The following is a 72089-nucleotide window of genomic DNA, read 5'->3' on the forward strand; positions in this document are numbered from 1 at the left end:
GGAAATTTGGGGAACCAAGTCGCCTTAGTGTACTTATCATTACCTGAAAGTATCATCCAGTTTGGGTGAAAAAAATATTTGCTGAGATTTCTGGAGATTTGTAATTTTGGGAAACCTGGCAACCCCTTTCCATGAAAGTGTTTCTCGCCAGTCACTGCTTAGGGCTATATCAAGAGGAAACAAAACATAGAGATAGAACGTGAAACTACTTTATTGTGTCAAGTTTCAAGAAGCTAGCACAAACCGTGTTGGATTTAGGGTTCCAAATACATCTATCAATATAGGAGAAACAGAGTGAAACCTAAAAATTCAAACTGTTACAGGAAAAGAACGCTTCAACATAGAAGAAGGAAATTTGGGGAACCAAGTTGCCTTAGTGTACTGATCATTACCTGAAAGTATCATCCAGTTTGGGTGAAAAAATATTTGCTGAGATTTCTGGAGATTCGTACTTTTGGGCAGCCTGGCAACCCCTTTCCATGAAAGTGTTTCTCGCCAGTCACTGCTTAGGGCTACATTAAGAGGAACGAAAACGTAGAGATAGAACGTGAAACTACTTTATTGTGTCAAGTTTCAAGAAGCTAGCACAAACCGTGTTGGATGTAGAGTTCCAAATACATCTATCAATATAGGAGAAAACAGAGTGAAACCTAAAAATTCAAACTGTTACAGGAAACGAACGCTTCAACATAGAAGAAGGAAATTTGGGGAACCAAGTCGCCTTAGTGTACTGATCATTACCTGAAAGTATCATCCAGTTAGGGTGAAAAAATATTTGCTGAGATTTCTGGAGATTCGTAATTTTGGGCAGCCTGGCAACCCCTTTCCATGAAAGTGTTTCTCGCCAGTCACTGCTTAGGGCTACATTAAGAGGAAACAAAACGTAGAAATAGAACGTGATACTACTTTATTGTGTCAAGTTTCAAGAAGCTAGCACAAACCGTGTTGGATTTAGAGTTCCAAATACATCTATCAATATAGGAGAAAACAGAGTGAAACCTAAAAATTCAAACTGTTACTGGAAACGAACGCTTCAACATAGAAGAATGAAATTTGGGGAACCAAGTCGCCTTAGTGTACTGATCATTACCTGAAAGTATCATCCAGTTTGGGTGGAAAAATATTTGCTGAGATTTCTGGAGATTCGTAATTTTGGGAAGCCTGGCAACCCCTTTCCATGAAAGTGTTTCTCGCCAGTCACTGCTTAGGGCTACATCAAGAGGAAACAAAACATAGAGATAGAACGTGAAACTACTTTATTGTGTCAAGTTTCAAGAAGCTAGCACAAACCGTGTTGGATTTAGAGTTCCAAATACATCTATCAATATAGGAGAAACAGAGTGAAACCTAAAAATTCAAACTGTTACAGGAAAAGAACGCTTCAACATAGAAGAAGGAAATTTGGGGAACCAAGTCGCCTTAGTGTACTGATCATTACCTGAAAGTATCATCCAGTTTGGGTGAAAAAATATTTGCTGAGATTTCTGGAGATTCGTACTTTTGGGCAGCCTGGCAACCCCTTTCCATGAAAGTGTTTCTCGCCAGTCACTGCTTAGGGCTACATTAAGAGGAACGAAAACGTAGAGATAGAACGTGAAACTACTTTATTGTGTCAAGTTTCAAGAAGCTAGCACAAACCGTGTTGGATGTAGAGTTCCAAATACATCTATCAATATAGGAGAAAACAGAGTGAAACCTAAAAATTCAAACTGTTACTGGAAACGAACGCTTCAACATAGTAGAACGAAATTTGGGGAACCAAGTCGCCTTAGTGTACTTATCATTACCTGAAAGTATCATCCAGGTTGGGTGAAAAAATATTTGCTGAGATTTCTGGAGATTTGTAATTTTGGGAAACCGGGCAACCCCTTTCCATGAAAGTGTTTCTCGCCAGTCACTGCCTAGGGCTATATCAAGAGGAAACAAAACGTAGAGATAGAATGTGAAACTACTTTATTGTGTCAAGTTTCAAGAAGCTAGCACAAACCGCGTTGGATGTAGAGTTCCAAATACATCTATCAATATAGGAGAAAACAGAGTGAAACCTAAAAATTCAAACTGTTACAGGAAACGAACGCTTCAACATAGAAGAACGAAATTTGGGGAACCAAGTCGCCTTAGTGTACTTATCATTACCTGAAAGTATCATCCAGTTTGGGTGGAAAAATATTTGCTGAGATTTCTGGAGATTCGTAATTTTGGGAAGCCTGGCAACCCCTTTCCATGAAAGTGTTTCTCGCCAGTCACTGCTTAGGGCTATATCAAGAGGAAACAAAACATAGAGATAGAACGTGAAACTACTTTATTGTGTCAAGTTTCAAGAAGCTAGCACAAACCGTGTTGGATTTAGAGTTCCAAATACATCTATCAATATAGGAGAAACAGAGTGAAACCTAAAAATTCAAACTGTTACAGGAAAAGAACGCTTCAACATAGAAGAAGGAAATTTGGGGAACCAAGTTGCCTTAGTGTACTGATCATTACCTGAAAGTATCATCCAGTTAGGGTGAAAAAATATTTGCTGAGATTTCTGGAGATTCGTACTTTTGGGCAGCCTGGCAACCCCTTTCCATGAAAGTGTTTCTCGCCAGTCACTGCTTAGGGCTACATTAAGAGGAACGAAAACGTAGAGATAGAACGTGAAACTACTTTATTGTGTCAAGTTTCAAGAAGCTAGCACAAACCGTGTTGGATGTAGAGTTCCAAATACATCTATCAATATAGGAGAAAACAGAGTGAAACCTAAAAATTCAAACTGTTACAGGAAACGAACGCTTCAACATAGAAGAAGGAAATTTGGGGAACCAAGTCGCCTTAGTGTACTGATCATTACCTGAAAGTATCATCCAGTTAGGGTGAAAAAATATTTGCTGAGATTTCTGGAGATTCGTAATTTTGGGCAGCCTGGCAACCCCTTTCCATGAAAGTGTTTCTCGCCAGTCACTGCTTAGGGCTACATTAAGAGGAAACAAAACGTAGAAATAGAACGTGATACTACTTTATTGTGTCAAGTTTCAAGAAGCTAGCACAAACCGTGTTGGATTTAGAGTTCCAAATACGTCTATCAATATAGGAGAAAACAGAGTGAAACCTAAAAATTCAAACTGTTACTGGAAACGAACGCTTCAACATAGAAGAACGAAATTTGGGGAACCAAGTCGCCTTAGTGTACTGATCATTACCTGAAAGTATCATCCAGTTTGGGTGGAAAAATATTTGCTGAGATTTCTGGAGATTCGTAATTTTGGGAAGCCTGGCAACCCCTTTCCATGAAAGTGTTTCTCGCCAGTCACTGCTTAGGGCTACATCAAGAGGAAACAAAACATAGAGATAGAACGTGAAACTACTTTATTGTGTCAAGTTTCAAGAAGCTAGCACAAACCGTGTTGGATTTAGAGTTCCAAATACATCTATCAATATAGGAGAAACAGAGTGAAACCTAAAAATTCAAACTGTTACAGGAAAAGAACGCTTCAACATAGAAGAAGGAAATTTGGGGAACCAAGTCGCCTTAGTGTACTGATCATTACCTGAAAGTATCATCCAGTTTGGGTGAAAAAATATTTGCTGAGATTTCTGGAGATTCGTACTTTTGGGCAGCCTGGCAACCCCTTTCCATGAAAGTGTTTCTCGCCAGTCACTGCTTAGGGCTACATTAAGAGGAACGAAAACGTAGAGATAGAACATGAAACTACTTTATTGTGTCAAGTTTCAAGAAGCTAGCACAAACCGTGTTGGATGTAGAGTTCCAAATACATCTATCAATATAGGAGAAAACAGAGTGAAACCTAAAAATTCAAACTGTTACTGGAAACGAACGCTACAACATAGTAGAACGAAATTTGGGGAACCAAGTCGCCTTAGTGTACTTATCATTACCTGAAAGTATCATCCAGGTTGGGTGAAAAAATATTTGCTGAGATTTCTGGAGATTTGTAATTTTGGGAAACCGGGCAACCCCTTTCCATGAAAGTGTTTCTCGCCAGTCACTGCCTAGGGCTATATCAAGAGGAAACAAAACGTAGAGATAGAATGTGAAACTACTTTATTGTGTCAAGTTTCAAGAAGCTAGCACAAACCGCGTTGGATGTAGAGTTCCAAATACATCTATCAATATAGGAGAAAACAGAGTGAAACCTAAAAATTCAAACTGTTACAGGAAACGAACGCTTCAACATAGAAGAACGAAATTTGGGGAACCAAGTCGCCTTAGTGTACTTATCATTACCTGAAAGTATCATCCAGTTTGGGTGGAAAAATATTTGCTGAGATTTCTGGAGATTCGTAATTTTGGGAAGCCTGGCAACCCCTTTCCATGAAAGTGTTTCTCGCCAGTCACTGCTTAGGGCTATATCAAGAGGAAACAAAACATAGAGATAGAACGTGAAACTACTTTATTGTGTCAAGTTTCAAGAAGCTAGCACAAACCGTGTTGGATTTAGAGTTCCAAATACATCTATCAATATAGGAGAAACAGAGTGAAACCTAAAAATTCAAACTGTTACAGGAAAAGAACGCTTCAACATAGAAGAAGGAAATTTGGGGAACCAAGTTGCCTTAGTGTACTGATCATTACCTGAAAGTATCATCCAGTTTGGGTGAAAAAATATTTGCTGAGATTTCTGGAGATTCGTAATTTTGGGCAGCCTGGCAACCCCTTTCCATGAAAGTGTTTCTCGCCAGTCACTGCTTAGGGCTACATTAAGAGGAACGAAAACGTAGAGATAGAACGTGAAACTACTTTATTGTGTCAAGTTTCAAGAAGCTAGCACAAACCGTGTTGGATGTAGAGTTCCAAATACATCTATCAATATAGGAGAAAACAGAGTGAAACCTAAAAATTCAAACTGTTACAGGAAACGAATGCTTCAACATAGAAGAAGGAAATTTGGGGAACCAAGTCGCCTTAGTGTACTGATCATTACCTGAAAGTATCATCCAGTTAGGGTGAAAAAATATTTGCTGAGATTTCTGGAGATTCGTAATTTTGGGCAGCCTGGCAACCCCTTTCCATGAAAGTGTTTCTCGCCAGTCACTGCTTAGGGCTACATTAAGAGGAAACAAAACGTAGAGATAGAACGTGATACTACTTTATTGTGTCAAGTTTCAAGAAGCTAGCACAAACCGTGTTGGATTTAGAGTTCCAAATACGTCTATCAATATAGGAGAAAACAGAGTGAAACCTAAAAATTCAAACTGTTACTGGAAACGAACGCTTCAACATAGAAGAACGAAATTTGGGGAACCAAGTCGCCTTAGTGTACTTATCATTACCTGAAAGTATCATCCAGTTTGGGTGGAAAAATATTTGCTGAGATTTCTGGAGATTCGTAATTTTGGGAAGCCTGGCAACCCCTTTCCATGAAAGTGTTTCTCGCCAGTCACTGCTTAGGGCTACATCAAGAGGAAACAAAACATAGAGATAGAACGTGAAACTACTTTATTGTGTCAAGTTTCAAGAAGCTAGCACAAACCGTGTTGGATTTAGAGTTCCAAATACATCTATCAATATAGGAGAAACAGAGTGAAACCTAAAAATTCAAACTGTTACAGGAAAAGAACGCTTCAACATAGAAGAAGGAAATTTGGGGAACCAAGTTGCCTTAGTGTACTTATCATTACCTGAAAGTATCATCCAGTTTGGGTGAAAAAATATTTGCTGAGATTTCTGGAGATTCGTACTTTTGGGCAGCCTGGCAACCCCTTTCCATGAAAGTGTTTCTCGCCAGTCACTGCTTAGGGCTACATTAAGAGGAACGAAAACGTAGAGATAGAACGTGAAACTACTTTATTGTGTCAAGTTTCAAGAAGCTAGCACAAACCGTGTTGGATGTAGAGTTCCAAATACATCTATCAATATAGGAGAAAACAGAGTGAAACCTAAAAATTCAAACTGTTACACGAAACGAACGCTTCAACATAGAAGAAGGAAATTTGGGGAACCAAGTCACCTTAGTGTACTGATCATTACCTGAAAGTATCATCCAGTTTGGGTGAAAAAATATTTGCTGAGATTTCTGGAGATTCGTAATTTTGGGCAGCCTGGCAACCCCTTTCCATGAAAGTGTTTCTCGCCAGTCACTGCTTAGGGCTACATCAAGAGGAAACAAAACATAGAGATAGAACGTGAAACTACTTTATTGTGTCAAGTTTCAAGAAGCTAGCACAAACCGTGTTGGATTTAGAGTTCCAAATACATCTATCAATATAGGAGAAAACAGAGTGAAACCTAAAAATTCAAACTGTTACTGGAAACGAACGCTTCAACATAGAAGAACGAAATTTGGGGAACCAAGTCGCCTTAGTGTACTTATCATTACCTGAAAGTATCATCCAGTTTGGGTGAAAAAATATTTGCTGAGATTTCTGGAGATTTGTAATTTTGGGAAACCTGGCAACCCCTTTCCATGAAAGTGTTTCTCGCCAGTCACTGCTTAGGGCTATATCAAGAGGAAACAAAACATAGAGATAGAACGTGAAACTACTTTATTGTGTCAAGTTTCAAGAAGCTAGCACAAACCGTGTTGGATTCAGAGTTCCAAATACATCTATCAATATAGGAGAAAACAGAGTGAAACCTAAAAATTCAAACTGTTACTGGAAACGAACGCTTCAACATAGAAGAAGGAAATTTGGGGAACCAAGTCGCCTTAGTGTACTGATCATTACCTGAAAGTATCATCCAGTTTGGGTGAAAAAATATTTGCTGAGATTTCTGGAGATTTGTAATTTGGGAAACCGGGCAACCCCTTTTCATGAAAGTGTTTCTCGCCAGTCACTGCTTAGGGCTATATCAAGAGGAAACAAAACATAGAGATAGAACGTGAAACTACTTTATTGTGTCAAGTTTCAAGAAGCTAGCACAAACCGTGTTGGTTTTAGAGTTCCAAATACATCTATCAATATAGGAGAAAACAGAGTGAAACCTAAAAATTCAAACTGTTAAAGGAAACGAACGCTTCAACATAGAAGAAGGAAATTTGGGGAACCAAGTCGCCTTAGTGTACTGATCATTACCTGAAAGTATCATCCAGTTAGGGTGAAAAAATATTTGCTGAGATTTCTGGAGATTCATAATTTTGGGCAGCCTGGCAACCCCTTTCCATGAAAGTGTTTCTCGCCAGTCACTGCTTAGGGCTACATTAAGAGGAAACAAAACGTAGAGATAGAACGTGATACTACTTTATTGTGTCAAGTTTCAAGAAGCTAGCACAAACCGTGTTGGATTTAGAGTTCCAAATACGTCTATCAATATAGGAGAAAACAGAGTGAAACCTAAAAATTCAAACTGTTACTGGAAACGAACGCTTCAACATAGAAGAACGAAATTTGGGGAACCAAGTCGCCTTAGTGTACTGATCATTACCTGAAAGTATCATCCAGTTTGGGTGGAAAAATATTTGCTGAGATTTCTGGAGATTCGTAATTTTGGGAAGCCTGGCAACCCCTTTCCATGAAAGTGTTTCTCGCCAGTCACTGCTTAGGGCTACATCAAGAGGAAACAAAACATAGAGATAGAACGTGAAACTACTTTATTGTGTCAAGTTTCAAGAAGCTAGCACAAACCGTGTTGGATTTAGAGTTCCAAATACATCTATCAATATAGGAGAAAACAGAGTGAAACCTAAAAATTCAAACTGTTACTGGAAACGAACGCTTCAACATAGAAGAACGAAATTTGGGGAACCAAGTCGCCTTAGTGTACTTATCATTACCTGAAAGTATCATCCAGTTTGGGTGAAAAAATATTTGCTGAGATTTCTGGAGATTTGTAATTTTGGGAAACCTGGCAACCCCTTTCCATGAAAGTGTTTCTCGCCAGTCACTGCTTAGGGCTATATCAAGAGGAAACAAAACATAGAGATAGAACGTGAAACTACTTTATTGTGTCAAGTTTCAAGAAGCTAGCACAAACCGTGTTGGATTTAGAGTTCCAAATACATCTATCAATATAGGAGAAAACAGAGTGAAACCTAAAAATTCAAACTGTTACAGGAAACGAACGCTTCAACATAGAAGAAGGAAATTTGGGGAACCAAGTCGCCTTAGTGTACTGATCATTACCTGAAAGTATCATCCAGTTTGGGTGAAAAAATATTTGCTGAGATTTCTGGAGATTCGTAATTTTGGGCAGCCTGGCAACTCCTTTCCATGAAAGTGTTTCTCGCCAGTCACTGCTTAGGGCTACATTAAGAGGAAAGAAAACGTAGAGATAGAACGTGAAACTACTTTATTGTGTCAAGTTTCAAGAAGCTAGCACAAACCGTGTTGGATTCAGAGTTCCAAATACATCTATCAATATAGGAGAAAACAGAGTGAAACCTGAAAATTCAAACTGTTACTGGAAACGAACGCTTCAACATAGAAGAACAAAATTTGGGGAACCTAGTCGCCTTAGTGTACTGATCATTACCTGAAAGTATCATCCAGTTTGGGTGAAAAAATATTTGTTGAGATTTCTAGAGATTTGTAATTTTGGGAAGCCTGGCAACCCCTTTCCATGAAAGTTTTTCTCGCCAGTCACTGCTTAGGGCTACATCAAGAGGAAACAAAACATAGAGATAGAACGTGAAACTACTTTATTGTGTCAAGTTTCAAGAAGCTAGCACAAACCGTGTTGGATTTAGAGTTCCAAATACGTCTATCAATATAGGAGAAAACAGAGTGAAACCTAAAAATTCAAACTGTTACTGGAAACGAACGCTTCAACATAGAAGAAGGAAATTTGGGGAACCAAGTCGCCTTAGTGTACTGATCATTACCTGAAAGTATCATCCAGTTTGGGTGAAAAAATATTTGCTGAGATTTCTGGAGATTTGTAATTTTGGGAAACCTGGCAACCCGTTTCCATGAAAGTGTTTCTCGCCAGTCACTGCTTAGGGCTATATCAAGAGGAAACAAAACATAGAGATAGAACGTGAAACTACTTTATTGTGTCAAGTTTCAAGAAGCTAGCACAAACCGTGTTGGATTTAGAGTTCCAAATACATCTATCAATATAGGAGAAACAGAGTGAAACCTAAAAATTCAAACTGTTACAGGAAAAGAACGCTTCAACATAGAAGAAGGAAATTTTGGGAACCAAGTTGCCTTAGTGTACTGATCATTACCTGAAAGTATCATCCAGTTTGGGTGAAAAAATATTTGCTGAGATTTCTGGAGATTCGTAATTTTGGGCAGCCTGGCAACCCCTTTCCATGAAAGTGTTTCTCGCCAGTCACTGGTTAGGGCTACATTAAGAGGAAACAAAACGTAGAGATAGAACGTGAAACTACTTTATTGTGTCAAGTTTCAAGAAGCTAGCACAAACCGTGTTGGATTTAGAGTTCCAAATACATCTATCAATATAGGAGAAAACAGAGTGAAACCTAAAAATTCAAACTGTTACTGGAAACGAACGCTTCAACATAGAAGAACGAAATTTGGGGAACCAAGTCCCCTTAGTGTACTTATCATTACCTGAAAGTATCATCCAGTTTGGGTGAAAAAATATTTGCTGAGATTTCTGGAGATTTGTAATTTTGGGAAACCTGGCAACCCCTTTCCATGAAAGTGTTTCTCGCCAGTCACTGCTTAGGGCTATATCAAGAGGAAACAAAACATAGAGATAGAACGTGAAACTACTTTATTGTGTCAAGTTTCAAGAAGCTAGCACAAACCGTGTTGGATTTAGAGTTCCAAATACATCTGTCAATATAGGAGAAAACAGAGTGAAACCTAAAAATTCAAACTGTTACAGGAAACGAACGCTTCAACATAGAAGAAGGAAATTTGGGGAACCAAGTCGCCTTAGTGTACTGATCATTACCTGAAAGTATCATCCAGTTTGGGTGAAAAAATATTTGTTGAGATTTCTGGAGATTTGTAATTTTGGGAAGCCTGGCAACCCCTTTCCATGAAAGTTTTTCTCGCCAGTCACTGCTTAGGGCTACATCAAGAGGAAACAAAACATAGAGATAGAACGTGAAACTACTTTATTGTGTCAAGTTTCAAGAAGCTAGCACAAACCGTGTTGGATTTAGAGTTCCAAATACGTCTATCAATATAGGAGAAAACAGAGTGAAACCTAAAAATTCAAACTGTTACTGGAAACGAACGCTTCAACATAGAGAAAGGAAATTTGGGGAACCAAGTCGCCTTAGTGTACTTATCATTACCTGAAAGTATCATCCAGTTTGGGTGAAAAAATATTTGCTGAGATTTCTGGAGATTCGTAATTTTGGGCAGCCTGGCAACCCCTTTCCATGAAAGTGTTTCTCGCCAGTCACTGCTTAGGGCTACATCAAGAGGAAACAAAACATAGAGATAGAACATGAAACTACTTTATTGTGTCAAGTTTCAAGAAGCTAGCACAAACCGTGTTGGATTTAGAGTTCCAAATACATCTATCAATATAGGAGAAAACAGAGTGAAACCTAAAAATTCAAACTGTTACTGGAAACGAACGCTTCAACATAGAAGAACGAAATTTGGGGAACCAAGTCGCCTTAGTGTACTTATCATTACCTGAAAGTATCATCCAGTTTGGGTGAAAAAATATTTGCTGAGATTTCTGGAGATTTGTAATTTTGGGAAACCTGGCAACCCCTTTCCATGAAAGTGTTTCTCGCCAGTCACTGCTTAGGGCTATATCAAGAGGAAACAAAACATAGAGATAGAACGTGAAACTACTTTATTCTGTCAAGTTTCAAGAAGCTAGCACAAACCGTGTTGGATTTAGAGTTCCAAATACATCTATCAATATAGGAGAAACAGAGTGAAACCTAAAAATTCAAACTGTTACAGGAAAAGAACGCTTCAACATAGAAGAAGGAAATTTGGGGAACCAAGTTGCCTTAGTGTACTGATCATTACCTGAAAGTATCATCCAGTTTGGGTGAAAAAATATTTGCTGAGATTTCTGGAGATTAGTACTTTTGGGCAGCCTGGCAACCCCTTTCCATGAAAGTGTTTCTCGCCAGTCACTGCTTAGGGCTACATTAAGAGGAACGAAAACGTAGAGATAGAACGTGAAACTACTTTATTGTGTCAAGTTTCAAGAAGCTAGCACAAACCGTGTTGGATGTAGAGTTCCAAATACATCTATCAATATAGGAGAAAACAGAGTGAAACCTAAAAATTCAAACTGTTACAGGAAACGAACGCTTCAACATAGAAGAAGGAAATTTGGGGAACCAAGTCGCCTTAGTGTACTGATCATTACCTGAAAGTATCATCCAGTTAGGGTGAAAAAATATTTGCTGAGATTTCTGGAGATTCGTAATTTTGGGCAGCCTGGCAACCCCTTTCCATGAAAGTGTTTCTCGCCAGTCACTCCTAGGGCTACATTAAGAGGAAACAAAACGTAGAAATAGAACGTGATACTACTTTATTGTGTCAAGTTTCAAGAAGCTAGCACAAACCGTGTTGGATTTAGAGTTCCAAATACGTCTATCAATATAGGAGAAAACAGAGTGAAACCTAAAAATTCAAACTGTTACTGGAAACGAACGCTTCAACATAGAAGAACGAAATTTGGGGAACAAAGTCGCCTTAGTGTACTGATCATTACCTGAAAGTATCATCCAGTTTGGGTGGAAAAATATTTGCTGAGATTTCTGGAGATTCGTAATTTTGGGAAGCCTGGCAACCCCTTTCCATGAAAGTGTTTCTCGCCAGTCACTGCTTAGGGCTACATCAAGAGGAAACAAAACATAGAGATAGAACGTGAAACTACTTTATTGTGTCAAGTTTCAAGAAGCTAGCACAAACCGTGTTGGATTTAGAGTTCCAAATACATCTATCAATATAGGAGAAACAGAGTGAAACCTAAAAATTCAAACTGTTACAGGAAAAGAACGCTTCTACATAGAAGAAGGAAATTTGGGGAACCAAGTCGCCTTAGTGTACTGATCATTACCTGAAAGTATCATCCAGTTTGGGTGAAAAAATATTTGCTGAGATTTCTGGAGATTCGTACTTTTGGGCAGCCTGGCAACCCCTTTCCATGAAAGTGTTTCTCGCCAGTCACTGCTTAGGGCTACATTAAGAGGAACGAAAACGAAGAGATAGAACGTGAAACTACTTTATTGTGTCAAGTTTCAAGAAGCTAGCACAAACCGTGTTGGATGTAGAGTTCCAAATACATCTATCAATATAGGAGAAAACAGAGTGAAACCTAAAAATTCAAACTGTTACTGGAAACGAACGCTTCAACATAGTAGAACGAAATTTGGGGAACCAAGTCGCCTTAGTGTACTTATCATTACCTGAAAGTATCATCCAGGTTGGGTGAAAAAATATTTGCTGAGATTTCTGGAGATTTGTAATTTTGGGAAACCGGGCAACCCCTTTCCATGAAAGTGTTTCTCGCCAGTCACTGCCTAGGGCTATATCAAGAGGAAACAAAACATAGAGATAGAACGTGAAACTACTTTATTGTGTCAAGTTTCAAGAAGCTAGCACAAACCGTGTTGGTTTTAGAGTTCCAAATACATCTATCAATACAGGAGAAAACAGAGTGAAACCTAAAAATTCAAACTGTTACAGGAAACGAACGCTTCAACATAGAAGAAGGAAATTTGGGGAACCAAGTCGCCTTAGTGTACTGATCATTACCTGAAAGTATCATCCAGTTTGGGTGAAAAAATATTTGCTGAGATTTCTGGAGATTCGTAATTTTGGGCAGCCTGGCAACCCCTTTCCATGAAAGTGTTTCTCGCCAGTCACTGCTTAGGGCTACATTAAGAGGAAACAAAACGTAGAGATAGAACGTGAAACTACTTTATTGTGTCAAGTTTCAAGAAGCTAGCACAAACCGCGTTGGATGTAGAGTTCCAAATACATCTATCAATATAGGAGAAAACAGAGTGAAACCTAAAAATTCAAACTGTTACAGGAAACGAACGCTTCAACATAGAAGAACGAAATTTGGGGAACCAAGTCGCCTTAGTGTACTTATCATTACCTGAAAGTATCATCCAGTTTGGGTGGAAAAATATTTGCTGAGATTTCTGGAGATTCGTAATTTTGGGAAGCCTGGCAACCCCTTTCCATGAAAGTGTTTCTCGCCAGTCACTGCTTAGGGCTATATCAAGAGGAAACAAAACATAGAGATAGAACGTGAAACTACTTTATTGTGTCAAGTTTCAAGAAGCTAGCACAAACCGTGTTGGATTTAGAGTTCCAAATACATCTATCAATATAGGAGAAACAGAGTGAAACCTAAAAATTCAAACTGTTACAGGAAAAGAACGCTTCAACATAGAAGAAGGAAATTTGGGGAACCAAGTTGCCTTAGTGTACTGATCATTACCTGAAAGTATCATCCAGTTTGTGTGAAAAAATATTTGCTGAGATTTCTGGAGATTCGTACTTTTGGGCAGCCTGGCAACCCCTTTCCATGAAAGTGTTTCTCGCCAGTCACTGCTTAGGGCTACATTAAGAGGAAACAAAACGTAGAGATAGAACGTGAAACTAATTTATTGTGTCAAGTTTCATGAAGCTAGCACAAATCGTGTTGGATTTAGAGTTCCAAATACGTCTATCAATATAGGAGTAAACAGAGTGAAACCTAAAAATTCAAACTGTTACTGGAAACGAATGCTTCAACATAGAAGAACGAAATTTGGGGAACCAAGTCGCCTTAGTGTACTGATCATTACCTGAAAGTATCATCCAGTTTGGGTGGAAAAATATTTGCTGAGATTTCTGGAGATTCGTAATTTTGGGAAGCCTGGCAACCCCTTTCCATGAAAGTGTTTCTCGCCAGTCACTGCTTAGGGCTACATCAAGAGGAAACAAAACATACAGATAGAACGTGAAACTACTTTATTGTGTCAAGTTTCAAGAAGCTAGCACAAACCGTGTTGGATTTAGAGTTCCAAATACATCTATCAATATAGGAGAAACAGAGTGAAACCTAAAAATTCAAACTGTTACAGGAAAAGAACGCTTCAACATAGAAGAAGGAAATTTGGGGAACCAAGTTGCCTTAGTGTACTTATCATTACCTGAAAGTATCATCCAGTTTGGGTGAAAAAATATTTGCTGAGATTTCTGGAGATTCGTACTTTTGGGCAGCCTGGCAACCCCTTTCCATGAAAGTGTTTCTCGCCAGTCACTGCTTAGGGCTACATTAAGAGGAAACAAAACATAGAGATAGAACGTGATACTACTTTATTGTGTCAAGTTTCAAGAAGCTAGCACAAACCGTGTTGGATTTAGAGTTCCAAATACGTCTATCAATATAGGAGAAAACAGAGTGAAACCTAAAAATTCAAACTGTTACTGGAAACGAACGCTTCAACATAGAAGAACGAAATTTGGGGAACCAAGTCGCCTTAGTGTACTGATCATTACCTGAAAGTATCATCCAGTATGGGTGGAAAAATATTTGCTGAGATTTCTGGAGATTCGTAATTTTGGGAAGCCTGGCAACCCCTTTCCATGAAAGTGTTTCTCGCCAGTCACTGCTTAGGGCTACATCAAGAGGAAACAAAACATAGAGATAGAACGTGAAACTACTTTATTGTGTCAAGTTTCAAGAAGCTAGCTCAAACCGTGTTGGATTTAGAGTTCCAAATACATCTATCAATATAGGAGAAACAGAGTGAAACCTAAAAATTCAAACTGTTACAGGAAAAGAACGCTTCAACATAGAAGAAGGAAATTTGGGGAACCAAGTTGCCTTAGTGTACTTATCATTACCTGAAAGTATCATCCAGTTTGGGTGAAAAAATATTTGCTGAGATTTCTGGAGATTCGTACTTTTGGGCAGCCTGGCAACCCCTTTCCATGAAAGTGTTTCTCGCCAGTCACTGCTTAGGGCTACATTAAGAGGAATGAAAACGTAGAGATAGAACGTGAAACTACTTTATTGTGTCAAGTTTCAAGAAGCTAGCACAAACCGTGTTGGATGTAGAGTTCCAAATACATCTATCAATATAGGAGAAAACAGAGTGAAACCTAAAAATTCAAACTGTTACACGAAACGAACGCTTCAACATAGAAGAAGGAAATTTGGGGAACCAAGTCGCCTTAGTGTACTGATCATTACCTGAAAGTATCATCCAGTTAGGGTGAAAAAATATTTGCTGAGATTTCTGGAGATTCGTAATTTTGGGCAGCCTGGCAACCCCTTTCCATGAAAGTGTTTCTCGCCAGTCACTGCTTAGGGCTACATCAAGAGGAAACAAAACATAGAGATAGAACGTGAAACTACTTTATTGTGTCAAGTTTCAAGAAGCTAGCACAAACCGTGTTGGATTTAGAGTTCCAAATACATCTATCAATATAGGAGAAAACAGAGTGAAACCTAAAAATTCAAACTGTTACTGGAAACGAACGCTTCAACATAGAAGAACGAAATTTGGGGAACCAAGTCGCCTTAGTGTACTTATCATTACCTGAAAGTATCATCCAGTTTGGGTGAAAAAATATTTGCTGAGATTTCTGGAGATTTGTAATTTTGGGAAACCTGGCAACCCCTTTCCATGAAAGTGTTTCTCGCCAGTCACTGCTTAGGGCTATATCAAGAGGAAACAAAACATAGAGATAGAACGTGAAACTACTTTATTGTGTCAAGTTTCAAGAAGCTAGCACAAACCGTGTTGGATTTAGAGTTCCAAATACATCTATCAATATAGGAGAAAACAGAGTGAAACCTAAAAATTCAAACTGTTACAGGAAACGAACGCTTCAACATAGAAGAAGGAAATTTGGGGAACCAAGTCGCCTTAGTGTACTGATCATTACCTGAAAGTATCATCCAGTTTGGGTGAAAAAATATTTGCTGAGATTTCTGGAGATTCGTAATTTTGGGCAGCCTGGCAACCCCTTTCCATGAAAGTGTTTCTCGCCAGTCACTGCTTAGGGCTACATTAAGAGGAAAGAAAACGTAGAGATAGAACGTGAAACTACTTTATTGTGTCAAGTTTCAAGAAGCTAGCACAAACCGTGTTGGATTCAGAGTTCCAAATACATCTATCAATATAGGAGAAAACAGAGTGAAACCTAAAAATTCAAACTGTTACTGGAAACGAACGCTTCAACATAGAAGAAGGAAATTTGGGGAACCAAGTCGCCTTAGTGTACTGATCATTACCTGAAAGTATCATCCAGTTTGGGTGAAAAAATATTTGCTGAGATTTCTGGAGATTTGTAATTTTGGGAAACTGGGCAACCCCTTTCCATGAAAGTGTTTCTCGCCAGTCACTGCTTAGGGCTATATCAAGAGGAAACAAAACATAGAGATAGAACGTGAAACTACTTTATTGTGTCAAGTTTCAAGAAGCTAGCACAAACCGTGTTGGTTTTAGAGTTCCAAATACATCTATCAATATAGGAGAAAACAGAGTGAAACCTAAAAATTCAAACTGTTACAGGAAACGAACGCTTCAACATAGAAGAAGGAAATTTGGGGAACCAAGTCGCCTTAGTGTACTGATCATTACCTGAAAGTATCATCCAGTTAGGGTGAAAAAATATTTGCTGAGATTTCTGGAGATTCATAATTTTGGGCAGCCTGGCAACCCCTTTCCATGAAAGTGTTTCTCGCCAGTCACTGCTTAGGGCTACATTAAGAGGAAACAAAACGTAGAGATAGAACGTGATACTACTTTATTGTGTCAAGTTTCAAGAAGCTAGCACAAACCGTGTTGGATTTAGAGTTCCAAATACGTCTATCAATATAGGAGAAAACAGAGTGAAACCTAAAAATTCAAACTGTTACTGGAAACGAACGCTTCAACATAGAAGAACGAAATTTGGGGAACCAAGTCGCCTTAGTGTACTGATCATTACCTGAAAGTATCATCCAGTTTGGGTGGAAAAATATTTGCTGAGATTTCTGGAGATTCGTAATTTTGGGAAGACTGGCAACCCCTTTCCATGAAAGTTTTTCTCGCCAGTCACTGCTTAGGGCTACATCAAGAGGAAACAAAACATAGAGATAGAACGTGAAACTACTTTATTGTGTCAAGTTTCAAGAAGCTAGCACAAACCGTGTTGGATTTAGAGTTCCAAATACATCTATCAATATAGGAGAAAACAGAGTGAAACCTAAAAATTCAAACTGTTACTGGAAACGAACGCTTCAACATAGAAGAACGAAATTTGGGGAACCAAGTCGCCTTAGTGTACTTATCATTACCTGAAAGTATCATCCAGTTTGGGTGAAAAAATATTTGCTGAGATTTCTGGAGATTTGTAATTTTGGGAAACCGGGCAACCCCTTTCCATGAAAGTGTTTCTCGCCAGTCACTGCTTAGGGCTATATCAAGAGGAAACAAAACATAGAGACAGAACGTGAAACTACTTTATTGTGTCAAGTTTCAAGAAGCTAGCACAAACCGTGTTGGATTTAGAGTTCCAAATACATCTATCAATATAGGAGAAAACAGAGTGAAACCTAAAAATTCAAACTGTTACAGGAAACGAACGCTTCAACATAGAAGAAGGAAATTTGGGGAACCAAGTCGCCTTAGTGTACTGATCATTACCTGAAAGTATCATCCAGTTTGGGTGAAAAAATATTTGCTGGGATTTCTGGAGATTCGTAATTTTGGGCAGCCTGGCAACTCCTTTCCATGAAAGTGTTTCTCGCCAGTCACTGCTTAGGGCTACATTAAGAGGAAAGAAAACGTAGAGATAGAACGTGAAACTACTTTATTGTGTCAAGTTTCAAGAAGCTAGCACAAACCGTGTTGGATTCAGAGTTCCAAATACATCTATCAATATAGGAGAAAACAGAGTGAAACCTGAAAATTCAAACTGTTACTGGAAACGAACGCTTCAACATAGAAGAACAAAATTTGGGGAACCTAGTCGCCTTAGTGTACTGATCATTACCTGAAAGTATCATCCAGTTTGGGTGAAAAAATATTTGTTGAGATTTCTGGAGATTTGTAATTTTGGGAAGCCTGGCAACCCCTTTCCATGAAAGTTTTTCTCGCCAGTCACTGCTTAGGGCTACATCAAGAGGAAACAAAACATAGAGATAGAACGTGAAACTACTTTATTGTGTCAAGTTTCAAGAAGCTAGCACAAACCGTGTTGGATTTAGAGTTCCAAATACGTCTATCAATATAGGAGAAAACAGAGTGAAACCTAAAAATTCAAACTGTTACTGGAAACGAACGCTTCAACATAGAAGAAGGAAATTTGGGGAACCAAGTCGCCTTAGTGTACTGATCATTACCTGAAAGTATCATCCAGTTTGGGTGAAAAAATATTTGCAGAGATTTCTGGAGATTTGTAATTTTGGGAAACCTGGCAACCCCTTTCCATGAAAGTGTTTCTCACCAGTCACTGCTTAGGGCTATATCAAGAGGAAACAAAACATAGAGATAGAACGTGAAACTACTTTATTGTGTCAAGTTTCAAGAAGCTAGCACAAACCGTGTTGGATTTAGAGTTCCAAATACATCTATCAATATAGGAGAAACAGAGTGAAACCTAAAAATTCAAACTGTTACAGGAAAAGAACGCTTCAACATAGAAGAAGGAAATTTTGGGAACCAAGTTGCCTTAGTGTACTGATCATTACCTGAAAGTATCATCCAGTTTGGGTGAAAAAATATTTGCTGAGATTTCTGGAGATTCGTAATTTTGGGCAGCCTGGCAACCCCTTTCCATGAAAGTGTTTCTCGCCAGTCACTGCTTAGGGCTACATTAAGAGGAAACAAAACGTAGAGATAGAACGTGAAACTACTTTATTGTGTCAAGTTTCAAGAAGCTAGCACAAACCGTGTTGGATTTAGAGTTCCAAATACATCTATCAATATAGGAGAAAACAGAGTGAAACCTAAAAATTCAAACTGTTACTGGAAACGAACGCTTCAACATAGAAGAACGAAATTTGGGGAACAAAGTCGCCTTAGTGTACGTATCATTACCTGAAAGTATCATCCAGTTTGGGTGAAAAAATATTTGCTGAGATTTCTGGAGATTCGTAATTTTGGGAAGCCTGGCAACCCCTTTCCATGAAAGTGTTTCTCGCCAGTCACTGCTTAGGGCTACATCAAGAGGAAACAAAACATACAGATAGAACGTGAAACTACTTTATTGTGTCAAGTTTCAAGAAGCTAGCACAAACCGTGTTGGATGTAGAGTTCCAAATACATCTATCAATATAGGAGAAAACAGAGTGAAACCTAAAAATTCAAACTGTTACTGGAAACGAACGCTTCAACATAGAAGAATGAAATTTGGGGAACCAAGTCGCCTTAGTGTACTTATCATTACCTGAAAGTATCATCCAGTTTGGGTGAAAAAATATTTGCTGAGATTTCTGGAGATTTGTAATTTTGGGAAACCTGGCAACCCCTTTCCATGAAAGTGTTTCTTGCCAGTCACTGCTTAGGGCTATATCAAGAGGAAACAAAACATAGAGATAGAACGTGAAACTACTTTATTGTGTCAAGTTTCAAGAAGCTAGCACAAACTGTGTTGGATGTAGAGTTCCAAATACATCTATCAATATAGGAGAAAACAGAGTGAAACCTAAAAATTCAAACTGTTACTGGAAACGAACGCTTCAACATAGAAGAACGAAATTTGGGGAACCAAGTCGCCTTAGTGTACTTATGATTACCTGAAAGTATCATCCAGTTTGGGTGAAAGAAATATTTGCTGAGATTTCTGAAGATTTGTAATTTTGGGAAACCGGGCAACCCCTTTCCATGAAAGTGTTTCTCGCCAGTCACTGCTTAGGGCTATATCAAGAGGAAACAAAACATAGAGATAGAACGTGAAACTACTTTATTGTGTCAAGTTTCAAGAAGCTAGCACAAACCGTGTTGGATTTAGAGTTCCAAATACATCTATCAATATAGGAGAAAACAGAGTGAAACCTAAAAATTCAAACTGTTACAGGAAACGAACGCTTCAACATAGAAGAAGGAAATTTGGGGAACCAAGTCGCCTTAGTGTACTGATCATTACCTGAAAGTATCATCCAGTTTGGGTGAAAAAATATTTGCTGAGATTTCTGGAGATTCGTAATTTTGGGCAGCCTGGCAACTCCTTTCCATGAAAGTGTTTCTCGCCAGTCACTGCTTAGGGCTACATTAAGAGGAAAGAAAACGTAGAGATAGAACGTGAAACTAATTTATTGTGTCAAGTTTCAAGAAGCTAGCACAAACCGTGTTGAATTCAGAGTTCCAAATACATCTATCAATATAGGAGAAAACAGAGTGAAACCTAAAAATTCAAACTGTTACTGGAAACGAACGCTTCAACATAGAAGAACAAAATTTGGGGAACCTAGTCGCCTTAGTGTACTGATCATTACCTGAAAGTATCATCCAGTTTGGGTGAAAAAATATTTGTTGAGATTTCTGGAGATTTGTAATTTTGGGAAGCCTGGCAACCCCTTTCCATGAAAGTTTTTCTCGCCAGTCACTGCTTAGGGCTACATCAAGAGGAAACAAAACATAGAGATAGAACGTGAAACTACTTTATTGTGTCAAGTTTCAAGAAGCTAGCACAAACCGTGTTGGATTTAGAGTTCCAAATACGTCTATCAATATAGGAGAAAACAGAGTGAAACCTAAAAATTCAAACTGTTACTGGAAACGAACGCTTCAACATAGAGAAAGGAAATTTGGGGAACCAAGTCGCCTTAGTGTACTTATCATTACCTGAAAGTATCATCCAGTTTGGGTGAAAAAATATTTGCTGAGATTTCTGGAGATTCGTAATTTTGGGCAGCCTGGCAACCCCTTTCCATGAAAGTGTTTCTCGCCAGTCACTGCTTAGGGCTACATCAAGAGGAAACAAAACATAGAGATAGAACGTGAAACTACTTTATTGTGTCAAGTTTCAAGAAGCTAGCACAAACCGTGTTGGATTTAGAGTTCCAAATACATCTATCAATATAGGAGAAAACAGAGTGAAACCTAAAAATTCAAACTGTTACAGGAAACGAACGCTTCAACATAGAAGAAGGAAATTTGGGGAACCAAGTCGCCTTAGTGTACTGATCATTACCTGAAAGTATCATCCAGTTTGGGTGAAAAAATATTTGCTGAGATTTCTGGAGATTCGTAATTTTGGGCAGCCTGGCAACTCCTTTCCATGAAAGTGTTTCTCGCCAGTCACTGCTTAGGGCTACATTAAGAGGAAAGAAAACGTAGAGATAGAACGTGAAACTAATTTATTGTGTCAAGTTTCAAGAAGCTAGCACAAACCGTGTTGAATTCAGAGTTCCAAATACATCTATCAATATAGGAGAAAACAGAGTGAAACCTAAAAATTCAAACTGTTACTGGAAACGAACGCTTCAACATAGAAGAACAAAATTTGGGGAACCTAGTCGCCTTAGTGTACTGATCATTACCTGAAAGTATCATCCAGTTTGGGTGAAAAAATATTTGTTGAGATTTCTGGAGATTTGTAATTTTGGGAAGCCTGGCAACCCCTTTCCATGAAAGTTTTTCTCGCCAGTCACTGCTTAGGGCTACATCAAGAGGAAACAAAACATAGAGATAGAACGTGAAACTACTTTATTGTGTCAAGTTTCAAGAAGCTAGCACAAACCGTGTTGGATTTAGAGTTCCAAATACGTCTATCAATATAGGAGAAAACAGAGTGAAACCTAAAAATTCAAACTGTTACTGGAAACGAACGCTTCAACATAGAGAAAGGAAATTTGGGGAACCAAGTCGCCTTAGTGTACTTATCATTACCTGAAAGTATCATCCAGTTTGGGTGAAAAAATATTTGCTGAGATTTCTGGAGATTCGTAATTTTGGGCAGCCTGGCAACCCCTTTCCATGAAAGTGTTTCTCGCCAGTCACTGCTTAGGGCTACATCAAGAGGAAACAAAACATAGAGATAGAACATGAAACTACTTTATTGTGTCAAGTTTCAAGAAGCTAGCACAAACCGTGTTGGATGTAGAGTTCCAAATACATCTATCAATATAGGAGAAAACAGAGTGAAACCTAAAAATTCAAACTGTTACTGGAAACGAACGCTTCAACATAGAAGAACGAAATTTGGGGAACCAAGTCGCCTTAGTGTACTTATCATTACCTGAAAGTATCATCCAGTTTGGGTGAAAAAATATTTGCTGAGATTTCTGGAGATTTGTAATTTTGGGAAACCTGGCAACCCCTTTCCATGAAAGTGTTTCTCGCCAGTCACTGCTTAGGGCTATATCAAGAGGAAACAAAACATAGAGATAGAACGTGAAACTACTTTATTGTGTCAAGTTTCAAGAAGCTAGCACAAACCGTGTTGGATTTAGAGTTCCAAATACATCTATCAATATAGGAGAAACAGAGTGAAACCTAAAAATTCAAACTGTTACAGGAAAAGAACGCTTCAACATAGAAGAAGGAAATTTGGGGAACCAAGTTGCCTTAGTGTACTGATCATTACCTGAAAGTATCATCCAGTTTGGGTGAAAAAATATTTGCTGAGATTTCTGGAGATTCGTACTTTTGGGCAGCCTGGCAACCCCTTTCCATGAAAGTGTTTCTCGCCAGTCACTGCTTAGGGCTACATTAAGAGGAACGAAAACGTAGAGATAGAACGTGAAACTACTTTATTGTGTCAAGTTTCAAGAAGCTAGCACAAACCGTGTTGGATTTAGAGTTCCAAATACATCTATCAATATAGGAGAAAACAGAGTGTAACCTAAAAATTCAAACTGTTACTGGAAACGAACGCTTCAACATCGAAGAACAAAATTTGGGGAACCTAGTCGCCTTAGTGTACTGATCATTACCTGAAAGTATCATCCAGTTTGGGTGAAAAAATATTTGCTGAGATTTCTGGAGATTTGTAATTTTGGGCAGCCTGGCAACCCCTTTCCATGAAAGTGTTTCTCGCCAGTCACTGCTTAGGGCTACATCAAGAGGAAACAAAACATAGAGATAGAACGTGAAACTACTTTATTGTGTCAAGTTTCAAGAAGCTAGCACAAACCGTGTTGGATGTAGAGTTCCAAATACATCTATCAATATAGGAGAAAACAGAGTGAAACCTAAAAATTCAAACTGTTACTGGAAACGAACGCTTCAACATAGAAGAACGAAATTTGGGGAACCAAGTCGCCTTAGTGTACGTATCATTACCTGAAAGTATCATCCAGTTTGGGTGAAAAAATATTTGCTGAGATTTCTGGAGATTTGTAATTTTGGGAAACCTGGCAACCCCTTTCCATGAAAGTGTTTCTCGCCAGTCACTGCTTAGGGCTATATCAAGAGGAAACAAAACATAGAGATAGAACGTGAAACTACTTTATTGTGTCAAGTTTCAAGAAGCTAGCACAAACCGTGTTGGATGTAGAGTTCCAAATACATCTATCAATATAGGAGAAAAGAGTGAAACCTAAAAATTCAAACTGTTACTGGAAACAAACGCTTCAACATAGAAGAACGAAATTTGGGGAACCAAGTCGCCTTAGTGTACTTATCATTACCTGAAAGTATCATCCAGTTTGGGTGAAAAAATATTTGCTGAGATTTCTGGAGATTTGTAATTTTGGGAAACCTGGCAACCCCTTTCCATGAAAGTGTTTCTGGCCAGTCACTGCTTAGCGCTATATCAAGAGGAAACAAAACATAGAGATAGAACGTGAAACTACTTTATTGTGTCAAGTTTCAAGAAGCTAGCACAAACCGTGTTGGATGTAGAGTTCCAAATACATCTATCAATATAGGAGAAAAGAGTGAAACCTAAAAATTCAAACTGTTACTGGAAACGAACGCTTCAACATAGAAGAACGAAATTTGGGGAACCAAGTCGCCTTAGTGTACTTATCATTACCTGAAAGTATCATCCAGTTTGGGTGAAAAAATATTTGCTGAGATTTCTGGAGATTTGTAATTTTGGGAAACCGGGCAACCCCTTTCCATGAAAGTGTTTCTCGCCAGTCACTGCTTAGGTCTATATCAAGAGGAAACAAAACATAGAGATAGAACGTGAAACTACTTTATTGTGTCAAGTTTCAAGAAACTAGCACAAACCGTGTTGGATGTAGAGTTCCAAATACATCTATCAATATAGGAGAAAACAGAGTGAAACCTAAAAATTCAAACTGTTACTGGAAACGAACGCTTCAACATAGAAGAACAAAATTTGGGGAACCAAGTCGCCTTAGTGTACTTATCATTACCTGAAAGTATCATCCAGTTTGGGTGAAAAAATATTTGCTGAGATTTCTGGAGATTTGTAATTTTGGGAAACCCGGCAACCCCTTTCCATGAAAGTGTTTCTCGCCAGTCACTGCCTAGGGCTATATCAAGAGGAAACAAAACATAGAGATAGAACGTGAAACTACTTTATTGTGTCAAGTTTCAAGAAGCTAGCACAAACCGTGTTGGTTTTAGAGTTCCAAATACATCTATCAATACAGGAGAAAACAGAGTGAAACCTAAAAATTCAAACTGTTACAGGAAACGAACGCTTCAACATAGAAGAAGGAAATTTGGGGAACCAAGTCGCCTTAGTGTACTGATCATTACCTGAAAGTATCATCCAGTTTGGGTGAAAAAATATTTGCTGAGATTTCTGGAGATTCGTAATTTTGGGCAGCCTGGCAACCCCTTTCCATGAAAGTGTTTCTCGCCAGTCACTGCTTAGGGCTACATTAAGAGGAAACAAAATGTAGAGATAGAACGTGATACTACTTTATTGTGTCAAGTTTCAAGAAGCTAGCACAAACCGGGTTGGATGTAGAGTTCCAAATACATCTATCAATATAGGAGAAAACAGAGTGAAACCTAAAAATTCAAACTGTTACAGGAAACGAACACTTCAACATAGAAGAACGAAATTTGGGGAACCAAGTCGCCTTAGTGTACTTATCATTACCTGAAAGTATCATCCAGTTTTGGTGAAAAAATATTTGCTGAGATTTCTGGAGATTTGTAATTTTGGGAAACCTGGCAACCCCTTTCCATGAAAGTGTTTCTCGCCAGTCACTGCTTAGGGCTATATCAAGAGGAAACAAAACATAGAGATAGAACGTGAAACTACTTTATTGTGTCAAGTTTCAAGAAGCTAGCACAAACCGTGTTGGATTTAGAGTTCCAAATACATCTATCAATATAGGAGAAACAGAGTGAAACCTAAAAATTCAAACTGTTACAGGAAAAGAACGCTTCAACATAGAAGAAGGAAATTTGGGGAACCAAGTTGCCTTAGTGTACTGATCATTACCTGAAAGTATCATCCAGTTTGGGTGAAAAAATATTTGCTGAGATTTCTGGAGATTCGTACTTTTGGGCAGCCTGGCAACCCCTTTCCATGAAAGTGTTTCTCGCCAGTCACTGCTTAGGGCTACATTAAGAGGAACGAAAACGTAGAGATAGAACGTGAAACTACTTTATTGTGTCAAGTTTCAAGAAGCTAGCACAAACCGTGTTGGATGTAGAGTTCCAAATACATCTATCAATATAGGAGAAAACAGAGTGAAACCTAAAAATTCAAACTGTTACTGGAAACGAACGCTTCAACATAGTAGAACGAAATTTGGGGAACCAAGTCGCCTTAGTGTACTTATCATTACCTGAAAGTATCATCCAGTTTGGGTGAAAAAATATTTGCTGAGATTTCTGGAGATTTGTAATTATGGGAAACCGGGCAACCCCTTTCCATGAAAGTGTTTCTCGCCAGTCACTGCTTAGGGCTATATCAAGAGGAAACAAAACATAGAGATAGAACGTGAAACTACTTTATTGTGTCAAGTTTCAAGAAGCTAGCACAAACCGTGTTGGTTTTAGAGTTCCAAATACATCTATCATTACAGGAGAAAACAGAGTGAAACCTAAAAATTCAAACTGTTACAGGAAACGAACGCTTCAACATAGAAGAAGGAAATTTGGGGAACCAAGTCGCCTTAGTGTACTGATCATTACCTGAAAGTATCATCCAGTTTGGGTGAAAAAATATTTGCTGAGATTTCTGGAGATTCGTAATTTTGGGCAGCCTGGCAACTCCTTTCCATGAAAGTGTTTCTCGCCAGTCACTGCTTAGGGCTACATTAAGAGGAAACAAAACGTAGAGATAGAACGTGAAACTACTTTATTGTGTCAAGTTTCAAGAAGCTAGCACAAACCGCGTTGGATGTAGAGTTCCAAATACATCTATCAATATAGGAGAAAACAGAGTGAAACCTAAAAATTCAAACTGTTACAGGAAACGAACGCTTCAACATAGAAGAACGAAATTTGGGGAACCAAGTCGCCTTAGTGTACTTATCATTACCTGAAAGTATCATCCAGTTTGGGTGAAAAAATATTTGCTGAGATTTCTGGAAATTTGTAATTTTGGGAAACCTTTCAACCCCTTTCCATGAAAGTGTTTCTCGCCAGTCACTGCTTAGGGCTATATCAAGAGGAAACAAAACATAGAGATAGAACGTGAAACTACTTTATTGTGTCAAGTTTCAAGAAGCTAGCACAAACCGTGTTGGATTTAGAGTTCCAAATACATCTATCAATATAGGAGAAACAGAGTGAAACCTAAAAATTCAAACTGTTACAGGAAAAGAACGCTTCAACATAGAAGAAGGAAACTTGGGGAACCAAGTTGCCTTAGTGTACTGATCATTACCTGAAAGTATCATCCAGTTTGGGTGAAAAAATATTTGCTGAGATTTCTGGAGATTCGTACTTTTGGGGAGCCTGGCAACCCCTTTCCATGAAAGTGTTTCTCGCCAGTCACTGCTTAGGGCTACATTAAGAGGAACGAAAACGTAGAGATAGAACGTGAAACTACTTTATTGTGTCAAGTTTCAAGAAGCTAGCACAAACCGTGTTGGATGTAGAGTTCCAAATACATCTATCAATATAGGATAAAACAGAGTGAAACCTAAAAATTCAAACTGTTACTGGAAACGAACGCTTCAACATAGTAGAACGAAATTTGGGGAACCAAGTCGCCTTAGTGTACTTATCATTACCTGAAAGTATCATCCAGTTTGGGTGAAAAAATATTTGCTGAGATTTCTGGAGATTTGTAATTTTGGGAAACTGGGCAACCCCTTTCCATGAAAGTGTTTCTCGCCAGTCACTGCCTAGGGCTATATCAAGAGGAAACAAAACATAGAGATAGAACGTGAAACTACTTTATTGTGTCAAGTTTCAAGAAGCTAGCACAAACCGTGTTGGTTTTAGAGTTCCAAATACATCTATCAATACAGGAGAAAACAGAGTGAAACCTAAAAATTCAAACTGTTACAGGAAACGAACGCTTCAACATAGAAGAAGGAAATTTGGGGAACCAAGTCGCCTTAGTGTACTGATCATTACCTGAAAGTATCATCCAGTTTGGGTGAAAAAATATTTGCTGAGATTTCTGGAGATTCGTAATTTTGGGCAGCCTGGCAACCCCTTTCGATGAAAGTGTTTCTCGCCAGTCACTGCTTAGGGCTACATTAAGAGGAAACAAAACGTAGAGATAGAACGTGAAACTACTTTATTGTGTCAAGTTTCAAGAAGCTAGCACAAACCGTGTTGGATTTAGAGTTCCAAATACATCTATCAATATAGGAGAAAACAGAGTGAAACCTAAAAATTCAAACTGTTACTGGAAACGAACGCTTCAACATAGAAGAACGAAATTTGGGGAACCAAGTCGCCTTAGTGTGCGTATCATTACCTGAAAGTATCATCCAGTTTGGGTGAAAAAATATTTGCTGAGATTTCTGGAGATTCGTAATTTTGGGCAGCCTGGCAACCCCTTTCCATGAAAGTGTTTCTCGCCAGTCACTGCTTAGGGCTACATCAAGAGGAAACAAAACATAGAGATAGAACGTGAAACTACTTTATTGTGTCAAGTTTCAAGAAGCTAGCACAAACCGTGTTGGTTTTAGAGTTCCAAATACATCTATCAATATAGGAGAAAACAGAGTGAAACCTAAAAATTCAAACTGTTACAGGAAACGAACGCTTTCACATAGAAGAAGGAAATTTGGGGAACCAAGTCGCCTTAGTGTACTGATCATTACCTGAAAGTATCATCCAGTTAGGGTGAAAAAATATTTGCTGAGATTTCTGGAGATTCGTAATTTTGGGCAGCCTGGCAACCCCTTTCCATGAAAGTGTTTCTCGCCAGTCACTGCTTAGGGCTACATTAAGAGGAAACAAAACGTAGAGATAGAACGTGATACTACTTTATTGTGTCAAGTTTCAAGAAGCTAGCACAAACCGTGTTGGATTTAGAGTTCCAAATACGTCTATCAATATAGGAGAAAACAGAGTGAAACCTAAAAATTCAAACTGTTACTGGAAACGAACGCTTCAACATAGAAGAACGAAATTTGGGGAACCAAGTCGCCTTAGTGTACTGATCATTACCTGAAAGTATCATCCAGTTTGGGTGGAAAAATATTTGCTGAGATTTCTGGAGATTCGTAATTTTGGGAAGCCTGGCAACCCCTTTCCATGAAAGTGTTTCTCGCCAGTCACTGCTTAGGGCTACATCAAGAGGAAACAAAACATAGAGATAGAACGTGAAACTACTTTATTGTGTCAAGTTTCAAGAAGCTAGCACAAACCTTGTTGGATTTAGAGTTCCAAATACATCTATCAATATAGGAGAAAACAGAGTGAAACCTAAAAATTCAAACTGTTACTGGAAACGAACGCTTCAACATAGAAGAACGAAATTTGGGGAACCAAGTCGCCTTAGTGTACTTATCATTACCTGAAAGTATCATCCAGTTTGGGTGAAAAAATATTTGCTGAGATTTCTGGAGATTTGTAATTTTGGGAAACCTGGCAACCCCTTTCCATGAAAGTGTTTCTCGCCAGTCACTGCTTAGGGCTATATCAAGAGGAAACAAAACATAGAGATAGAACGTGAAACTACTTTATTGTGTCAAGTTTCAAGAAGCTAGCACAAACCGTGTTGGATTTAGAGTTCCAAATACATCTATCAATATAGGAGAAAACAGAGTGAAACCTAAAAATTCAAACTGTTACAGGAAACGAACGCTTCAACATAGAAGAAGGAAATTTGGGGAACCAAGTCGCCTTAGTGTACTGATCATTACCTGAAAGTATCATCCAGTTTGGGTGAAAAAATATTTGCTGAGATTTCTGGAGATTCGTAATTTTGGGCAGCCTGGCAACTCCTTTCCATGAAAGTGTTTCTCGCCAGTCACTGCTTAGGGCTACATTAAGAGGAAAGAAAACATAGAGATAGAACGTGAAACTACTTTATTGTGTCAAGTTTCAAGAAGCTAGCACAAACCGTGTTGGATTCAGAGTTCCAAATACATCTATCAATATAGGAGAAAACAGAGTGAAACCTAAAAATTCAAACTGTTACTGGAAACGAACGCTTCAACATAGAAGAACAAAATTTGGGGAACCTAGTCGCCTTAGTGTACTGATCATTACCTGAAAGTATCATCCAGTTAGGGTGAAAAAATATTTGTTGAGATTTCTGGAGATTTGTAATTTTGGGAAGCCTGGCAACCCCTTTCCATGAAAGTTTTTCTCGCCAGTCACTGCTTAGGGCTACATCAAGAGGAAACAAAACTTAGAGATAGAACGTGAAACTACTTTATTGTGTCAAGTTTCAAGAAGCTAGCACAAACCGTGTTGGATTTAGAGTTCCAAATACGTCTATCAATATAGGAGAAAACAGAGTGAAACCTAAAAATTCAAACTGTTACTGGAAACGAACGCTTCAACATAGAAGAAGGAAATTTGGGGAACCAAGTCGCCTTAGTGTACTGATCATTACCTGAAAGTATCATCCAGTTTGGGTGAAAAAATATTTGCTGAGATTTCTGGAGATTCGTAATTTTGGGCAGCCTGGCAACCCCTTTCCATGAAAGTGTTTCTCGCCAGTCACTGCTTAGGGCTACATCAAGAGGAAACAAAACATAGAGATAGAACGTGAAACTACTTTATTGTGTCAAGTTTCAAGAAGCTAGCACAAACCGTGTTGGATTTAGAGTTCCAAATACATCTATCAATATAGGAGAAAACAGAGTGAAACCTAAAAATTCAAACTGTTACTGGAAACGAACGCTTCAACATAGAAGAACGAAATTTGGGGAACCAAGTCGCCTTAGTGTACTTATCATTACCTGAAAGTATCATCCAGTTTGGGTGAAAAAATATTTGCTGAGATTTCTGGAGATTTGTAATTTTGGGAAACCTGGCAACCCCTTTCCATGAAAGTGTTTCTCGCCAGTCACTGCTTAGGGCTATATCAAGAGGAAACAAAACATAGAGATAGAACGTGAAACTACTTTATTGTGTCAAGTTTCAAGAAGCTAGCACAAACCGTGTTGGATTTAGAGTTCCAAATACATCTATCAATATAGGAGAAACAGAGTGAAACCTAAAAATTCAAACTGTTACAGGAAAAGAACGCTTCAACATAGAAGAAGGTAATTTGGGGAACCAAGTTGCCTTAGTGTACTGATCATTACCTGAAAGTATCATCCAGTTTGGGTGAAAAAATATTTGCTGAGATTTCTGGAGATTCGTACTTTTGGGCAGCCTGGCAACCCCTTTCCATGAAAGTGTTTCTCGCCAGTCACTGCTTAGGGCTACATTAAGAGGAACGAAAACGTAGAGATAGAACGTGAAACTACTTTATTGTGTCAAGTTTCAAGAAGCTAGCACAAACCGTGTTGGATGTAGAGTTCCAAATACATCTATCAATATAGGAGAAAACAGAGTGAAACCTAAAAATTCAAACTGTTACTGGAAACGAACACTTCAACATAGTAGAACGAAATTTGGGGAACCAAGTCGCCTTAGTGTACTTATCATTACCTGAAAGTATCATCCAGTTTTGGTGAAAAAATATTTGCTGAGATTTCTGGAGATTTGTAATTTTGGGAAACCGGGCAACCCCTTTCCATGAAAGTGTTTCTCGCCAGTCACTGCCTAGGGCTATATCAAGAGGAAACAAAACATAGAGATAGAACGTGAAACTACTTTATTGTGTCAAGTTTCAAGAAGCTAGCACAAACCGTGTTGGTTTTAGAGTTCCAAATACATCTATCAATACAGGAGAAAACAGAGTGAAACCTAAAAATTCAAACTGTTACAGGAAACGAACGCTTCAACATAGAAGAAGGAAATTTGGGGAACCAAGTCGCCTTAGTGTACTGATCATTACCTGAAAGTATCATCCAGTTTGGGTGAAAAAATATTTGCTGAGATTTCTGGAGATTCGTAATTTTGGGCAGCCTGGCAACCCCTTTCGATGAAAGTGTTTCTCGCCAGTCACTGCTTAGGGCTACATTAAGAGGAAACAAAACGTAGACATAGAACGTGAAACTACTTTATTTTGTCAAGTTTCAAGAAGCTAGCACAAACCGTGTTGGATTTAGAGTTCCAAATACATCTATCAATATAGGAGAAAACAGAGTGAAACCTAAAAATTCAAACTGTTACTGGAAACGAACGCTTCAAAATAGAAGAACGAAATTTGGGGAACCAAGTCGCCTTAGTGTGCGTATCATTACCTGAAAGTATCATCCAGTTTGGGTAAAAAATATTTGCTGAGATTTCTGGAGATTCGTAATTTTGGGCAGCCTGGCAACCCCTTTCCATGAAAGTGTTTCTCGCCAGTCACTGCTTAGGGCTACATCAAGAGGAAACAAAACATAGAGATAGAACGTGAAACTACTTTATTGTGTCAAGTTTCAAGAAGCTAGCACAAACCGTGTTGGTTTTAGAGTTCCAAATACATCTATCAATATAGGAGAAAACAGAGTGAAACCTAAAAATTCAAACTGTTACAGGAAACGAACGCTTCAACATAGAAGAAGGAAATTTGGGGAACCAAGTCGCCTTAGTGTACTGATCATTACCTGAAAGTATCATCCAGTTAGGGTGAAAAAATATTTGCTGAGATTTCTGGAGATTCGTAATTTTGGGCAGCCTGGCAACCCCTTTCCATGAAAGTGTTTCTCGCCAGTCACTGCTTAGGGCTACATTAAGAGGAAACAAAACGTAGAGATAGAACGTGATACTACTTTATTGTGTCAAGTTTCAAGAAGCTAGCACAAACCGTGTTGGATTTAGAGTTCCAAATACGTCTATCAATATAGGAGAAAACAGAGTGAAACCTAAAAATTCAAACTGTTACTGGAAACGAACGCTTCAACATAGAAGAACGAAATTTGGGGAACCAAGTCGCCTTAGTGTACTGATCATTACCTGAAAATATCATCCAGTTTGGGTGGAAAAATATTTGCTGAGATTTCTGGAGATTCGTAATTTTGGGAAGCCTGGCAACCCCTTTCCATGAAAGTGTTTCTCGCCAGTCACTGCTTAGGGCTACATCAAGAGGAAACAAAACATAGAGATAGAACGTGAAACTACTTTATTGTGTCAAGTTTCAAGAAGCTAGCACAAACCGTGTTGGATTTAGAGTTCCAAATACATCTATCAATATAGGAGAAAACAGAGTGAAACCTAAAAATTCAAACTGTTACTGGAAACGAACGCTTCAACATAGAAGAACGAAATTTGGGGAACCAAGTCGCCTTAGTGTACTTATCATTACCTGAAAGTATCATCCAGTTTGGGTGAAAAAATATTTGCTGAGATTTCTGGAGATTTGTAATTTTGGGAAACCTGGCAACCCCTTTCCATGAAAGTGTTTCTCGCCAGTCACTGCTTAGGGCTATATCAAGAGGAAACAAAACATAGAGATAGAACGTGAAACTACTTTATTGTGTCAAGTTTCAAGAAGCTAGCACAAACCGTGTTGGATTTAGAGTTCCAAATACATGTATCAATATAGGAGAAAACAGAGTGAAACCTAAAAATTCAAACTGTTACAGGAAACGAACGCTTCAACATAGAAGAAGGAAATTTGGGGAACCAAGTCGCCTTAGTGTACTGATCATTACCTGAAAGTATCATCCAGTTTGGGTGAAAAAATATTTGCTGAGATTTCTGGAGATTCGTAATTTTGGGCAGCCTGGCAACTCCTTTCCATGAAAGTGTTTCTCGCCAGTCACTGCTTAGGGCTACATTAAGAGGAAAGAAAACATAGAGATAGAACGTGAAACTACTTTATTGTGTCAAGTTTCAAGAAGCTAGCACAAACCGTGTTGGATTCAGAGTTCCAAATACATCTATCAATATAGGAGAAAACAGAGTGAAACCTAAAAATTCAAACTGTTACTGGAAACGAACGCTTCAACATAGAAGAACAAAATTTGGGGAACCTAGTCGCCTTAGTGTACTGATCATTACCTGAAAGTATCATCCAGTTTGGGTGAAAAAATATTTGTTGAGATTTCTGGAGATTTGTAATTTTGGGAAGCCTGGCAACCCCTTTCCATGAAAGTTTTTCTCGCCAGTCACTGCTTAGGGCTACATCAAGAGGAAACAAAACATAGAGATAGAACGTGAAACTACTTTATTGTGTCAAGTTTCAAGAAGCTAGCACAAACCGTGTTGGTTTTAGAGTTCCAAATACATCTATCAATACAGGAGAAAACAGAGTGAAACCTAAAAATTCAAACTGTTACAGGAAACGAACGCTTCAACATAGAAGAAGGAAATTTGGGGAACCAAGTCGCCTTAGTGTACTGATCATTACCTGAAAGTATCATCCAGTTTGGGTGAAAAAATATTTGCTGAGATTTCTGGAGATTCGTAATTTTGGGCAGCCTGGCAACCCCTTTCGATGAAAGTGTTTCTCGCCAGTCACTGCTTAGGGCTACATCAAGAGGAAACAAAACATAGAGATAGAACGTGAAACTACTTTATTGTGTCAAGTTTCAAGAAGCTAGCACAAACCGTGTTTGTTTTAGAGTTCCAAATACATCTATCAATACAGGAGAAAACAGAGTGAAACCTAAAAATTCAAACTGTTACTGGAAACGAGCGCTTCAACATAGAAGAAGGAAATTTGGGGAACCAAGTCGCCTTAGTGTACTGATCATTACCTGAAAGTATCATCCAGTTTGGGTGAAAAAATATTTGCTGAGATTTCTGGAGATTCGTAATTTTGGGCAGCCTGGCAACCCCTTTCGATGAAAGTGTTTCTCGCCAGTCACTGCTTAGGGCTACATTAAGAGGAAACAAAACGTAGAGATAGAACGTGAAACTACTTTATTGTGTCAAGTTTCAAGAAGCTAGCACAAACCGTGTTGGATTTAGAGTTCCAAATACATCTATCAATATAGGAGAAAACAGAGTGAAACCTAAAAATTCAAACTGTTACTGGAAACGAACGCTTCAACATAGAAGAACGAAATTTGGGGAACCAAGTCGCCTTAGTGTGCGTATCATTACCTGAAAGTATCATCCAGTTTGGGTGAAAAAATATTTGCTGAGATTTCTGGAGATTTGTAATTTTGGGCCGCCTGGCAACCCCTTTCCATGAAAGTGTTTCTCGCCAGTCACTGCTTAGGGCTACATCAAGAGGAAACAAAACATAGAGATAGAACGTGAAACTACTTTATTGTGTCAAGTTTCAAGAAGCTAGCACAAACCGTGTTGGTTTTAGAGTTCCAAATACATCTATCAATATAGGAGAAAACAGAGTGAAACCTAAAAATTCAAACTGTTACAGGAAACGAACGCTTCAACATAGAAGAAGGAAATTTGGGGAACCAAGTCGCCTTAGTGTACTGATCATTACCTGAAAGTATCATCCAGTTAGGGTGAAAAAATATTTGCTGAGATTTCTGGAGATTCGTAATTTTGGGCAGCCTGGCAACCCCTTTCCATGAAAGTGTTTCTCGCCAGTCACTGCTTAGGGCTACATTAAGAGGAAACAAAACGTAGAGATAGAACGTGATACTACTTTATTGTGTCAAGTTTCAAGAAGCTAGCACAAACCGTGTTGGATTTAGAGTTCCAAATACGTCTATCAATATAGGAGAAAACAGAGTGAAACCTAAAAATTCAAACTGTTACTGGAAACGAACGCTTCAACATAGAAGAACGAAATTTGGGGAACCAAGTCGCCTTAGTGTACTGATCATTACCTGAAAGTATCATCCAGTTTGGGTGGAAAAATATTTGCTGAGATTTCTGGAGATTCGTAATTTTGGGAAGCCTGGCAACCCCTTTCCATGAAAGTGTTTCTCGCCAGTCACTGCTTAGGGCTACATCAAGAGGAAACAAAACATAGAGATAGAACGTGAAACTACTTTATTGTGTCAAGTTTCAAGAAGCTAGCACAAACCGTGTTGGATTTAGAGTTCCAAATACATCTATCAATATAGGAGAAAACAGAGTGAAACCTAAAAATTCAAACTGTTACTGGAAACGAACGCTTCAACATAGAAGAAGGAAATTTGGGGAACCAAGTCGCCTTAGTGTACTTATCATTACCTGAAAGTATCATCCAGTTTGGGTGAAAAAATATTTGCTGAGATTTCTGGAGATTTGTAATTTTGGGAAACCTGGCAACCCCTTTCCATGAAAGTGTTTCTCGCCAGTCACTGCTTAGGGCTATATCAAGAGGAAACAAAACATAGAGATAGAACGTGAAACTACTTTATTGTGTCAAGTTTCAAGAAGCTAGCACAAAACGTGTTGGATTTAGAGTTCCAAATACATCTATCAATATAGGAGAAAACAGAGTGAAACCTAAAAATTCAAACTGTTACAGGAAACGAACGCTTCAACATAGAAGAAGGAAATTTGGGGAACCAAGTCGCCTTAGTGTACTGATCATTACCTGAAAGTATAATCCAGTTTGGGTGAAAAAATATTTGCTGAGATTTCTGGAGATTCGTAATTTTGGGCAGCCTGGCAACCCCTTTCGATGAAAGTGTTTCTCGCCAGTCACTGCTTAGGGCTACATTAAGAGGAAACAAAACGTAGAGATAGAACGTGAAACTACTTTATTGTGTCAAGTTTCAAGAAGCTAGCACAAACCGTGTTGGATTTAGAGTTCCAAATACATCTATCAATGTAGGAGAAAACAGAGTGAAACCTAAGAATTCAAACTGTTACTGGAAACGAACGCTTCAACATAGAAGAACGAAATTTGGGGAACCAAGTCGCCTTAGTGTGTGTATCATTACCTGAAAGTATCATCCAGTTTGGGTGAAAAAATATTTGCTGAGATTTCTGGAGATTCGTAATTTTGGGCAGCCTGGCAACCCCTTTCCATGAAAGTGTTTCTCGCCAGTCACTGCTTAGGGCTACATCAAGAGGAAACAAAACATAGAGATAGAACGTGAAACTACTTTATTGTGTCAAGTTTCAAGAAGCTAGCACAAACCGTGTTGGTTTTAGAGTTCCAAATACATCTATCAATATAGGAGAAAACAGAGTGAAACCTAAAAATTCAAACTGTTACAGGAAACGAACGCTTCAACATAGAAGAAGGAAATTTGGGGAACCAAGTCGCCTTAGTGTACTGATCATTACCTGAAAGTATCATCCAGTTAGGGTGAAAAAATATTTGCTGAGATTTCAGGAGATTCGTAATTTTGGGCAGCCTGGCAACCCCTTTCCATGAAAGTGTTTCTCGCCAGTCACTGCTTAGGGCTACATTAAGAGGAAACAAAACATAGAGATAGAACGTGATACTACTTTATTGTGTCAAGTTTCAAGAAGCTAGCACAAACCGTGTTGGATTTAGAGTTCCAAATACGTCTATCAATATAGGAGAAAACAGAGTGAAACCTAAAAATTCAAACTGTTACTGGAAACGAACGCTTCAACATAGAAGAACGAAATTTGGGGAACCAAGTCGCCTTAGTGTACTGATCATTACCTGAAAGTATCATCCAGTTTGGGTGGAAAAATATTTGCTGAGATTTCTGGAGATTCGTAATTTTGGGAAGCCTGGCAACCCCTTTCCATGAAAGTGTTTCTCGCCAGTCACTGCTTAGGGCTACATCAAGAGGAAACAAAACATAGAGATAGAACGTGAAACTACTTTATTGTGTCAAGTTTCAAGAAGCTAGCACAAACCGTGTTGGATTTAGAGTTCCAAATACATGTATCAATATAGGAGAAAACAGAGTGAAACCTAAAAATTCAAACTGTTACTGGAAACGAACGCTTCAACATAGAAGAACGAAATTTGGGGAACCAAGTCGCCTTAGTGTGCGTATCATTACCTGAAAGTATCATCCAGTTTGGGTGAAAAAATATTTGCTGAGATTTCTGGAGATTCGTAATTTTGGGCAGCCTGGCAACCCCTTTCCATGAAAGTGTTTCTCGCCAGTCACTGCTTAGGGCTACATCAAGAGGAAACAAAACATAGAGATAGAACGTGAAACTACTTTATTGTGTCAAGTTTCAAGAAGCTAGCACAAACCGTGTTGGTTTTAGAGTTCCAAATACATCTATCAATATAGGAGAAAACAGAGTGAAACCTAAAAATTCAAACTGTTACAGGAAACGAACGCTTCAACATAGAAGAAGGAAATTTGGGGAACCAAGTCGCCTTAGTGTACTGATCATTACCTGAAAGTATCATTCAGTTAGGGTGAAAAAATATTTGCTGAGATTTCAGGAGATTCGTAATTTTGGGCAGCCTGGCAACCCCTTTCCATGAAAGTGTTTCTCGCCAGTCACTGCTTAGGGCTACATTAAGAGGAAACAAAACATAGAGATAGAACGTGATACTACTTTATTGTGTCAAGTTTCAAGAAGCTAGCACAAACCGTGTTGGATTTAGAGTTCCAAATACGTCTATCAATATAGGAGAAAACAGAGTGAAACCTAAAAATTCAAACTGTTACTGGAAACGAACGCTTCAACATAGAAGAACGAAATTTGGGGAACCAAGTCGCCTTAGTGTACTGATCATTACCTGAAAGTATCATCCAGTTTGGGTGGAAAAATATTTGCTGAGATTTCTGGAGATTCGTAATTTTGGGAAGCCTGGCAACCCCTTTCCATGAAAGTGTTTCTCGCCAGTCACTGCTTAGGGCTACATCAAGAGGAAACAAAACATAGAGATAGAACGTGAAACTACTTTATTGTGTCAAGTTTCAAGAAGCTAGCACAAACCGTGTTGGATTTAGAGTTCCAAATACATCTATCAATATAGGAGAAAACAGAGTGAAACCTAAAAATTCAAACTGTTACTGGAAACGAACGCTTCAACATAGAAGAACGAAATTTGGGGAACCAAGTCGCCTTAGTGTACTTATCATTACCTGAAAGTATCATCCAGTTTGGGTGAAAAAATATTTGCTGAGATTTCTGGAGATTTGTAATTTTGGGAAACCTGGCAACCCCTTTCCATGAAAGTGTTTCTCGCCAGTCACTGCTTAGGGCTATATCAAGAGGAAACAAAACATAGAGATAGAACGTGAAACTACTTTATTGTGTCAAGTTTCAAGAAGCTAGCACAAACCGTGTTGGATTTAGAGTTCCAAATACATCTATCAATATAGGAGAAAACAGAGTGAAACCTAAAAATTCAAACTGTTACAGGAAACGAACGCTTCAACATAGAAGAAGGAAATTTGGGGAACCAAGTCGCCTTAGTGTACTGATCATTACCTGAAAGTATCATCCAGTTTGGGTGAAAAAATATTTGCTGAGATTTCTGGAGATTCGTAATTTTTGGCAGCCTGGCAACTCCTTTCCATGAAAGTGTTTCTCGCCAGTCACTGCTTAGGGCTACATTAAGAGGAAAGAAAACGTAGAGATAGAACGTGAAACTACTTTATTGTGTCAAGTTTCAAGAAGCTAGCACAAACCGTGTTGGATTCAGAGTTCCAAATACATCTATCAATATAGGAGAAAACAGAGTGAAACCTAAAAATTCAAACTGTTACTGGAAACGAACGCTTCAACATAGAAGAACAAAATTTGGGGAACCTAGTCGCCTTAGTGTACTGATCATTACCTGAAAGTATCATCCAGTTAGGGTGAAAAAATATTTGTTGAGATTTCTGGAGATTTGTAATTTTGGGAAGCCTGGCAACCCCTTTCCATGAAAGTTTTTCTCGCCAGTCACTGCTTAGGGCTACATCAAGAGGAAACAAAACATAGAGATAGAACGTGAAACTACTTTATTGTGTCAAGTTTCAAGAAGCTAGCACAAACCGTGTTGGATTTAGAGTTCCAAATACGTCTATCAATATAGGAGAAAACAGAGTGAAACCTAAAAATTCAAACTGTTACTGGAAACGAACGCTTCAACATAGAAGAAGGAAATTTGGGGAACCAAGTCGCCTTAGTGTACTGATCATTACCTGAAAGTATCATCCAGTTTGGGTGAAAAAATATTTGCTGAGATTTCTGGAGATTCGTAATTTTGGGCAGCCTGGCAACCCCTTTCCATGAAAGTGTTTCTCGCCAGTCACTGCTTAGGGCTACATCAAGAGGAAACAAAACATAGAGATAGAACGTGAAACTACTTTATTGTGTCAAGTTTCAAGAAGCTAGCACAAACCGTGTTGGATTTAGAGTTCCAAATACATCTATCAATATAGGAGAAAACAGAGTGAAACCTAAAAATTCAAACTGTTACTGGAAACGAACGCTTCAACATAGAAGAACGAAATTTGGGGAACCAAGTCGCCTTAGTGTACTTATCATTACCTGAAAGTATCATCCAGTTTGGGTGAAAAAATATTTGCTGAGATTTCTGGAGATTTGTAATTTTGGGAAACCTGGCAACCCCTTTCCATGAAAGTGTTTCTCGCCAGTCACTGCTTAGGGCTATATCAAGAGGAAACAAAACATAGAGATAGAACGTGAAACTACTTTATTGTGTCAAGTTTCAAGAAGCTAGCACAAACCGTGTTGGATTTAGAGTTCCAAATACATCTATCAATATAGGAGAAACAGAGTGAAACCTAAAAATTCAAACTGTTACAGGAAAAGAACGCTTCAACATAGAAGAAGGAAATTTGGGGAACCAAGTTGCCTTAGTGTACTGATCATTACCTGAAAGTATCATCCAGTTTGGGTGAAAAAATATTTGCTGAGATTTCTGGAGATTCGTACTTTTGGGCAGCCTGGCAACCCCTTTCCATGAAAGTGTTTCTCGCCAGTCACTGCTTAGGGCTACATTAAGAGGAACGAAAACGTAGAGATAGAACGTGAAACTACTTTATTGTGTCAAGTTTCAAGAAGCTAGCACAAACCGTGTTGGATGTAGAGTTCCAAATACATCTATCAATATAGGAGAAAACAGAGTGAAACCTAAAAATTCAAACTGTTACTGGAAACGAACACTTCAACATAGTAGAACGAAATTTGGGGAACCAAGTCGCCTTAGTGTACTTATCATTACCTGAAAGTATCATCCAGTTTGGGTGAAAAAATATTTGCTGAGATTTCTGGAGATTTGTAATTTTGGGAAACCGGGCAACCCCTTTCCATGAAAGTGTTTCTCGCCAGTCACTGCCTAGGGCTATATCAAGAGGAAACAAAACATAGAGATAGAACGTGAAACTACTTTATTGTGTCAAGTTTCAAGAAGCTAGCACAAACCGTGTTGGTTTTAGAGTTCCAAATACATCTATCAATACAGGAGAAAACAGAGTGAAACCTAAAAATTCAAACTGTTACAGGAAACGAACGCTTCAACATAGAAGAAGGAAATTTGGGGAACCAAGTCGCCTTAGTGTACTGATCATTACCTGAAAGTATCATCCAGTTTGGGTGAAAAAATATTTGCTGAGATTTCTGGAGATTCGTAATTTTGGGCAGCCTGGCAACCCCTTTCGATGAAAGTGTTTCTCGCCAGTCACTGCTTAGGGCTACATTAAGAGGAAACAAAACGTAGACATAGAACGTGAAACTACTTTATTGTGTCAAGTTTCAAGAAGCTAGCACAAACCGTGTTGGATTTAGAGTTCCAAATACATCTATCAATATAGGAGAAAACAGAGTGAAACCTAAAAATTCAAACTGTTACTGGAAACGAACGCTTCAAAATAGAAGAACGAAATTTGGGGAACCAAGTCGCCTTAGTGTGCGTATCATTACCTGAAAGTATCATCCAGTTTGGGTAAAAAATATTTGCTGAGATTTCTGGAGATTCGTAATTTTGGGCAGCCTGGCAACCCCTTTCCATGAAAGTGTTTCTCGCCAGTCACTGCTTAGGGCTACATCAAGAGGAAACAAAACATAGAGATAGAACGTGAAACTACTTTATTGTGTCAAGTTTCAAGAAGCTAGCACAAACCGTGTTGGTTTTAGAGTTCCAAATACATCTATCAATATAGGAGAAAACAGAGTGAAACCTAAAAATTCAAACTGTTACAGGAAACGAACGCTTCAACATAGAAGAAGGAAATTTGGGGAACCAAGTCGCCTTAGTGTACTGATCATTACCTGAAAGTATCATCCAGTTAGGGTGAAAAAATATTTGCTGAGATTTCTGGAGATTCGTAATTTTGGGCAGCCTGGCAACCCCTTTCCATGAAAGTGTTTCTCGCCAGTCACTGCTTAGGGCTACATTAAGAGGAAACAAAACATAGAGATAGAACGTGAAACTACTTTATTGTGTCAAGTTTCAAGAAGCTAGCACAAACCGTGTTGGATTTAGAGTTCCAAATACGTCTATCAATATAGGAGAAAACAGAGTGAAACCTAAAAATTCAAACTGTTACTGGAAACGAACGCTTCAACATAGAAGAACGAAATTTGGGGAACCAAGTCGCCTTAGTGTACTGATCATTACCTGAAAATATCATCCAGTTTGGGTGGAAAAATATTTGCTGAGATTTCTGGAGATTCGTAATTTTGGGAAGCCTGGCAACCCCTTTCCATGAAAGTGTTTCTCGCCAGTCACTGCTTAGGGCTACATCAAGAGGAAACAAAACATAGAGATAGAACGTGAAACTACTTTATTGTGTCAAGTTTCAAGAAGCTAGCACAAACCGTGTTGGATTTAGAGTTCCAAATACATCTATCAATATAGGAGAAAACAGAGTGAAACCTAAAAATTCAAACTGTTACTGGAAACGAACGCTTCAACATAGAAGAACGAAATTTGGGGAACCAAGTCGCCTTAGTGTACTTATCATTACCTGAAAGCATCATCCAGTTTGGGTGAAAAAATATTTGCTGAGATTTCTGGAGATTTGTAATTTTGGGAAACCTGGCAACCCCTTTCCATGAAAGTGTTTCTCGCCAGTCACTGCTTAGGGCTATATCAAGAGGAAACAAAACATAGAGATAGAACGTGAAACTACTTTATTGTGTCAAGTTTCAAGAAGCTAGCACAAACCGTGTTGGATTTAGAGTTCCAAATACGTCTATCAATATAGGAGAAAACAGAGTGAAACCTAAAAATTCAAACTGTTACTGGAAACGAACGCTTCAACATAGAAGAAGGAAATTTGGGGAACCAAGTCGCCTTAGTGTACTGATCATTACCTGAAAGTATCATCCAGTTTGGGTGAAAAAATATTTGCTGAGATTTCTGGAGATTCGTAATTTTGGGCAGCCTGGCAACCCCTTTCCATGAAAGTGTTTCTCGCCAGTCACTGCTTAGGGCTACATCAAGAGGAAACAAAACATAGAGATAGAACGTGAAACTACTTTATTGTGTCAAGTTTCAAGAAGCTAGCACAAACCGTGTTGGATTTAGAGTTCCAAATACATCTATCAATATAGGAGAAAACAGAGTGAAACCTAAAAATTCAAACTGTTACTGGAAACGAACGCTTCAACATAGAAGAACGAAATTTGGGGAACCAAGTCGCCTTAGTGTACTTATCATTACCTGAAAGTATCATCCAGTTTGGGTGAAAAAATATTTGCTGAGATTTCTGGAGATTTGTAATTTTGGGAAACCTGGCAACCCCTTTCCATGAAAGTGTTTCTCGCCAGTCACTGCTTAGGGCTATATCAAGAGGAAACAAAACATAGAGATAGAACGTGAAACTACTTTATTGTGTCAAGTTTCAAGAAGCTAGCACAAACCGTGTTGGATTTAGAGTTCCAAATACATCTATCAATATAGGAGAAACAGAGTGAAACCTAAAAATTCAAACTGTTACAGGAAAAGAACGCTTCAACATAGAAGAAGGAAATTTGGGGAACCAAGTTGCCTTAGTGTACTGATCATTACCTGAAAGTATCATCCAGTTTGGGTGAAAAAATATTTGCTGAGATTTCTGGAGATTCGTACTTTTGGGCAGCCTGGCAACCCCTTTCCATGAAAGTGTTTCTCGCCAGTCACTGCTTAGGGCTACATTAAGAGGAACGAAAACGTAGAGATAGAACGTGAAACTACTTTATTGTGTCAAGTTTCAAGAAGCTAGCACAAACCGTGTTGGATGTAGAGTTCCAAATACATCTATCAATATAGGAGAAAACAGAGTGAAACCTAAAAATTCAAACTGTTACTGGAAACGAACACTTCAACATAGTAGAACGAAATTTGGGGAACCAAGTCGCCTTAGTGTACTTATCATTACCTGAAAGTATCATCCAGTTTGGGTGAAAAAATATTTGCTGAGATTTCTGGAGATTTGTAATTTTGGGAAACCGGGCAACCCCTTTCCATGAAAGTGTTTCTCGCCAGTCACTGCCTAGGGCTATATCAAGAGGAAACAAAACATAGAGATAGAACGTGAAACTACTTTATTGTGTCAAGTTTCAAGAAGCTAGCACAAACCGTGTTGGTTTTAGAGTTCCAAATACATCTATCAATACAGGAGAAAACAGAGTGAAACCTAAAAATTCAAACTGTTACAGGAAACGAACGCTTCAACATAGAAGAAGGAAATTTGGGGAACCAAGTCGCCTTAGTGTACTGATCATTACCTGAAAGTATCATCCAGTTTGGGTGAAAAAATATTTGCTGAGATTTCTGGAGATTCGTAATTTTGGGCAGCCTGGCAACCCCTTTCGATGAAAGTGTTTCTCGCCAGTCACTGCTTAGGGCTACATTAAGAGGAAACAAAACGTAGACATAGAACGTGAAACTACTTTATTGTGTCAAGTTTCAAGAAGCTAGCACAAACCGTGTTGGATTTAGAGTTCCAAATACATCTATCAATATAGGAGAAAACAGAGTGAAACCTAAAAATTCAAACTGTTACTGGAAACGAACGCTTCAAAATAGAAGAACGAAATTTGGGGAACCAAGTCGCCTTAGTGTGCGTATCATTACCTGAAAGTATCATCCAGTTTGGGTAAAAAATATTTGCTGAGATTTCTGGAGATTCGTAATTTTGGGCAGCCTGGCAACCCCTTTCCATGAAAGTGTTTCTCGCCAGTCACTGCTTAGGGCTACATCAAGAGGAAACAAAACATAGAGATAGAACGTGAAACTACTTTATTGTGTCAAGTTTCAAGAAGCTAGCACAAACCGTGTTGGTTTTAGAGTTCCAAATACATCTATCAATATAGGAGAAAACAGAGTGAAACCTAAAAATTCAAACTGTTACAGGAAACGAACGCTTCAACATAGAAGAAGGAAATTTGGGGAACCAAGTCGCCTTAGTGTACTGATCATTACCTGAAAGTATCATCCAGTTAGGGTGAAAAAATATTTGCTGAGATTTCTGGAGATTCGTAATTTTGGGCAGCCTGGCAACCCCTTTCCATGAAAGTGTTTCTCGCCAGTCACTGCTTAGGGCTACATCAAGAGGAAACAAAACATAGAGATAGAACGTGAAACTACTTTATTGTGTCAAGTTTGAAGAAGCTAGCACAAACCGTGTTGGATTTAGAGTTCCAAATACATCTATCAATATAGGAGAAAACAGAGTGAAACCTAAAAATTCAAACTGTTACTGGAAACGAACGCTTCAACATAGAAGAACGAAATTTGGGGAACCAAGTCGCCTTAGTGTACTTATCATTACCTGAAAGTATCATCCAGTTTGGGTGGAAAAATATTTGCTGAGATTTCTGGAGATTCGTAATTTTGGGAAGCCTGGCAACCCCTTTCCATGAAAGTGTTTCTCGCCAGTCACTGCTTAGGGCTACATCAAGAGGAAACAAAACATAGAGATAGAACGTGAAACTACTTTATTGTGTCAAGTTTCAAGAAGCTAGCACAAACCGTGTTGGATTTAGAGTTCCAAATACATCTATCAATATAGGAGAAAACAGAGTGAAACCTAAAAATTCAAACTGTTACTGGAAACGAACGCTTCAACATAGAAGAACGAAATTTGGGGAACCAAGTCGCCTTAGTGTACTTATCATTACCTGAAAGTATCATCCAGTTTGGGTGAAAAAATATTTGCTGAGATTTCTGGAGATTTGTAATTTTGGGAAACCTGGCAACCCCTTTCCATGAAAGTGTTTCTCGCCAGTCACTGCTTAGGGCTATATCAAGAGGAAACAAAACATAGAGATAGAACGTGAAACTACTTTATTGTGTCAAGTTTCAAGAAGCTAGCACAAACCGTGTTGGATTTAGAGTTCCAAATACATCTATCAATATAGGAGAAAACAGAGTGAAACCTAAAAATTCAAACTGTTACAGGAAACGAACGCTTCAACATAGAAGAAGGAAATTTGGGGAACCAAGTCGCCTTAGTGTACTGATCATTACCTGAAAGTATCATCCAGTTTGGGTGAAAAAATATTTGCTGAGATTTCTGGAGATTCGTAATTTTGGGCAGCCTGGCAACTCCTTTCCATGAAAGTGTTTCTCGCCAGTAACTGCTTAGGGCTACATTAAGAGGAAAGAAAACGTAGAGATAGAACGTGAAACTACTTTATTGTGTCAAGTTTCAAGAAGCTAGCACAAACCGTGTTGGATTCAGAGTTCCAAATACATCTATCAATATAGGAGAAAACAGAGTGAAACCTAAAAATTCAAACTGTTACTGGAAACGAACGCTTCAACATAGAAGAACAAAATTTGGGGAACCTAGTCGCCTTAGTGTACTGATCATTACCTGAAAGTATCATCCAGTTTGGGTGAAAAAATATTTGTTGAGATTTCTGGAGATTTGTAATTTTGGGAAGCCTGGCAACCCCTTTCCATGAAAGTTTTTCTCGCCAGTCACTGCTTAGGGCTACATCAAGAGGAAACAAAACATAGAGATAGAACGTGAAACTACTTTATTGTGTCAAGTTTCAAGAAGCTAGCACAAACCGTGTTGGATTTAGAGTTCCAAATACGTCTATCAATATAGGAGAAAACAGAGTGAAACCTAAAAATTCAAACTGTTACTGGAAACGAACGCTTCAACATAGAAGAAGGAAATTTGGGGAACCAAGTCGCCTTAGTGTACTGATCATTACCTGAAAGTATCATCCAGTTTGGGTTAAAAAATATTTGCTGAGATTTCTGGAGATTCGTAATTTTGGGCAGCCTGGCAACCCCTTTCCATGAAAGTGTTTCTCGCCAGTCACTGCTTAGGGCTACATCAAGAGGAAACAAAACATAGAGATAGAACGTGAAACTACTTTATTGTGTCAAGTTTCAAGAAGCTAGCACAAACCGTGTTGGATTTAGAGTTCCAAATACATCTATCAATATAGGAGAAAACAGAGTGAAACCTAAAAATTCAAACTGTTACTGGAAACGAACGCTTCAACATAGAAGAACGAAATTTGGGGAACCAAGTCGCCTTAGTGTACTGATCATTACCTGAAAGTATCATCCAGTTTGGGTGAAAAAATATTTGCTGAGATTTCTGGAGATTTGTAATTTTGGGAAACCTGGCAACCCCTTTCCATGAAAGTGTTTCTCGCCAGTCACTGCTTAGGGCTACATCAAGAGGAAACAAAACATAGAGATAGAACGTGAAACTACTTTATTGTGTCAAGTTTCAAGAAGCTAGCACAAACCGTGTTGGATTTAGAGTTCCAAATACATCTATCAATATAGGAGAAAACAGAGTGAAACCTAAAAATTCAAACTGTTACTGGAAACGAACGCTTCAACATAGAAGAACGAAATTTGGGGAACCAAGTTGCCTTAGTGTACTGATCATTACCTGAAAGTATCATCCAGTTTGGGTGAAAAAATATTTGCTGAGATTTCTGGAGATTTGTAATTTTGGGAAACCTGGCAACCCCTTTCCATGAAAGTGTTTCTCGCCAGTCACTGCTTAGGGCTATATCAAGAGGAAACAAAACATAGAGATAGAACGTGAAACTACTTTATTGTGTCAAGTTTCAAGAAGCTAGCACAAACCGTGTTGGATTTAGAGTTCCAAATACATCTATCAATATAGGAGAAACAGAGTGAAACCTAAAAATTCAAACTGTTACAGGAAAAGAACGCTTCAACATAGAAGAAGGAAATTTTGGGAACCAAGTTGCCTTAGTGTACTGATCATTACCTGAAAGTATCATCCAGTTTGGGTGAAAAAATATTTGCTGAGATTTCTGGAGATTCGTAATTTTGGGCAGCCTGGCAACCCCTTTCCATGAAAGTGTTTCTCGCCAGTCACTGCTTAGGGCTACATCAAGAGGAAACAAAACATAGAGATAGAACGTGAAACTACTTTATTGTGTCAAGTTTCAAGAAGCTAGCACAAACCGTGTTGGATTTAGAGTTCCAAATACATCTATCAATATAGGAGAAAACAGAGTGAAACCTAAAAATTCAAACTGTTACTGGAAACGAACGCTTCAACATAGAAGAACGAAATTTGGTGAACCAAGTCGCCTTAGTGTACTTATCATTACCTGAAAGTATCATCCAGTTTGGGTGAAAAAATATTTGCTGAGATTTCTGGAGATTTGTAATTTTGGGAAACCTGGCAACCCCTTTCCATGAAAGTGTTTCTTGCCAGTCACTGCTTAGGGCTATATCAAGAGGAAACAAAACATAGAGATAGAACGTGAAACTACTTTATTGTGTCAAGTTTCAGGAAGCTAGCACAAACCGTGTTGGATGTAGAGTTCCAAATACATCTATCAATATAGGAGAAAACAGAGTGAAACCTAAAAATTCAAACTGTTACTGGAAACGAACGCTTCAACATAGAAGAACGAAATTTGGGGAACCAAGTCGCCTTAGTGTACTTATCATTACCTGAAAGTATCATCCAGTTTGGGTGAAAAAATATTTGCTGAGATTTCTGGAGATTTGTAATTTTGGGAAACCGGGCAACCCCTTTCCATGAAAGTGTTTCTCGCCAGTCACTGCTTAGGGCTATATCAAGAGGAAACAAAACATAGAGATAGAACGTGAAACTACTTTATTGTGTCAAGTTTCAAGAAGCTAGCACAAACCGTGTTGGTTTTAGAGTTCCAAATACATCTATCAATATAGGAGAAAACAGAGTGAAACCTAAAAATTCAAACTGTTACAGGAAACGAACGCTTCAACATAGAAGAAGGAAATTTGGGGAACCAAGTCGCCTTAGTGTACTGATCATTACCTGAAAGTATCATCCAGTTAGGGTGAAAAAATATTTGCTGAGATTTCTGGAGATTCGTAATTTTGGGCAGCCTGGCAACCCCTTTCGATGAAAGTGTTTCTCGCCAGTCACTGCTTAGGGCTACATTAAGAGGAAACAAAACGTAGACATAGAACGTGAAACTACTTTATTGTGTCAAGTTTCAAGAAGCTAGCACAAACCGTGTTGGATTTAGAGTTCCAAATACATCTATCAATATAGGAGAAAACAGAGTGAAACCTAAAAATTCAAACTGTTACTGGAAACGAACGCTTCAAAATAGAAGAACGAAATTTGGGGAACCAAGTCGCCTTAGTGTGCGTATCATTACCTGAAAGTATCATCCAGTTTGGGTAAAAAATATTTGCTGAGATTTCTGGAGATTCGTAATTTTGGGCAGCCTGGCAACCCCTTTCCATGAAAGTGTTTCTCGCCAGTCACTGCTTAGGGCTACATCAAGAGGAAACAAAACATAGAGATAGAACGTGAAACTACTTTATTGTGTCAAGTTTCAAGAAGCTAGCACAAACCGTGTTGGTTTTAGAGTTCCAAATACATCTATCAATATAGGAGAAAACAGAGTGAAACCTAAAAATTCAAACTGTTACAGGAAACGAACGCTTCAACATAGAAGAAGGAAATTTGGGGAACCAAGTCGCCTTAGTGTACTGATCATTACCTGAAAGTATCATCCAGTTAGGGTGAAAAAATATTTGCTGAGATTTCTGGAGATTCGTAATTTTGGGCAGCCTGGCAACCCCTTTCCATGAAAGTGTTTCTCGCCAGTCACTGCTTAGGGCTACATCAAGAGGAAACAAAACATAGAGATAGAACGTGAAACTACTTTATTGTGTCAAGTTTCAAGAAGCTAGCACAAACCGTGTTGGATTTAGAGTTCCAAATACATCTATCAATATAGGAGAAAACAGAGTGAAACCTAAAAATTCAAACTGTTACTGGAAACGAACGCTTCAACATAGAAGAACGAAATTTGGGGAACCAAGTCGCCTTAGTGTACTTATCATTACCTGAAAGTATCATCCAGTTTGGGTGAAAAAATATTTGCTGAGATTTCTGGAGATTTGTAATTTTGGGAAACCTGGCAACCCCTTTCCATGAAAGTGTTTCTCGCCAGTCACTGCTTAGGGCTATATCAAGAGGAAACAAAACATAGAGATAGAACGTGAAACTACTTTATTGTGTCAAGTTTCAAGAAGCTAGCACAAACCGTGTTGGATTTAGAGTTCCAAATACGTCTATCAATATAGGAGAAAACAGAGTGAAACCTAAAAATTCAAACTGTTACTGGAAACGAACGCTTCAACATAGAAGAAGGAAATTTGGGGAACCAAGTCGCCTTAGTGTACTGATCATTACCTGAAAGTATCATCCAGTTTGGGTGAAAAAATATTTGCTGAGATTTCTGGAGATTCGTAATTTTGGGCAGCCTGGCAACCCCTTTCCATGAAAGTGTTTCTCGCCAGTCACTGCTTAGGGCTACATCAAGAGGAAACAAAACATAGAGATAGAACGTGAAACTACTTTATTGTGTCAAGTTTGAAGAAGCTAGCACAAACCGTGTTGGATTTAGAGTTCCAAATACATCTATCAATATAGGAGAAAACAGAGTGAAACCTAAAAATTCAAACTGTTACTGGAAACGAACGCTTCAACATAGAAGAACGAAATTTGGGGAACCAAGTCGCCTTAGTGTACTGATCATTACCTGAAAGTATCATCCAGTTTGGGTGAAAAAATATTTGCTGAGATTTCTGGAGATTCGTAATTTTGGGCAGCCTGGCAACTCCTTTCCATGAAAGTGTTTCTCGCCAGTCACTGCTTAGGGCTACATTAAGAGGAAAGAAAACGTAGAGATAGAACGTGAAACTACTTTATTGTGTCAAGTTTCAAGAAGCTAGCACAAACCGTGTTGGATTCAGAGTTCCAAATACATCTATCAATATAGGAGAAAACAGAGTGAAACCTAAAAATTCAAACTGTTACTGGAAACGAACGCTTCAACATAGAAGAACAAAATTTGGGGAACCTAGTCGCCTTAGTGTACTGATCATTACCTGAAAGTATCATCCAGTTTGGGTGAAAAAATATTTGTTGAGATTTCTGGAGATTTGTAATTTTGGGAAGCCTGGCAACCCCTTTCCATGAAAGTTTTTCTCGCCAGTCACTGCTTAGGGCTACATCAAGAGGAAACAAAACATAGAGATAGAACGTGAAACTACTTTATTGTGTCAAGTTTCAAGAAGCTAGCACAAACCGTGTTGGATTTAGAGTTCCAAATACGTCTATCAATATAGGAGAAAACAGAGTGAAACCTAAAAATTCAAACTGTTACTGGAAACGAACGCTTCAACATAGAAGAAGGAAATTTGGGGAACCAAGTCGCCTTAGTGTACTGATCATTACCTGAAAGTATCATCCAGTTTGGGTTAAAAAATATTTGCTGAGATTTCTGGAGATTCGTAATTTTGGGCAGCCTGGCAACCCCTTTCCATGAAAGTGTTTCTCGCCAGTCACTGCTTAGGGCTACATCAAGAGGAAACAAAACATAGAGATAGAACGTGAAACTACTTTATTGTGTCAAGTTTCAAGAAGCTAGCACAAACCGTGTTGGATTTAGAGTTCCAAATACATCTATCAATATAGGAGAAAACAGAGTGAAACCTAAAAATTCAAACTGTTACTGGAAACGAACGCTTCAACATAGAAGAACGAAATTTGGGGAACCAAGTCGCCTTAGTGTACTGATCATTACCTGAAAGTATCATCCAGTTTGGGTGAAAAAATATTTGCTGAGATTTCTGGAGATTTGTAATTTTGGGAAACCTGGCAACCCCTTTCCATGAAAGTGTTTCTCGCCAGTCACTGCTTAGGGCTACATCAAGAGGAAACAAAACATAGAGATAGAACGTGAAACTAATTTATTGTGTCAAGTTTCAAGAAGCTAGCACAAACCGTGTTGGATTTAGAGTTCCAAATACATCTATCAATATAGGAGAAAACAGAGTGAAACCTAAAAATTCAAACTGTTACTGGAAACGAACGCTTCAACATAGAAGAACGAAATTTGGGGAACCAAGTTGCCTTAGTGTACTGATCATTACCTGAAAGTATCATCCAGTTTGGGTGAAAAAATATTTGCTGAGATTTCTGGAGATTTGTAATTTTGGGAAACCTGGCAACCCCTTTCCATGAAAGTGTTTCTCGCCAGTCACTGCTTAGGGCTATATCAAGAGGAAACAAAACATAGAGATAGAACGTGAAACTACTTTATTGTGTCAAGTTTCAAGAAGCTAGCACAAACCGTGTTGGATTTAGAGTTCCAAATACATCTATCAATATAGGAGAAACAGAGTGAAACCTAAAAATTCAAACTGTTACAGGAAAAGAACGCTTCAACATAGAAGAAGGAAATTTGGGGAACCAAGTTGCCTTAGTGTACTGATCATTACCTGAAAGTATCATCCAGTTTGGGTGAAAAAATATTTGCTGAGATTTCTGGAGATTCGTAATTTTGGGCAGCCTGGCAACCCCTTTCCATGAAAGTGTTTCTCGCCAGTCACTGCTTAGGGCTACATCAAGAGGAAACAAAACATAGAGATAGAACGTGAAACTACTTTATTGTGTCAAGTTTCAAGAAGCTAGCACAAACCGTGTTGGATTTAGAGTTCCAAATACATCTATCAATATAGGAGAAAACAGAGTGAAACCTAAAAATTCAAACTGTTACTGGAAACGAAGGCTTCAACATAGAAGAACGAAATTTGGGGAACCAAGTCGCCTTAGTGTACTTATCATTACCTGAAAGTATCATCCAGTTTGGGTGAAAAAATATTTGCTGAGATTTCTGGAGATTTGTAATTTTGGGAAACCTGGCAACCCCTTTCCATGAAAGTGTTTCTCGCCAGTCACTGCTTAGGGCTATATCAAGAGGAAACAAAACATAGAGATAGAACGTGAAACTACTTTATTGTGTCAAGTTTCAAGAAGCTAGCACAAACCGTGTTGGATTTAGAGTTCCAAATACGTCTATCAATATAGGAGAAAACAGAGTGAAACCTAAAAATTCAAACTGTTACTGGAAACGAACGCTTCAACATAGAAGAAGGAAATTTGGGGAACCAAGTCGCCTTAGTGTACTGATCATTACCTGAAAGTATCATCCAGTTTGGGTGAAAAAATATTTGCTGAGATTTCTGGAGATTCGTAATTTTGGGCAGCCTGGCAACCCCTTTCCATGAAAGTGTTTCTCGCCAGTCACTGCTTAGGGCTACATCAAGAGGAAACAAAACATAGAGATAGAACGTGAAACTACTTTATTGTGTCAAGTTTGAAGAAGCTAGCACAAACCGTGTTGGATTTAGAGTTCCAAATACATCTATCAATATAGGAGAAAACAGAGTGAAACCTAAAAATTCAAACTGTTACTGGAAACGAACGCTTCAACATAGAAGAACGAAATTTGGGGAACCAAGTCGCCTTAGTGTACTTATCATTACCTGAAAGTATCATCCAGTTTGGGTGGAAAAATATTTGCTGAGATTTCTGGAGATTCGTAATTTTGGGAAGCCTGGCAACCCCTTTCCATGAAAGTGTTTCTCGCCAGTCACTGCTTAGGGCTACATCAAGAGGAAACAAAACATAGAGATAGAACGTGAAACTACTTTATTGTGTCAAGTTTCAAGAAGCTAGCACAAACCGTGTTGGATTTAGAGTTCCAAATACATCTATCAATATAGGAGAAAACAGAGTGAAACCTAAAAATTCAAACTGTTACTGGAAACGAACGCTTCAACATAGAAGAACGAAATTTGGGGAACCAAGTCGCCTTAGTGTACTTATCATTACCTGAAAGTATCATCCAGTTTGGGTGAAAAAATATTTGCTGAGATTTCTGGAGATTTGTAATTTTGGGAAACCTGGCAACCCCTTTCCATGAAAGTGTTTCTCGCCAGTCACTGCTTAGGGCTATATCAAGAGGAAACAAAACATAGAGATAGAACGTGAAACTACTTTATTGTGTCAAGTTTCAAGAAGCTAGCACAAACCGTGTTGGATTTAGAGTTCCAAATACATCTATCAATATAGGAGAAAACAGAGTGAAACCTAAAAATTCAAACTGTTACAGGAAACGAACGCTTCAACATAGAAGAAGGAAATTTGGGGAACCAAGTCGCCTTAGTGTACTGATCATTACCTGAAAGTATCATCCAGTTTGGGTGAAAAAATATTTGCTGAGATTTCTGGAGATTCGTAATTTTGGGCAGCCTGGCAACTCCTTTCCATGAAAGTGTTTCTCGCCAGTCACTGCTTAGGGCTACATTAAGAGGAAAGAAAACGTAGAGATAGAACGTGAAACTACTTTATTGTGTCAAGTTTCAAGAAGCTAGCACAAACCGTGTTGGATTCAGAGTTCCAAATACATCTATCAATATAGGAGAAAACAGAGTGAAACCTAAAAATTCAAACTGTTACTGGAAACGAACGCTTCAACATAGAAGAACAAAATTTGGGGAACCTAGTCGCCTTAGTGTACTGATCATTACCTGAAAGTATCATCCAGTTTGGGTGAAAAAATATTTGTTGAGATTTCTGGAGATTTGTAATTTTGGGAAGCCTGGCAACCCCTTTCCATGAAAGTTTTTCTCGCCAGTCACTGCTTAGGGCTACATCAAGAGGAAACAAAACATAGAGATAGAACGTGAAACTACTTTATTGTGTCAAGTTTCAAGAAGCTAGCACAAACCGTGTTGGATTTAGAGTTCCAAATACGTCTATCAATATAGGAGAAAACAGAGTGAAACCTAAAAATTCAAACTGTTACTGGAAACGAACGCTTCAACATAGAAGAAGGAAATTTGGGGAACCAAGTCGCCTTAGTGTACTGATCATTACCTGAAAGTATCATCCAGTTTGGGTGAAAAAATATTTGCTGAGATTTCTGGAGATTCGTAATTTTGGGCAGCCTGGCAACCCCTTTCCATGAAAGTGTTTCTCGCCAGTCACTGCTTAGGGCTACATCAAGAGGAAACAAAACATAGAGATAGAACGTGAAACTACTTTATTGTGTCAAGTTTCAAGAAGCTAGCACAAACCGTGTTGGATTTAGAGTTCCAAATACATCTATCAATATAGGAGAAAACAGAGTGAAACCTAAAAATTCAAACTGTTACTGGAAACGAACGCTTCAACATAGAAGAACGAAATTTGGGGAACCAAGTCGCCTTAGTGTACTGATCATTACCTGAAAGTATCATCCAGTTTGGGTGAAAAAATATTTGCTGAGATTTCTGGAGATTTGTAATTTTGGGAAACCTGGCAACCCCTTTCCATGAAAGTGTTTCTCGCCAGTCACTGCTTAGGGCTACATCAAGAGGAAACAAAACATAGAGATAGAACGTGAAACTACTTTATTGTGTCAAGTTTCAAGAAGCTAGCACAAACCGTGTTGGATTTAGAGTTCCAAATACATCTATCAATATAGGAGAAAACAGAGTGAAACCTAAAAATTCAAACTGTTACTGGAAACGAACGCTTCAACATAGAAGAACGAAATTTGGGGAACCAAGTTGCCTTAGTGTACTGATCATTACCTGAAAGTATCATCCAGTTTGGGTGAAAAAATATTTGCTGAGATTTCTGGAGATTTGTAATTTTGGGAAACCTGGCAACCCCTTTCCATGAAAGTGTTTCTCGCCAGTCACTGCTTAGGGCTATATCAAGAGGAAACAAAACATAGAGATAGAACGTGAAACTACTTTATTGTGTCAAGTTTCAAGAAGCTAGCACAAACCGTGTTGGATTTAGAGTTCCAAATACATCTATCAATATAGGAGAAACAGAGTGAAACCTAAAAATTCAAACTGTTACAGGAAAAGAACGCTTCAACATAGAAGAAGGAAATTTTGGGAACCAAGTTGCCTTAGTGTACTGATCATTACCTGAAAGTATCATCCAGTTTGGGTGAAAAAATATTTGCTGAGATTTCTGGAGATTCGTAATTTTGGGCAGCCTGGCAACCCCTTTCCATGAAAGTGTTTCTCGCCAGTCACTGCTTAGGGCTACATCAAGAGGAAACAAAACATAGAGATAGAACGTGAAACTACTTTATTGTGTCAAGTTTCAAGAAGCTAGCACAAACCGTGTTGGATTTAGAGTTCCAAATACATCTATCAATATAGGAGAAAACAGAGTGAAACCTAAAAATTCAAACTGTTACTGGAAACGAACGCTTCAACATAGAAGAACGAAATTTGGGGAACCAAGTCGCCTTAGTGTACTTATCATTACCTGAAAGTATCATCCAGTTTGGGTGAAAAAATATTTGCTGAGATTTCTGGAGATTTGTAATTTTGGGAAACCTGGCAACCCCTTTCCATGAAAGTGTTTCTTGCCAGTCACTGCTTAGGGCTATATCAAGAGGAAACAAAACATAGAGATAGAACGTGAAACTACTTTATTGTGTCAAGTTTCAGGAAGCTAGCACAAACCGTGTTGGATGTAGAGTTCCAAATACATCTATCAATATAGGAGAAAACAGAGTGAAACCTAAAAATTCAAACTGTTACTGGAAACGAACGCTTCAACATAGAAGAACGAAATTTGGGGAACCAAGTCGCCTTAGTGTACTTATCATTACCTGAAAGTATCATCCAGTTTGGGTGAAAAAATATTTGCTGAGATTTCTGGAGATTTGTAATTTTGGGAAACCGGGCAACCCCTTTCCATGAAAGTGTTTCTCGCCAGTCACTGCTTAGGGCTATATCAAGAGGAAACAAAACATAGAGATAGAACGTGAAACTACTTTATTGTGTCAAGTTTCAAGAAGCTAGCACAAACCGTGTTGGTTTTAGAGTTCCAAATACATCTATCAATATAGGAGAAAACAGAGTGAAACCTAAAAATTCAAACTGTTACAGGAAACGAACGCTTCAACATAGAAGAAGGAAATTTGGGGAACCAAGTCGCCTTAGTGTACTGATCATTACCTGAAAGTATCATCCAGTTAGGGTGAAAAAATATTTGCTGAGATTTCTGGAGATTCGTAATTTTGGGCAGCCTGGCAACCCCTTTCGATGAAAGTGTTTCTCGCCAGTCACTGCTTAGGGCTACATTAAGAGGAAACAAAACGTAGACATAGAACGTGAAACTACTTTATTGTGTCAAGTTTCAAGAAGCTAGCACAAACCGTGTTGGATTTAGAGTTCCAAATACATCTATCAATATAGGAGAAAACAGAGTGAAACCTAAAAATTCAAACTGTTACTGGAAACGAACGCTTCAAAATAGAAGAACGAAATTTGGGGAACCAAGTCGCCTTAGTGTGCGTATCATTACCTGAAAGTATCATCCAGTTTGGGTAAAAAAAAATTTGCTGAGATTTCTGGAGATTCGTAATTTTGGGCAGCCTGGCAACCCCTTTCCATGAAAGTGTTTCTCGCCAGTCACTGCTTAGGGCTACATCAAGAGGAAACAAAACATAGAGATAGAACGTGAAACTACTTTATTGTGTCAAGTTTCAAGAAGCTAGCACAAACCGTGTTGGTTTTAGAGTTCCAAATACATCTATCAATATAGGAGAAAACAGAGTGAAACCTAAAAATTCAAACTGTTACAGGAAACGAACGCTTCAACATAGAAGAAGGAAATTTGGGGAACCAAGTCGCCTTAGTGTACTGATCATTACCTGAAAGTATCATCCAGTTAGGGTGAAAAAATATTTGCTGAGATTTCTGGAGATTCGTAATTTTGGGCAGCCTGGCAACCCCTTTCCATGAAAGTGTTTCTCGCCAGTCACTGCTTAGGGCTACATTAAGAGGAAAGAAAACGTAGAGATAGAACGTGAAACTACTTTATTGTGTCAAGTTTCAAGAAGCTAGCACAAACCGTGTTGGATTCAGAGTTCCAAATACATCTATCAATATAGGAGAAAACAGAGTGAAACCTAAAAATTCAAACTGTTACTGGAAACGAACGCTTCAACATAGAAGAACAAAATTTGGGGAACCTAGTCGCCTTAGTGTACTGATCATTACCTGAAAGTATCATCCAGTTTGGGTGAAAAAATATTTGTTGAGATTTCTGGAGATTTGTAATTTTGGGAAGCCTGGCAACCCCTTTCCATGAAAGTTTTTCTCGCCAGTCACTGCTTAGGGCTACATCAAGAGGAAACAAAACATAGAGATAGAACGTGAAACTACTTTATTGTGTCAAGTTTCAAGAAGCTAGCACAAACCGTGTTGGATTTAGAGTTCCAAATACGTCTATCAATATAGGAGAAAACAGAGTGAAACCTAAAAATTCAAACTGTTACTGGAAACGAACGCTTCAACATAGAAGAAGGAAATTTGGGGAACCAAGTCGCCTTAGTGTACTGATCATTACCTGAAAGTATCATCCAGTTTGGGTGAAAAAATATTTGCTGAGATTTCTGGAGATTCGTAATTTTGGGCAGCCTGGCAACCCCTTTCCATGAAAGTGTTTCTCGCCAGTCACTGCTTAGGGCTACATCAAGAGGAAACAAAACATAGAGATAGAACGTGAAACTACTTTATTGTGTCAAGTTTCAAGAAGCTAGCACAAACCGTGTTGGATTTAGAGTTCCAAATACATCTATCAATATAGGAGAAAACAGAGTGAAACCTAAAAATTCAAACTGTTACTGGAAACGAACGCTTCAACATAGAAGAACGAAATTTGGGGAACCAAGTCGCCTTAGTGTACTGATCATTACCTGAAAGTATCATCCAGTTTGGGTGAAAAAATATTTGCTGAGATTTCTGGAGATTTGTAATTTTGGGAAACCTGGCAACCCCTTTCCATGAAAGTGTTTCTCGCCAGTCACTGCTTAGGGCTACATCAAGAGGAAACAAAACATAGAGATAGAACGTGAAACTACTTTATTGTGTCAAGTTTCAAGAAGCTAGCACAAACCGTGTTGGATTTAGAGTTCCAAATACATCTATCAATATAGGAGAAAACAGAGTGAAACCTAAAAATTCAAACTGTTACTGGAAACGAACGCTTCAACATAGAAGAACGAAATTTGGGGAACCAAGTTGCCTTAGTGTACTGATCATTACCTGAAAGTATCATCCAGTTTGGGTGAAAAAATATTTGCTGAGATTTCTGGAGATTTGTAATTTTGGGAAACCTGGCAACCCCTTTCCATGAAAGTGTTTCTCGCCAGTCACTGCTTAGGGCTATATCAAGAGGAAACAAAACATAGAGATAGAACGTGAAACTACTTTATTGTGTCAAGTTTCAAGAAGCTAGCACAAACCGTGTTGGATTTAGAGTTCCAAATACATCTATCAATATAGGAGAAACAGAGTGAAACCTAAAAATTCAAACTGTTACAGGAAAAGAACGCTTCAACATAGAAGAAGGAAATTTTGGGAACCAAGTTGCCTTAGTGTACTGATCATTACCTGAAAGTATCATCCAGTTTGGGTGAAAAAATATTTGCTGAGATTTCTGGAGATTCGTAATTTTGGGCAGCCTGGCAACCCCTTTCCATGAAAGTGTTTCTCGCCAGTCACTGCTTAGGGCTACATCAAGAGGAAACAAAACATAGAGATAGAACGTGAAACTACTTTATTGTGTCAAGTTTCAAGAAGCTAGCACAAACCGTGTTGGATTTAGAGTTCCAAATACATCTATCAATATAGGAGAAAACAGAGTGAAACCTAAAAATTCAAACTGTTACTGGAAACGAACGCTTCAACATAGAAGAACGAAATTTGGGGAACCAAGTCGCCTTAGTGTACTTATCATTACCTGAAAGTATCATCCAGTTTGGGTGAAAAAATATTTGCTGAGATTTCTGGAGATTTGTAATTTTGGGAAACCTGGCAACCCCTTTCCATGAAAGTGTTTCTTGCCAGTCACTGCTTAGGGCTATATCAAGAGGAAACAAAACATAGAGATAGAACGTGAAACTACTTTATTGTGTCAAGTTTCAGGAAGCTAGCACAAACCGTGTTGGATGTAGAGTTCCAAATACATCTATCAATATAGGAGAAAACAGAGTGAAACCTAAAAATTCAAACTGTTACTGGAAACGAACGCTTCAACATAGAAGAACGAAATTTGGGGAACCAAGTCGCCTTAGTGTACTTATCATTACCTGAAAGTATCATCCAGTTTGGGTGAAAAAATATTTGCTGAGATTTCTGGAGATTTGTAATTTTGGGAAACCGGGCAACCCCTTTCCATGAAAGTGTTTCTCGCCAGTCACTGCTTAGGGCTATATCAAGAGGAAACAAAACATAGAGATAGAACGTGAAACTACTTTATTGTGTCAAGTTTCAAGAAGCTAGCACAAACCGTGTTGGTTTTAGAGTTCCAAATACATCTATCAATATAGGAGAAAACAGAGTGAAACCTAAAAATTCAAACTGTTACAGGAAACGAACGCTTCAACATAGAAGAAGGAAATTTGGGGAACCAAGTCGCCTTAGTGTACTGATCATTACCTGAAAGTATCATCCAGTTAGGGTGAAAAAATATTTGCTGAGATTTCTGGAGATTCGTAATTTTGGGCAGCCTGGCAACCCCTTTCGATGAAAGTGTTTCTCGCCAGTCACTGCTTAGGGCTACATTAAGAGGAAACAAAACGTAGACATAGAACGTGAAACTACTTTATTGTGTCAAGTTTCAGGAAGCTAGCACAAACCGTGTTGGATTTAGAGTTTCAAATACATCTATCAATATAGGAGAAAACAGAGTGAAACCTAAAAATTCAAACTGTTACTGGAAACGAACGCTTCAAAATAGAAGAACGAAATTTGGGGAACCAAGTCGCCTTAGTGTGCGTATCATTACCTGAAAGTATCATCCAGTTTGGGTAAAAAAAAATTTGCTGAGATTTCTGGAGATTCGTAATTTTGGGCAGCCTGGCAACCCCTTTCCATGAAAGTGTTTCTCGCCAGTCACTGCTTAGGGCTACATCAAGAGGAAACAAAACATAGAGATAGAACGTGAAACTACTTTATTGTGTCAAGTTTCAAGAAGCTAGCACAAACCGTGTTGGTTTTAGAGTTCCAAATACATCTATCAATATAGGAGAAAACAGAGTGAAACCTAAAAATTCAAACTGTTACAGGAAACGAACGCTTCAACATAGAAGAAGGAAATTTGGGGAACCAAGTCGCCTTAGTGTACTGATCATTACCTGAAAGTATCATCCAGTTAGGGTGAAAAAATATTTGCTGAGATTTCTGGAGATTCGTAATTTTGGGCAGCCTGGCAACCCCTTTCCATGAAAGTGTTTCTCGCCAGTCACTGCTTAGGGCTACATTAAGAGGAAACAAAACGTAGAGATAGAACGTGATACTACTTTATTGTGTCAAGTTTCAAGAAGCTAGCACAAACCGTGTTGGATTTAGAGTTCCAAATACGTCTATCAATATAGGAGAAAACAGAGTGAAACTTAAAAATTCAAACTGTTACTGGAAACGAACGCTTCAACATAGAAGAACGAAATTTGGGGAACCAAGTCGCCTTAGTGTACTTATCATTACCTGAAAGTATCATCCAGTTTGGGTGAAAAAATATTTGCTGAGATTTCTGGAGATTTGTAATTTTGGGAAACCGGGCAACCCCTTTCCATGAAAGTGTTTCTCGCCAGTCACTGCTTAGGGCTATATCAAGAGGAAACAAAACATAGAGATAGAACGTGAAACTACTTTATTGTGTCAAGTTTCAAGAAGCTAGCACAAACCGTGTTGGTTTTAGAGTTCCAAATACATCTATCAATATAGGAGAAAACAGAGTGAAACCTAAAAATTCAAACTGTTACAGGAAACGAACGCTTCAACATAGAAGAAGGAAATTTGGGGAACCAAGTCGCCTTAGTGTACTGATCATTACCTGAAAGTATCATCCAGTTAGGGTGAAAAAATATTTGCTGAGATTTCTGGAGATTCGTAATTTTGGGCAGCCTGGCAACCCCTTTCGATGAAAGTGTTTCTCGCCAGTCACTGCTTAGGGCTACATTAAGAGGAAACAAAACGTAGACATAGAACGTGAAACTACTTTATTGTGTCAAGTTTCAAGAAGCTAGCACAAACCGTGTTGGATTTAGAGTTCCAAATACATCTATCAATATAGGAGAAAACAGAGTGAAACCTAAAAATTCAAACTGTTACTGGAAACGAACGCTTCAAAATAGAAGAACGAAATTTGGGGAACCAAGTCGCCTTAGTGTGCGTATCATTACCTGAAAGTATCATCCAGTTTGGGTAAAAAAAAATTTGCTGAGATTTCTGGAGATTCGTAATTTTGGGCAGCCTGGCAACCCCTTTCCATGAAAGTGTTTCTCGCCAGTCACTGCTTAGGGCTACATCAAGAGGAAACAAAACATAGAGATAGAACGTGAAACTACTTTATTGTGTCAAGTTTCAAGAAGCTAGCACAAACCGTGTTGGTTTTAGAGTTCCAAATACATCTATCAATATAGGAGAAAACAGAGTGAAACCTAAAAATTCAAACTGTTACAGGAAACGAACGCTTCAACATAGAAGAAGGAAATTTGGGGAACCAAGTCGCCTTAGTGTACTGATCATTACCTGAAAGTATCATCCAGTTAGGGTGAAAAAATATTTGCTGAGATTTCTGGAGATTCGTAATTTTGGGCAGCCTGGCAACCCCTTTCCATGAAAGTGTTTCTCGCCAGTCACTGCTTAGGGCTACATTAAGAGGAAACAAAACGTAGAGATAGAACGTGATACTACTTTATTGTGTCAAGTTTCAAGAAGCTAGCACAAACCGTGTTGGATTTAGAGTTCCAAATACGTCTATCAATATAGGAGAAAACAGAGTGAAACTTAAAAATTCAAACTGTTACTGGAAACGAACGCTTCAACATAGAAGAACGAAATTTGGGGAACCAAGTCGCCTTAGTGTACTGATCATTACCTGAAAATATCATCCAGTTTGGGTGGAAAAATATTTGCTGAGATTTCTGGAGATTCGTAATTTTGGGAAGCCTGGTAACCCCTTTCCATGAAAGTGTTTCTCGCCAGTCACTGCTTAGGGCTACATCAAGAGGAAACAAAACATAGAGATAGAACGTGAAACTACTTTATTGTGTCAAGTTTCAAGAAGCTAGCACAAACCGTGTTGGATTTAGAGTTCCAAATACATCTATCAATATAGGAGAAAACAGAGTGAAACCTAAAAATTCAAACTGTTACTGGAAACGAACGCTTCAACATAGAAGAACGAAATTTGGGGAACCAAGTCGCCTTAGTGTACTTATCATTACCTGAAAGTATCATCCAGTTTGGGTGGAAAAATATTTGCTGAGATTTCTGGAGATTCGTAATTTTGGGAAGCCTGGCAACCCCTTTCCATGAAAGTGTTTCTCGCCAGTCACTGCTTAGGGCTACATCAAGAGGAAACAAAACATAGAGATAGAACGTGAAACTACTTTATTGTGTCAAGTTTCAAGAAGCTAGCACAAACCGTGTTGGATTTAGAGTTCCAAATACATCTATCAATATAGGAGAAAACAGAGTGAAACCTAAAAATTCAAACTGTTACTGGAAACGAACGCTTCAACATAGAAGAACGAAATTTGGGGAACCAAGTCCCCTTAGTGTACTTATCATTACCTGAAAGTATCATCCAGTTTGGGTGGAAAAATATTTGCTGAGATTTCTGGAGATTCGTAATTTTGGGAAGCCTGGCAACCCCTTTCCATGAAAGTGTTTCTCGCCAGTCACTGCTTAGGGCTACATCAAGAGGAAACAAAACATAGATATAGAACGTGAAACTACTTTATTGTGTCAAGTTTCAAGAAGCTAGCACAAACCGTGTTGGATTTAGAGTTCCAAATACATCTATCAATATAGGAGAAAACAGAGTGAAACCTAAAAATTCAAACTGTTACTGGAAACGAACGCTTCAACATAGAAGAACGAAATTTGGGGAACCAAGTCGCCTTAGTGTACTTATCATTACCTGAAAGTATCATCCAGTTTGGGTGAAAAAATATTTGCTGAGATTTCTGGAGATTTGTAATTTTGGGAAACCTGGCAACCCCTTTCCATGAAAGTGTTTCTCGCCAGTCACTGCTTAGGGCTATATCAAGAGGAAACAAAACATAGAGATAGAACGTGAAACTACTTTATTGTGTCAAGTTTCAAGAAGCTAGCACAAACCGTGTTGGATTTAGAGTTCCAAATACATCTATCAATATAGGAGAAAACAGAGTGAAACCTAAAAATTCAAACTGTTACAGGAAACGAACGCTTCAACATAGAAGAAGGAAATTTGGGGAACCAAGTCGCCTTAGTGTACTGATCATTACCTGAAAGTATCATCCAGTTTGGGTGAAAAAATATTTGCTGAGATTTCTGGAGATTCGTAATTTTGGGCAGCCTGGCAACTCCTTTCCATGAAAGTGTTTCTCGCCAGTCACTGCTTAGGGCTTCATTAAGAGGAAAGAAAACGTAGAGATAGAACGTGAAACTACTTTATTGTGTCAAGTTTCAAGAAGCTAGCACAAACCGTGTTGGATTCAGAGTTCCAAATACATCTATCAATATAGGAGAAAACAGAGTGAAACCTAAAAATTCAAACTGTTACTGGAAACGAACGCTTCAACATAGAAGAACAAAATTTGGGGAACCTAGTCGCCTTAGTGTACTGATCATTACCTGAAAGTATCATCCAGTTTGGGTGAAAAAATATTTGTTGAGATTTCTGGAGATTTGTAATTTTGGGAAGCCTGGCAACCCCTTTCCATGAAAGTTTTTCTCGCCAGTCACTGCTTAGGGCTACATCAAGAGGAAACAAAACATAGAGATAGAACGTGAAACTACTTTATTGTGTCAAGTTTCAAGAAGCTAGCACAAACCGTGTTGGATTTAGAGTTCCAAATACGTCTATCAATATAGGAGAAAACAGAGTGAAACCTAAAAATTCAAACTGTTACTGGAAACGAACGCTTCAACATAGAAGAAGGAAATTTGGGGAACCAAGTCGCCTTAGTGTACTGATCATTACCTGAAAGTATCATCCAGTTTGGGTGAAAAAATATTTGCTGAGATTTCTGGAGATTCGTAATTTTGGGCAGCCTGGCAACCCCTTTCCATGAAAGTGTTTCTCGCCAGTCACTGCTTAGGGCTACATCAAGAGGAAACAAAACATAGAGATAGAACGTGAAACTACTTTATTGTGTCAAGTTTCAAGAAGCTAGCACAAACCGTGTTGGATTTAGAGTTCCAAATACATCTATCAATATAGGAGAAAACAGAGTGAAACCTAAAAATTCAAACTGTTACTGGAAACGAACGCTTCAACATAGAAGAACGAAATTTGGGGAACCAAGTCGCCTTAGTGTACTGATCATTACCTGAAAGTATCATCCAGTTTGGGTGAAAAAATATTTGCTGAGATTTCTGGAGATTTGTAATTTTGGGAAACCTGGCAAACCCTTTCCATGAAAGTGTTTCTCGCCAGTCACTGCTTAGGGCTACATCAAGAGGAAACAAAACATAGAGATAGAACGTGAAACTACTTTATTGTGTCAAGTTTCAAGAAGCTAGCACAAACCGTGTTGGATTTAGAGTTCCAAATACATCTATCAATATAGGAGAAAACAGAGTGAAACCTAAAAATTCAAACTGTTACTGGAAACGAACGCTTCAACATAGAAGAACGAAATTTGGGGAACCAAGTTGCCTTAGTGTACTGATCATTACCTGAAAGTATCATCCAGTTTGGGTGAAAAAATATTTGCTGAGATTTCTGGAGATTTGTAATTTTGGGAAACCTGGCAACCCCTTTCCATGAAAGTGTTTCTCGCCAGTCACTGCTTAGGGCTATATCAAGAGGAAACAAAACATAGAGATAGAACGTGAAACTACTTTATTGTGTCAAGTTTCAAGAAGCTAGCACAAACCGTGTTGGATTTAGAGTTCCAAATACATCTATCAATATAGGAGAAACAGAGTGAAACCTAAAAATTCAAACTGTTACAGGAAAAGAACGCTTCAACATAGAAGAAGGAAATTTTGGGAACCAAGTTGCCTTAGTGTACTGATCATTACCTGAAAGTATCATCCAGTTTGGGTGAAAAAATATTTGCTGAGATTTCTGGAGATTCGTAATTTTGGGCAGCCTGGCAACCCCTTTCCATGAAAGTGTTTCTCGCCAGTCACTGCTTAGGGCTACATCAAGAGGAAACAAAACATAGAGATAGAACGTGAAACTACTTTATTGTGTCAAGTTTCAAGAAGCTAGCACAAACCGTGTTGGATTTAGAGTTCCAAATACATCTATCAATATAGGAGAAAACAGAGTGAAACCTAAAAATTCAAACTGTTACTGGAAACGAACGCTTCAACATAGAAGAACGAAATTTGGGGAACCAAGTCGCCTTAGTGTACTGATCATTACCTGAAAGTATCATCCAGTTTGGGTGAAAAAATATTTGCTGAGATTTCTGGAGATTTGTAATTTTGGGAAACCTGGCAACCCCTTTCCATGAAAGTGTTTCTTGCCAGTCACTGCTTAGGGCTATATCAAGAGGAAACAAAACATAGAGATAGAACGTGAAACTACTTTATTGTGTCAAGTTTCAGGAAGCTAGCACAAACCGTGTTGGATGTAGAGTTCCAAATACATCTATCAATATAGGAGAAAACAGAGTGAAACCTAAAAATTCAAACTGTTACTGGAAACGAACGCTTCAACATAGAAGAACGAAATTTGGGGAACCAAGTCGCCTTAGTGTACTTATCATTACCTGAAAGTATCATCCAGTTTGGGTGAAAAAATATTTGCTGAGATTTCTGGAGATTTGTAATTTTGGGAAACCGGGCAACCCCTTTCCATGAAAGTGTTTCTCGCCAGTCACTGCTTAGGGCTATATCAAGAGGAAACAAAACATAGAGATAGAACGTGAAACTACTTTATTGTGTCAAGTTTCAAGAAGCTAGCACAAACCGTGTTGGATTTAGAGTTCCAAATACGTCTATCAATATAGGAGAAAACAGAGTGAAACCTAAAACTTCAAACTGTTACTGGAAACGAACGCTTCAACATAGAAGTACGAAATTTGGGGAACCAAGTCGCCTTAGTGTACTGATCATTACCTGAAAGTATCATCCAGTTTGGGTGGAAAAATATTTGCTGAGATTTCTGGAGATTCGTAATTTTGGGAAGCCTGGCAACCCCTTTCCATGAAAGTGTTTCTCGCCAGTAACTGCTTAGGGCTACATCAAGAGGAAACAAAACATAGAGATAGAACGTGAAACTACTTTATTGTGTCAAGTTTCAAGGAGCTAGCACAAACCGTGTTGGATTTAGAGTTCCAAATACGTCTATCAATATAGGAGAAAACAGAGTGAAACCTAAAAATTCAAACTGTTACTGGAAACGAACGCTGCAACATAGAAGAACGAAATTTGGGGAACCAAGTTGCCTTAGTGTACTGATCATTACCTGAAAGTATCATCCAGTTTGGGTGAAAAAATATTTGCTGAGATTTCTGGAGATTTGTAATTTTGGGAAACCTGGCAACCCCTTTCCATGAAAGTGTTTCTCGCCAGTCACTGCTTAGGGCTATATCAAGAGGAAACAAAACATAGAGATAGAACGTGAAACTACTTTATTGTGTGAAGTTTCAAGAAGCTAGCACAAACCGTGTTGGATTTAGAGTTCCAAATACATCTATCAATATAGGAGAAAACAGAGTGAAACCTAAAAATTCAAACTGTTACAGGAAACGAACGCTTCAACATAGAAGAAGGAAATTTGGGGAACCAAGTCGCCTTAGTGTACTGATCATTACCTGAAAGTATCATCCAGTTTGGGTGAAAAAATATTTGCTGAGATTTCTGGAGATTCGTAATTTTGGGCAGCCTGGCAACTCCTTTCCATGAAAGTGTTTCTCGCCAGTCACTGCTTAGGGCTACATTAAGAGGAAAGAAAACGTAGAGATAGAACGTGAAACTACTTTACTGTGTCAAGTTTCAAGAAGCTAGCACAAACCGTGTTGGATTCAGAGTTCCAAATACATCTATCAATATAGGAGAAAACAGAGTGAAACCTAAAAATTCAAACTGTTACTGGAAACGAACGCTTCAACATAGAAGAACAAAATTTGGGGAACCTAGTCGCCTTAGTGTACTGATCATTACCTGAAAGTATCATCGAGTTTGGGTGAAAAAATATTTGTTGAGATTTCTGGAGATATGTAATTTTGGGAAGCCTGGCAACCCCTTTCCATGAAAGTGTTTCTCGCCAGTCACTGCTTAGGGCTACATCAAGAGGAAACAAAACATAGAGATAGAACGTGAAACTACTTTATTGTGTCAAGTTTCAAGAAGCTAGCACAAACCGTGTTGGATTTAGAGTTCCAAATACGTCTATCAATATAGGAGAAAACAGAGTGAAACCTAAAAATTCAAACTGTTACTGGAAACGAACGCTTCAACATAGAAGAAGGAAATTTGGGGAACCAAGTCGCGTTAGTGTACTGATCATTACCTGAAAGTATCATCCAGTTAGGGTGAAAAAATATTTGCTGAGATTTCTGGAGATTCGTAATTTTGGGCAGCCTGGCAACCCCTTTCCATGAAAGTGTTTCTCGCCAGTCACTGCTTAGGGCTACATCAAGAGGAAACAAAACATACAGATAGAACGTGAAACTACTTTATTGTGTCAAGTTTCAAGAAGCTAGCACAAACAGTGTTGGATTTAGAGTTCCAAATACATCTATCAATATAGGAGAAAACAGAGTGAAACCTAAAAATTCAAACTGTTACTGGAAACGAACGCTTCAACATAGAAAAACGAAATTTGGGGAACCAAGTCGCCTTAGTGTACTTATCATTACCTGAAAGTATCATCCAGTTTGGGTGAAAAAATATTTGCTGAGATTTCTGGAGATTTGTAATTTTGGGAAACCTGGCAACCCCTTTCCATGAAAGTGTTTCTTGCCAGTCACTGCTTAGGGCTATATCAAGAGGAAACAAAACATAGAGATAGAACGTGAAACTACTTTATTGTGTCAAGTTTCAAGAAGCTAGCACAAACCGTGTTGGATGTAGAGTTCCAAATACATCTATCAATATAGGAGAAAAGAGTGAAACCTAAAAATTCAAACTGTTACTGGAAACGAACGCTTCAACATAGAAGAACGAAATTTGGGGAACCAAGTCGCCTTAGTGTACTTATCATTACCTGAAAGTATCATCCAGTTTGGGTGAAAAAATATTTGCTGAGATTTCTGGAGATTTGTAATTTTGGGAAACCGGGCAACCCCTTTCCATGAAAGTGTTTCTCGCCAGTCACTGCTTAGGGCTATATCAAGAGGAAACAAAACATAGAGATAGAACGTGAAACTACTTTATTGTGTCAAGTTTCAAGAAGCTAGCACAAACCGTGTTGGTTTTAGTGTTCCAAATACATCTATCAATATAGGAGAAAACAGAGTGAAACCTAAAAATTCAAACTGTTACAGGAAACGAACGCTTCAACATAGAAGAAGGAAATTTGGGGAACCAAGTCGCCTTAGTGTACTGATCATTACCTGAAAGTATCATCCAGTTAGGGTGTAAAAATATTTGCTGAGATTTCTGGAGATTCGTAATTTTGGGCAGCCTGGCAACCCCTTTCCATGAAAGTGTTTCTCGCCAGTCACTGCTTAGGGCTACATTAAGAGGAAACAAAACGTAGAGATAGAACGTGAAACTACTTTATTGTGTCAAGTTTCAAGAAGCTAGCACAAACCGTGTTGGATTTAGAGTTCCAAATACATCTATCAATATAGGAGAAAACAGAGTGAAACCTAAAAATTCAAACTGTTACTGGAAACGAACGCTTCAACATAGAAGAACGAAATTTGGGGAACCAAGTCGCCTTAGTGTACGTATCATTACCTGAAAGTATCATCCAGTTTGGGTGAAAAAATATTTGCTGAGATTTCTGGAGATTCGTAATTTTGGGCAGCCTGGCAACCCCTTTCCATGAAAGTGTTTCTCGCCAGTCACTGCTTAGGGCTACATCAAGAGGAAACAAAACATAGAGATAGAACGTGAAACTACTTTATTGTGTCAAGTTTCAAGAAGCTAGCACAAACCGTGTTGGATTTAGAGTTCCAAATACATCTATCAATATAGGAGAAAACAGAGTGAAACCTAAAAATTCAAACTGTTACTGGAAACGAACGCTTCAACATAGAAGAACGAAATTTGGGGAACCAAGTCGCCTTAGTGTACTTATCATTACGTGAAAGTATCATCCAGTTTGGGTGAAAAAATATTTGCTGAGATTTCTGGAGATTTGTAATTTTGGGAAACCTGGCAACCCCTTTCCATGAAAGTGTTTCTTGCCAGTCACTGCTTAGGGCTATATCAAGAGGAAACAAAACATAGAGATAGAACGTGAAACTACTTTATTGTGTCAAGTTTCAAGAAGCTAGCACAAACCGTGTTGGATGTAGAGTTCCAAATACATCTATCAATATAGGAGAAAACAGAGTGAAACCTAAAAATTCAAACTGTTACTGGAAACGAACGCTTCAACATAGAAGAACGAAATTTGGGGAACCAAGTCGCCTTAGTGTACTTATCATTACCTGAAAGTATCATCCAGTTTGGGTGAAAAAATATTTGCTGAGATTTCTGGAGATTTGTAATTTTGGGAAACCGGGCAACCCCTTTCCATGAAAGTGTTTCTCGCCAGTCACTGCTTAGGGCTATATCAAGAGGAAACAAAACATAGAGATAGAACGTGAAACTACTTTATTGTGTCAAGTTTCAAGAAGCTAGCACAAACCGTGTTGGTTTTAGAGTTCCAAATACATCTATCAATATAGGAGAAAACAGAGTGAAACCTAAAAATTCAAACTGTTACAGGAAACGAACGCTTCAACATAGAAGAAGGAAATTTGGGGAACCAAGTCGCCTTAGTGTACTGATCATTACCTGAAAGTATCATCCAGTTAGGGTGAAAAAATATTTGCTGAGATTTCTGGAGATTCGTAATTTTGGGCAGCCTGGCAACCCCTTTCCATAAAAGTGTTTCTCGCCAGTCACTGCTTAGGGCTACATTAAGAGGAAAAAAAAACGTAGAGATAGAACGTGATACTACTTTATTGTGTCAAGTTTCAAGAAGCTGGCACAAACCGTGTTGGATTTAGAGTTCCAAATACGTCTATCAATATAGGAGAAAACAGAGTGAAACCTAAAAATTCAAACTGTTACTGGAAACGAACGCTTCAACATAGAAGAACGAAATTTGGGGAACCAAGTCGCCTTAGTGTACGTATCATTACCTGAAAGTATCATCCAGTTTGGGTGAAAAAATATTTGCTGAGATTTCTGGAGATTCGTAATTTTGGGCAGCCTGGCAACCCCTTTCCATGAAAGTGTTTCTCGCCAGTCACTGCTTAGGGCTACATCAAGAGGAAACAAAACATAGAGATAGAACGTGAAACTACTTTATTGTGTCAAGTTTCAAGAAGCTAGCACAAACCGTGTTGGATTTAGAGTTCCAAATACATCTATCAATATAGGAGAAAACAGAGTGAAACCTAAAAATTCAAACTGTTACTGGAAACGAACGCTTCAACATAGAAGAACGAAATTTGGGGAACCAAGTCGCCTTAGTGTACTTATCATTACGTGAAAGTATCATCCAGTTTGGGTGAAAAAATATTTGCTGAGATTTCTGGAGATTTGTAATTTTGGGAAACCTGGCAACCCCTTTCCATGAAAGTGTTTCTTGCCAGTCACTGCTTAGGGCTATATCAAGAGGAAACAAAACATAGAGATAGAACGTGAAACTACTTTATTGTGTCAAGTTTCAAGAAGCTAGCACAAACCGTGTTGGATGTAGAGTTCCAAATACATCTATCAATATAGGAGAAAACAGAGTGAAACCTAAAAATTCAAACTGTTACTGGAAACGAACGCTTCAACATAGAAGAACGAAATTTGGGGAACCAAGTCGCCTTAGTGTACTTATCATTACCTGAAAGTATCATCCAGTTTGGGTGAAAAAATATTTGCTGAGATTTCTGGAGATTTGTAATTTTGGGAAACCGGGCAACCCCTTTCCATGAAAGTGTTTCTCGCCAGTCACTGCTTAGGGCTATATCAAGAGGAAACAAAACATAGAGATAGAACGTGAAACTACTTTATTGTGTCAAGTTTCAAGAAGCTAGCACAAACCGTGTTGGTTTTAGAGTTCCAAATACATCTATCAATATAGGAGAAAACAGAGTGAAACCTAAAAATTCAAACTGTTACAGGAAACGAACGCTTCAACATAGAAGAAGGAAATTTGGGGAACCAAGTCGCCTTAGTGTACTGATCATTACCTGAAAGTATCATCCAGTTAGGGTGAAAAAATATTTGCTGAGATTTCTGGAGATTCGTAATTTTGGGCAGCCTGGCAACCCCTTTCCATAAAAGTGTTTCTCGCCAGTCACTGCTTAGGGCTACATTAAGAGGAAAAAAAAACGTAGAGATAGAACGTGATACTACTTTATTGTGTCAAGTTTCAAGAAGCTGGCACAAACCGTGTTGGATTTAGAGTTCCAAATACGTCTATCAATATAGGAGAAAACAGAGTGAAACCTAAAAATTCAAACTGTTACTGGAAACGAACGCTTCAACATAGAAGAACGAAATTTGGGGAACCAAGTCGCCTTAGTGTACTGATCATTACCTGAAAGTATCATCCAGTTTGGGTGAAAAAATATTTGCTGAGATTTCTGGAGATTTGTAATTTTGGGAAACCTGGCAACCCCTTTCCATGAAAGTGTTTCTCGCCAGTCACTGCTTAGGGCTATATCAAGAGGAAACAAAACATAGAGATAGAACGTGAAACTACTTTATTGTGTCAAGTTTCA

This window comes from Spermophilus citellus (assembly GCF_964194105.1).
Source record: "Spermophilus citellus genome assembly, chromosome: 15".
Classification (NCBI taxonomy): Eukaryota; Metazoa; Chordata; class Mammalia; order Rodentia; family Sciuridae; genus Spermophilus; species Spermophilus citellus.